At 42.5% G+C, this 65,443-nt stretch overlaps 1 protein-coding gene across 3 annotated transcripts; it reads right to left on the bottom strand.

The window, feature by feature from the left end:
• Positions 1–17,372: 17,372 nt before the first annotated feature.
• On the bottom strand, positions 17,373–57,815 carry clmna (calmin a). Of its 3 annotated transcripts, none has more exons than XM_004564185.5 (13): positions 57,431–57,815; positions 34,336–34,397; positions 30,288–30,383; positions 30,099–30,182; positions 29,928–30,020; positions 29,009–29,205; positions 28,358–28,551; positions 26,704–26,786; positions 24,453–26,600; positions 23,848–24,029; positions 23,034–23,118; positions 22,894–22,946; positions 17,373–20,585 (listed from the first exon to the last, which is right to left on the bottom strand). In XM_004564185.5, the coding sequence occupies exons 1-13, from the start codon at positions 57,513–57,515 to the stop codon at positions 20,468–20,470; spliced, it is 3,480 nt and encodes a 1,159-aa protein (XP_004564242.1). In that variant the 5' UTR covers positions 57,516–57,815; the 3' UTR covers positions 17,373–20,467. The 3 variants fall into 3 exon arrangements, with proteins under 3 accessions (XP_004564242.1, XP_004564243.1, XP_004564241.1); XM_004564186.5 differs by having other exon boundaries at positions 23,034–23,115; XM_004564184.5 differs by having other exon boundaries at positions 17,726–20,585; positions 23,034–23,121; positions 57,431–57,813.
• Between the last annotated feature and the right edge of the window lie 7,628 nt (positions 57,816–65,443).

The raw sequence follows: 65,443 nt of genomic DNA, 5'->3' as shown, positions 1-65,443 counted from the left end.
CTAGAGCCGAGGAAAAAAAAATCAAAGGAGTGAGACCCATACGAGCATACAGAGTTGAGTAAGGACGTGCTGCCCAACTTTCATCGCGCACATATTTATTATTATATGGTCCTAAGTTGTAGTGCATACACTCACAAAATGTTTAGTAACTTCAGACCCCTGCAACAAGCCCAGGTCCAGTTTACTTTGGTGATTTGGACTATTCCATTTCACAGCTGTTGTTAATTTTTTTCCCTTTGCGTTGGCCTGCGCAGGAGATAATCTATTTATCGTTTCAGGTTGTAGTATTACACAACATTTTCAGATCTAATAGAAATAAAATGAGTGTTTCGTAATTCATTCAATTTATTATCTGTATTTATAACTGGCATTATTGTTTCATTCTATTATAGAATCTTACAAGAAAGAGGCAAAATTGTATTCCATTATGCTTTATTAGCTGCTTCGGTGAAAAACAAATCAACAATGCAAAAAAAATAATAATTTCAAAACAACATACTGGAAAACCGTTATTCATCTCTTGATTGCTTCAATACAACACTTGGGCACACATATGCGGGACTTTTCGTGGCTGTTTTGATATCGCTGTCTCTGTTAACCGATCAAATCTCGCCGTGGTAGCAGCTTTACACTCGGTATGACCCAGGTTGATAGAGGGGCCCAGTCTGGATCGCATTCCAGCATTTTGTAGGCCGGTTTTCCTACAAAACACAACAAACATTAGCCCGCAAAGCCACAGTGAACAAAGCAGCATAGCGCAACGAATTCAATTCAAATTAAGACTTATTTGTAACCTACATCAACAATTATGTTATGATAAATTACGTAGTAACTACAACAGAAGACTTACCTTTGTGGAAATGCTTGGAGCAGACTAACATGTGAGCTGGAGTGTTCTGGGACGTTATGTTTGGTCTTCGAATGGCTGCAATCCAGGCCATCCGTCGGTTCTGTTACTTCGGAAACATGGCTCGAACAATTTCTCTTCCACTACGTAATCCGATAACAACGATCTCTTTACCCGTCGGCTTCCCGTGGCTGTCATGCAACCGGCTATTGCAGTTAATAATACAACATCTTCTTGCCATTTTTTGTGTTTCTTTTTATCGCTGTGTGACTGTTTTCATGTGCTAGTACTGCTTGCCACTCGTTCCCAGAATCCTTTGCGGTTTTACCCCTGAATGACGTCACATTTTCAATCTCTATAGAGATCGAAAATATGATGTCATTTCCGGGGTAAAACCGCAAAGGATTGTAGGTACGAGTGGCCAGTGCGCACGGGCCATAGACCCTGTGCACGAGATAATGCTAACCACTCACCACTGCTGTCATAAAAAAAATAAAATGATCAATTTTGACTTTTGAAGCTTGTAGATCGATTGGTTGTTTACATCAGTCAACACAAGCAGAACTTCATTACAAAATGAGAAGACACATCGGCAAATGTTCAGCATTCAAACTACAGGTGAACAATAGTCAAATGTTTCCAGTTATGTTGATATCAGCTAGCCGAGTACACACCTACACAGCATGTCAACAAACCGTGAAAAAAAAGCCACAAAAAATAAATGTATCGTGCTGGTAAGTATTTCTATACATTAGTATTTACAAAGGGTATGTTGTGACTTACCTTCAAAATTACAGTGGTCCCTCGCTATAACGCCATTCGCCTTCCGCGGCTGCGCTGTTTCGTGGATTTTTTTAGTGCAATTTTGCATGCTTTTTTTTTTTTTTACAATGCATTGTGTTCTGTGTCCTGATTGGCTGCAGACCACTGTCGATCTCCTCCGTGCCCTCTCTCCTGCACAGTACAGAATCGCTACATCAATCGCTGATTCATTGATGTTGAATTATCTCGCAGCTGCTCTATTCCCATGTTCTGGACCTGAAAACAGGGTTTGATCTTTGGTTTCTTTCTATAATACTCGACTTATTTTTCTACAAAGGTTTGAACTTTGAGAGTGTTTTAAACAACAGAGAAAAGTGTGAAAATGTTCATGCCTGTATGAGAAAAGTGTAAGTGTGTAGTGAGGGGCGTTACAGTCTTAAAACATCTATAATAATTGTAAAAAATAAAGTTGGCTACTTTGCGGATTTCACCTATCGCTGGTTATTTTTAGAACATAACATCCGCAATAAACGAGGGACCGCTGTATACAAATACTGAGAAATATAGAATTTGAATCCTTTCTCTCTTTTGTTCTGAGATGCGGGGGGAAAAAATATGCTGCCCCGACATCATGCCAGCGCATATTGGGAATGGCACAGGCACTGAGCGGTTTTCTATCGCCCATTTGCTGGGAGTAAGGGCGCCCTCCGTTTGCGAGGTGCGCCTGCTGCTTGCGGCGCAGAGAGGAGAGGGCGGGGCGGCGGGGGATTCTCGGGCTGGCTGGAGCAGCATCTAATAATCAACTCGCAAAATAAAACAAAAGGGGTAAAGGGCTCAATAACAATTTATAATTTACAGTTTGATGATTTAAAGTCTCACACACAACCCATCGAAAGGGGAGGGGGGCGGCTGCTTCCAAATAGAGCGCATTTCATTCATAATGATGTAAATCCAAGTCCATTATCTATTCATGATTTGAATCCTGGGTTGTGTGAAATCCCAGAAATAAACCCGAGACAAAGTGAATCTGTGAACTAAGGTGTAGGTCTATTAGGTTATGTTGTGGTGATCGGACAACATGACGGAGGGACTGGATTGCAGGGTAAGTCCTGAGACACACGGTAGTACAAGAAATCCCTTTCACTGGAAAGAACAGTGACTGTCGCTGCCCCCTCTGTCTTCCAGTACTCCAGAGCGAAGAGACAGGACGGCCGGGGACATCGCTGGGTTTTCTTTGCCTCGCTCCGATTTTAGTGGATTTTAATGCTGTGGCTGACGCCACTGGATTTTTTGTGTTGTTTTTATGTTTTTACTGTGTGTTCTCCCTGGCCAGGGGTGTTTAACTGTTTTAAAAAATAAATAAATTGTGAAATAAATTATATTTTCGTAATCGAGTTTTATATTGTTCTTTTGCCTTGGCTACTCCACTGCTCTGTCCGTTTTTTGAGGGGTTTCCCTTCACTTAGAATAAAACCACCTACATATCTGGCTATTCTGAACATGTCAGTGTCCTGTAACCATCCGTCGGTAAACTGGAACTGGGCTTGTTGCAGGGATCTGAAGTTACTAAACACTTCATGAGTGTATGCACTCACACTTAAGACCATATAATTATAAATATGAGCGTGATGAAAGCTGGGCAGCACGCTAACGGCCACTCTTATGCTTGTATGGGTCTAACCCTTTCACTCCTTTGATTTTTTTTCCTCGTACCTTTTTTTTTTTTTTTTTGCCTTTTCATCAAGTCTGTCTGTGTCAGACCTGCCGCTTTCTCCTTCGTTTTGTACATAACTGTTTTGGGGGCAAATAAAATGCAAGTAGGGATTAAAACTGCAGAATGAATGGTTACCGGTGCTGGAAATGCTAGCGCTTGATGCAGTGTTTTGATTTTGCTGCCACTGGTACCTACAATGCAACGCGTGCAAGTCACGTGGTCTGTCAATCTCTATACATGTGTTTGTGTGTTCATTTGGCCCCATTGTACTTCTGTATGTTCTCATCCTCCTCCTTTTTGATGTTGTTATCTGCTAGGCTTTGGTCTTCTGCTCCTTGTCTGGTTTTTAACCATCTTTGATAGTGTCTCCTATTGGAACTTGGAAACAGGACCATGTTGCAGACTGTACAATGGTGCCCCGGAGACTATTCAACACATACTAGAAGGGTGTGAAAAAAAACAAAAAGTGGTCCCATTGGTCATGAGAGCATTAGGAGACAAAGTCTCCTAAAGCATAAATGCAGGAGACATTGTCGCAGATTTCAGACACAACATCTCTAGTCTAGAAAAAAAAAGTCATTATCATATACTACACATTGAGAGGTTTTATTTGATATCACTCTTATTTATTTTTTTTAATCTTAACTCTTCATGTTCTCCCTGTGCTTCTTTGGAATACATTGTAGGAGGAGACCAGGTGTTTCCTACCACATACCAAAGACATGCTAGGTCAAATATGCTAGATTAATTGGTGATTCTAAATTGGCTGTGTGTCAGGGTCCTCTGAGCAACTATGGACTTATGTTATATTATATGTATTGTATATGTATTTTTGGTGTTGCTGCCACAACTCTGTGTGTGTGTGTATGTGTGTACACGTGTGTACAGATGCCGGTGTTTCTGTGAACACAGATTTGCGGGCGCCTTCAGGCCCGGTGGGTGTGGCCCTGTTGGTACTGGCCACACCCGAAGCCACACACCTGCTGCTGATCAGGGCTTGTCGGGGGAGCTACTTAGGAGAGTCTTGGAGCTCCCACTGACGTGGGATCATTGCATGAGACTCCACGTTAGTCACCCAGTTTAGGTTTAGTCGTTTAGTGCATGCCTGCTATTAAGCGTCCTGACAGCTGCCGCTATTGTTTCCCGCAGGAGGAGCATAGGAGGCCCCAAGGGCAGCGAGCACCGGGAGTGCAGACACGGAGCAGAGAGCACAAGGAGGACACGACACGGGAGTCTTGGGAAACACGGGGACTTATTGTTGTTTTGCACCATACACTGTAAATAAACGCACTGTTCGCACACCGAGCACTGCGCCTGGGTCCTCCTTCCCTACACCCCCACAGTCTGCCATGCCAAACCGTGACACTATGGGTGTGAGGTAGACAAAGTAATTCAGGTATATAGAATAAAGCCCTGTATGAATTTATTTTGAAATGTGACTTGTAGTTTAAAGAGCTTCATAACACCTCGGGTGAGCACAGCTGGTGCCCAACAGTTACCTGCTAGTCTAGTCACTGAGCCTGGTATAACAGATTTCTCAGTGTTTGACTTGGGACCAAGTTATGGACTTTTCGAGAATGTTTCCATGCTTTGGCTAGGTCTTGTGTGGCTGAAACTGATTATGAACTTTTAAGTAGTTTCCATGGACAGTGATGTTAAAAGTGTTTTTCGTGTGGCCGAACGGACCCCTTTCAAGACTGAAAGTCTGTCCTGTTGAGATAAAATTATTTGAAGTGCCTCAATAATGCTATGCTTTTATTAATAAGTGTTATAAAGTTATATAGTATAGTATTAAGTGGACACAGCCCTGAAAAATAAAGGCATTAGACTATGTGTCCTTGGGGAGTGGAATGCTGTAGACTCTTGCTCACGCTTGCCTGGGAAAAAGTAGATAACAGGGGACCATCTTCTAGTGGAAAGTTACTGAGACACTGTTGTTTAGACTAGAATGAGAGAGCTTCCGTAATAAAACTGTTAAGCCCGCATCACCATTTTGAGAACCACAGCAATATGTCATGCAGGACGCATCTCCCTTCTAGAAGTACTGTGAAAGCGAAATAAAGTGTTAAGTGGTCTACTGAGCTGTCACAGTCTGCGGGGCAGACCGAGTGGAGAGAGTGAGGTGGACCCAGGTGCAGACACAGATGGAGATGAAACTGAATCTCAAACGAAAAGCGAGCTTTTATTGTGGCTGAAACAATGACATGACAAAAACAGCCGGGACAGAGATTAAACTTAACTAGAACCTGAACTGGAGAACAGTATGACTAACTATGAGAACTAGGGAGACTATGGTTATGAGGACTATGAACAAGATTCGGTGCAGATGCATGAAAAAAACCATGAGAAAACCTTGACTTGACATAAACACTAAGAACGTGACCTGCAACGAATCTTGAAAAAACACTTGACATGACCTGAGGGACGAAACACAGACGACGCCACACTGACAAAGAGAAACACGGGGCTTAAATACACTGAGGGATAACGAGGGGAACTAGGCACAGGAGGAGCTGGGAGTAATCAGAAATGACAAGACCAGGAGGAAGCAAAACTCAATACATTGACAAAGGACACCGACTTTCAAAGTAAAACAGGAAACAATTCACAAAGACGCAGACTTAACACAGGACTAAAGCTATACTAAACACGAGCGTACAAGAACAAGACCCTTAACTGAAACAGACGAAGAATAATAATAATCAACAAGACACAACCAGAGATTAAGAATAGCCCATAATACAAAATCAAACCAAAAGATAAGAACTCAAAATGCTGGGTCGAAATGACCCAGAACCGTGACATGAGCAGTGTTTTGTCTTCCATCGGATGCCTCTGAGGAATCAAAAGAACTCTGTGAAGTGTTGATATTTAACAACTGGGGGCTCATCCGGGATTGCGATAGGCTAAGGAAGACAGATTGGGCAGTCTGGGGGCTCAACCAGCAAAGTGAACAGAGGCCCGGGTCATTTTCAAATAAAGGTAAGCACCACCTGTTAAATCAAAGTGTGCATATTGGAGCTTATCTAAATCGTCTGTTTCCCAAGTTGTTTGAATTCTCAGTGTCAATTTGCTGTTGTAGACAAAGAGGCGGTGTATGATCTGTCCCACTGCGTTAGAGCAACTAAATTGTGGGTGTAATAAGCCAAGTAAACCAATTGGCTGTTGTGGATAGCGACTGAAAAGAGTAAGAGTAATTATTAGGGATGCACCGATACCGGTATCTGGTATCTGCCTCGATACCACATTTTCTAAAGTACTTGTACTCCTTAAAAGTCCCCCGATACCGGGGACCGATTCCACGCTCTGAGAAATGTCTATGTTTGAGCGGCGTGTAAGGGGTTAATCACAGGCGCAGAGTCCCCGCCCCCAGGCCCCGGCTGCAGCTCACAGCAGGGAGAAGGCGAGGCGAGACATGTCAGCCGTGTGGAACTATTTCAAAGTGAGTGAAGACGACAAAACAAAGGCCGACTGCAAATTGTGCTCAGCAAAATTGTCCAGAGGAGGCTCAAAAGGTAGCGCATTTAACACAAGTGATTTAATCAAGCACCTAAAATCCCAACACGGCAATGAGTACAAAGAGTTTACCCACGCTTCTAAACCAACACAACCCATGCTGCAGCAAACTCTTGCAAGACGAGAGAAAATGTCCAGAGACAATCCACGTGCTGTGAAAATAACACAGACAATTATCGAGTACATTGCATTGAGTGACCAGCCACTCTCGGAGGTAGAAAATGTTGGATTCCTGCATCTCCTCCATGTTCTGGAGCCCAGATATGATGTCCAAGCCGCCGCTACATGACTAACACGGAGCTGCCTAAACTACACGAGTTTAGTGGCTCGTGAAAAAAACATATCCACAGCCTACTGGAAGCCTCCTCTGCGTTTAGTTTCACCACAGATATTTGGACAAGCAGTGTTAGCCCCGTGTCACTAATTAGCCTAACCTCCCAGTGGATAGACGAGAGTTTCACGCCACAACGAGCCATATTACATGCAAAACAATTCCGCGGCTCGCACACCAGCCAGGCTATAGTGCATGTGTTTGCGGAAATGCTCCAGACATGGGGTATACCTAAAACATCAGTACATGTTGTGCTTGGTGACAATGCCAAAAACATGATAAAATCCATGAATAACGCAGGGCTCCCAAGTCTGCCGTGTGTCGCTGTGATGGATGCATGCAACCACACAACTGAGATACTTAGGTAATATTCATTTGGTCTTTTGTCTTATGTTTACGTTATGCTCTAAAGTTTCTGTGATCATAAGTTAATTAATTTGATATTTTGAGTTTACCTGTAATGCATGACAGCACTAAGCTATAGCCCAAATGGTGGCATAGACTTTCCTTTGCATTGTTTGTTATTTTATACAGGTATGTTATATTGATTATATTTCTGCTCTTTCTGAGTTACCTGACCTCCGCTCCAGTCCTTCCTGGTTTGGCTGAGGGTGGAGCTGGTTTAAATGCAGAAGCCAATAAAGTGGAATGGACCATCTATTGTGATCATGCAGGGGGAATGGGGTTCTTCTTGAATGATGGTTATCTGTTATCTCTTTAGTTTTCACCTTTGGTGTATATAATGGTTTATTCATTTGCTATATAACTGGAGCTGTTTCTCATTTGGGCAGGTCAGTTTGTTGAGTTATGTTTTTGTTAAGTGATTTTTGAGTAGCGGTCTGTTAAGTTAACCTCTTTTATGGGCCCACTTGGTTCTTAAAGACTTTATTTTTTGTTATTTTGAATTTTTGTAATCATCTTGTCCTTTTTGGGGGTATAATAAAACCCATTTTTTTGAAGTTTACATTTGTGCCTGTGTGTTCCTGGCTGCTTGGTTCATGACAGTCGCGCACAAGTTCACGAGGGCTTATTAGCACAGAGGAGCATAGCTGATGCTATAGCAGTGGGGCGGAAAATAGTTGGGCATTTTAAACATTCCGCCTTAGCCTATTCCCGCCTCGAGGACATTCAGGGACAGCTCAACCAGCCAATAAAGAGACTGCAGCAGGATGTACAGACGCGCTGGAACAGCACGTATTACATGCTCCAGTCCCTCATAGAGCATGTGTCTGAACATGAACTCTTTATCTCACCGCTCACCAATGGGCTCTTATGAAAAAGACTGTTGCCATCCTCGCCCCCTTTGAGGAACTAACTAAAAAAGTGAGCAGCTACGACGCACTAGCCTCTGATGTCGTCCCAGCTGTGACTGTGCTAGTAAGACTTCTAAACAGAGAAACAGACGAGGACCACGGCGTCAAGACAATGAAAGCAACCTTACTGGCAGCTGTCAAGAAGCGCTTCAGTGACGTCGAGACCAACCCACTGTACTTCATCTCCACCATACTTGACCCAAGGTAAAGTCTGTGTGCTATAGGTATTCAATGATAAACTACAGTACTAAATGTAAGATTAATTTCCATCTGAAATATTATATTTTTGTAACTAAAATACACAAATACAAAAGTATGCAATATGTATAATATGAAATACATTTACTACCAGAAAGCCAAATGGCTGGCATTTGTGACAGTGGTTTAGGGGAAACTAAAATCAGTCCTATTTTTCCACATATTAATACATTCATTAATTTTGTTCAGGTATAAAGATTGCTTCTTCCCCAACAACACTCCTCCGGAGGCCAAGCTGCACCTGAAGCAGGAGCTGCAGAACCTCCTGCTAAAGTGTTCCTCAAGGCCCAGGCCAGCACTAGCAGCAGTCTGGACACTGTATTTGAAGAAATCACTAAGGAGCAGCCCCAGGCACCACAGCCGCTGGTAGCAGGTGCTGCCATTGAGCTCGACACATACCTCAGAGAGGCCCCAAGCCCTCGTGAAGACAGTCCCCTGAAGTACTGGGGTGTCAACAAAATCAGGTTCCCCATTTTGGCTAAAATGGCCCGTAAATACCTCTCAGCCCCATGGAGCAGTGTGGAAAGTGACAGGCTTATTAGCTCAGTGTCACACATTATAGATGAAAACAGAACCAGGCTGACTGCTGATAATGCAGAAAAGCTACTGTTACGCCCCAGTCTAGGGGTACAGGAACGCAACATAAGTTTGAAAAGATTGCCCCGCATTGGTCCCCAAAACCATACACAGAGGGAAAACCAATTTCTTAGTGAATGGTGGTTTATTTTTCTACACTGCAAAAATGAAGCTCCGGGGTGAACAAAGGCCAAAATAACAAACAAAACAAGCTAAGTCAGGAGGAGGTGCTATCTAAAACCCTATGTGAAATCAAACATCAAACAAAAGACAAGCGCTACACCTAACTCCCTAATTGAAATAAACAGGAGAAAACAGTGCAAGGAAAACAATAAGGCAGCTCACCCCTGCTATTTACAATGAAAACTAATGTACACACTATATACAGAACTCAGAAAGTCGCACAAATGTCTCAGGTTTTGGAGGCCAGGGTCAGGTCTGCTGCTGCTGTCAGTGGCTGCCCCGGGACAACTGCTGGTGATGGATTTTGAATGCGACCACATGATCAGCGGACCAATCGGCAGCCGTCAGCTCATCCAATCCGGGGCCTGCCAAGACTTAAAGACACAGACAATAACAGCCACCAAAACAGATTATGGACAGGGCCATAACAGCTACTTTTCTTTAAAAAAAAAAACCTGCCACTCACTTTTTCTAAATATGCGCCATTAAGTGAGTCGTCTTAGACTTGATGTTAATACCTACCTCAGTTGCACTGACTGTCACAGTTCTATGTTGGTGGTTGTTAGTTTATTCAAATATTGTGCACTAAATAGCAAAGATGTTTATTAATGCCCCTTGTGTTGTCCAAAGCGGCAGAGTTTATAACAAACTGAAAAAAATACTTGAGTTGCGCTGTCACTGTTTACATTTTTTTAATAATTATTTATTCTGTAATATGTTGGATACAACATGCTTTTCATTTTAAATAAATGTTCTTAATTCCAAACTAGTCCCTTGTTTTTTTGTTAAATTATATGACTAAAGCTGTTACCTGTAAATTTAAATCATGTTTTTATTAAGTACTCGGTAACGGTATCGGTGCATCCCTACAAAAAAGATGTCACCTCACCACAGGGGTGTAGTGCAGCCAGAAGGCAATGGAGTAATGCTCCGCCACTTCTTATTTCTGAGGAAATAAAATAGTCAATTAACTCAATTGGTTGCAATTTATTCATCATTTTGATACATACACCCATGCTAGTGGGATTTTTTGGGTGGTCTACTAATATTGCACTAATATATATTACAAGGATGCAGTTAGCTTATTTCAGTAATTACCTCCCAAGAGCAGTAAATATCAGCGGTGTGAAATTACTCAAAAAAGTTTTATATTTTAGATTCTTCAAAATATCCACCCTTTGCTTTGCTTTGGAGATGGAGCTGGACCAGATGGTGGCAAGGCAGCTGCAGATGGGTGCAGGATGCTGGACATGTCTGGCTGAGCCTGTAGCTCAGACATGAACAGGTGCAGACGCCTGCCAAACACTAGCCATCCCCACCCGAAAAATTGGTACAGGTGCGGAGCTCTGCTGTACCCTGGCTGGCCTCACCCTAGGAACCGGCATGGGTGCAGGAGCCTGAGGAGTAGGTAAGGGTGCAGGAGAGGCAAAGGGGGACTATAGGAGGAGGATCGAGGACCATTTGAAGAGTAATACCAGCCGGCAGGTGTGGCAAGGCATCCAGCACCTAACCAACTATAAGATCAATCTCGGAGCTGCGGACGGTGACCTGGAGCTGGCAGAGGAGCTGAATATCTTCTTTGCCCGCTTTGAGACCAGGGTACCGGAGGTATTGGAGCCACAGCAGCAACACGCCACCCATAGCAGCACCACCCTCACCCTGGAAGAGCACGAGGTGAGGCGCATGCTGCAGGCTGTTAACCCGAGGAAGGCGGCGGGTCCTGATGGTGTGCCAGGTCGAATATTGAGGGATTGTGCAGGACAGCTGGCTGGGATCTTCACCAGGATTTTCAACAAATCCCTCGCACAGGCGACTGTCCCACTCTGCCTGAAGTCCTCCACCATAGTCCCCTTGCCTAAGAAGCCCCACATCACCGGCCTGAATGACTACAGACCGGTGGCACTCACCCCAGTGGTAATGAAATGCTTTGAGAAGCTGGTCCGCAGACACATCACAGCAGCCCTGCCCCGCAGCCTGGATCCACACCAGTTTGCCTACAGAGCAAACCGATCCACGGAAGACGCTGTAGCCACAGCACTCCATGCTGCATTAACTCACCTGGAAGAGCATGGTAGCTATGTGCGGATGCTCTTCGTGGATTACTGCTCAGCTTTTAACACCATCCTTCCACACAAACTGGTGGCCAAGCTACAAGACCTGGGGCTTCCATACAGCACCTGCATGTGGATCAATAGCTTCCTCTCGGGCCGTAGACAGAGAGTCAGAGTTGGCCATCACACATCCTCAGCCCTGAGTCTCACCACTGGCTCACCCCAGGGCTGTGTGCTCAGTCCACTGCTCTACTCTCTCTACACACACGACTGCACTCCTCGCCACCACAGCAACATCTTTGTGAAATTTGCAGATGACACCACAGTGGTGGGGCTCATTTCCAAGGGAGACAAGTCTACGTACAGAGACGAGGTGGAGCAGCTGACGTCATGGTGTAAGGCCAATAACCTCCTCCTCAACACTTCAAAAACCAAAGAACTCATAATAGACTTCAGAAGGAAAAAGGCAGAGATCCAACCACTATTCATAAATGGGGACTGTGTAGAAAGGGTGGCAAGCTTCCGCTTCCTGGGAGTCAATATAGAGGAGAACCTTTCCTGGAGTGTGAACACCTCCGAGCTGCTGAAAAAGGCCCAACAGAGACTTCCTGAGAATTCTCAGGAGGAATAACATCACACAGAGACTGCTGGTGTCCTTCTACAGAGCCACCATTAAGAGTGTTCTAACTTACTGCATATGCATCTGGTACACTAGCTGCACAGGGGCTCAGAGGAAAGCACTCCAAGGGATCATTAACACCGCCCAAAAGATCACTGGCTGCCCTCTCCCCACACTGGAAGATCTACACAACGCCCACTGTTTTAAAAAGGCCCAAAACATCATAAAAGACACCTCACATCCTGGCCACTCCCTGTTCGAACTGTTGCCCTCAGGCAGACGGTACAGGGCAATCAGAGCAAGGACTAATAGACTCAAACACAGCTGTTATCCAACTGCAATAACACATCTGAATACTACAAAAAAATGTCCATCACGCCACTCTTGTGTTAATCTATGCACGGTCTGAAGCATGTGTATGGGAATGTATGTGAATGTTTTACTGTTATATCTTATTAGTATTTTAAGTATTCTATCTATTTTATTTATTGAATTTTATTGTTTTATTTATATTTTGATATTGCTAGGGATGATGCAATGATCGGGGACCATTCTTAATTTCGTTGTTCTCATGACAATGACAATAAAGTTTCTGATTCTGATTCTGAGAAGGCTGGGTCGCGGCTACCCTGACCCTGGGAGCCAGGACTGGCACAGGTACTGCCTGGACGCCCTCTGTTTCCACCCAGAAAACATACGCGGGTCTGAGGACCAGTGGCGCCTCAGCTGCCCTGGGAACAGGAGTAGCGACCGGAAACAGTTCTTTGAGGTGCTGACAGGGGAGCGACACCAGAAATCTTTAATTTTTGTCAGTTCTCTTAGTTATCATGCTTCTTTCCCTCTCTGGACCCTCTGTCCCCCTTTAACGGGTGGGCCATATATGGGATGACCGCTGTGTTTGGGCACTTGTCAAAGTATAAAAATTACAGGCTATTATTAAAGCTAATTCTCTCAGACCTCTCATTATTTTCCAGCCTCCCCCAATCCCCATTCTGGTTGTTTCCTGCTTCCACCTTTGTGCTCAGACTAGGGCTTTTTACCTTCTTTACAGTTAAACAACTAATCTTCCAGGACGGGCGATTCTCTGCGCTCCTCTCCTCTTCTTGCTTCAACCTTAGGGGTTGACTACCCTTTGGTTCGTTGCATAGATCAGAGGATTATTCTGCCCCAATGTAAAATAAATAATTTTTTAGATTTGACGATGACCACATTTGCACTCAGCTGGAATGAATGGCTGGTTTGGGGTGGCTGTAGATCAGAAGGTAGAGCAAGTCTTCTACTAATCGGAAGGTTGGTGGTGATCGATTCCTGGCTGCTCCATCTGCATGCCAAATATCCTTGGGTAAGATACTAACCTCAAGTTGATGCGAGTATGAATGTTAGATCACTTCTGCATTGAAAGAGTGCTTGTATGAATCGGTGAAGCAGGCATGTCGTATAAAGCACTTTGATGCTCCGGGAGAAGGCAAGGCAAGGCAAGGCAAGGCAAGGCAAGGCAAGGCAAGGCAAGGCAAGGCAAGGCAAATTTATTTGTATAGCACAATTCAACAACAAGGTGATTCAAAGTGCTTTACAGAGACATTAGAAACAAAAACAAATAAAAAGCATGATTTAAAATTGATTAAAACAAGCAAACAAACTAACTAAACACACACATTTCACACCTGTTCGCGCGATCTGAACCCTTATCGTAAGGGGAGCTACCAGTCCTTCTGTGGACGAGCTACTTTCTATTTTAAATTCCCTGAATTTAAAATACTCTCTAGACCCAGTCTAGACCCAGCTGGGGAGCTACCCAGAGCTCTAAACCCACTTAACAAACAAACAAACAAACAAACAAAACAGTATATAAAATCAAAACAGATAAAATCAGAACAGTAGATAAAATCAGTAGTTAATGTAAGTTTTGAAATTTAAGCTTAACAAACAAACAAAACAGTATATAAAATCAAAACAGATAAAATCAGAAATAGATAAGATCAGTAGTTAGTGTAAGTTTTGAAATTTAAGCTTAAAAGTGTGGATTTGGTGCTTTATTCAAATGCAGCTGAGAACAGGTGAGTCTTCAACCTGGATTTAAATAAACTGAGTGTTTCAGCTGATCTGAGGCTTTCTGGGAGTTTGTTCCAGATATAAGGAGCATAAAAGCTGAATGCAGCTTCTCCGTGTCTGGTTCTGACTCTGGGAACTGATAAAAGACCGGATCCAGATGACCTGAGGGATCTGGAAGGTTCATACTGGGTCAGGAGGTCACTGATGTATTTTGGTCCTAAACCATTTAGAGCTTTATAGGCCAGCATCAGGACTTTAAAGTCTATCCTCTGACGGACAGGCAGCCAGTGTCAAGACCTCAGAGCTGGACTGATGTGGTCCACTTTTTTGGTCTTAGTGAGGACTCGAGCAGCAGAGTTCTGAATGAGCTGTAGTTGTCTGACTGATTTTTTAGGTAGACCTGTAAAGATGCTGTTACAGTAATCAAGCCTACTAAAAATGAATGCATGGACTAGTTTTTCCAGGTCCTGTTGAGACATCAGATATTTTATCCTTGAAATATTCTTGAGGTGATAGTAAGCTGATTTTGTTAGTCTTAATGTGTTTTTCTAAGTTTAGGTCTGCATCCATCACTACACCCAAATTTCTCGCCTGGTTTGTGGTTTTTAGATGTATAGATTGAAGTTCTCTGGTGACCTGTAATCGTTTTTCTTTGGCGCCAAAGACTATTACTTCAGTTTTGTTTTTGTTTAGCTGGAGAAAATTGTGGCACAACCAGTCATTGATTTCCTCAATGCATTTACCAAGAGCCTGTACAGGGCCGCGGTCTCCTGGTGACATTGTGATATATATTTGTGTGACATCTGCATAGCTGTGATAGTTTATTTTGTTGTTCTTTATAATCTGTGCCAGTGGAAGCATGTAAATGTTAAACAGAGGGGGTCCCAAGATGGAACCTTGGGGAACTCCACATGTGATACTTGTCTGCTCGGATGTGAAGTTACCTATTGATACAAAGTATTTCCTGTTTTCTAAGTATGTTTTGAACCAGTTTAGTACAGTTCCTGAAAGACCTGCCCAGTTCTCCAGTCGTTTGTGTCACGGGTCTGGGTTCGTTGGACCCAGTATGTGGAGTTTCATGTTTTTGTTATTCCATGTTTGAGGTTATTATGTTTTGGTTTTAGTTTGCATCAGGGATTGTTTTCTTGTTCTCTTGTTGTGTTGATGATGATGATGATTATGATGTTTATTATTTGAGTTTCATGTTTAAGGATTTGTTCTCGGTTGTATCTCACGTTTAGTTTAGTTCAGGTTCCATGTGTCATTCTGTCTGTCTCTCAGTGTCAGGTCTGCGTCTTGGTGTGGTGTTCTCATTTCCTGTTTTATTGTGAAGGTCTGGGTCTCATGTGAGTGTGTTCAGTTTTACCTCTGTCTCGTCTTGTTGATCATTCCCAGCTGTGTCCACCACCTGTGTGTAATTCCCCTGTGTTTCTCTGGGTGTATTTAAGTCATGTCCTCCGTCATTGTAGTTGCTGGTCCGTCTGTGTATTCCACCCTGCCTCATCTGCGTGTTCTCCCTGCAGTCCGCCGTTAGTCTCTTCTGGTCGTTCTCGTTAAGGTTTGTGCTCTGTAGTTTAGTTGATCCCAGTATAGTTTAGTTCCAGCTCCATTTGCCGTTTGTGTTTACTTTCATGTTCAATAAACCACCTTTACACCTTCACGACTGCCTGCACTTGGATCCTCCTTTTTCCTTTTCTACATGGCTCTCCTCACCCGCCGTGACAGTTTGAGTAATATGTTGTGGTCAACTGTATCAAATGCTGCACTGAGATCCAGTAAAACTAGGACTGACATTTTTCCACTGTCTGTATTCAGACATATGTCATTAAACACTTTTGTCAGAGCGGTTTCAGTGCTGTGGTTCTGTCTAAAACCTGACTGGAAGGCATCGTAGCAATTATTCTGTTTTAAGAAGTAACTGAGCTGTTGAGAAACTGCTTTTTCAATGATCTTACTTAAAAACGGGAGATTTGAGATCGGCCTGTAGTTGTTCATTTGTGTCTTGTCAAGATTGTCCTTTTTCAGTATAGGTTTGATTACAGCAGTTTTTAGTGATTCTGGAAACACACCTGATAATAAAGAAAAGTTGACGATCTGTAACAGGTCTGACTCTAAAGTCTTTGAGACCTTTTTGAAAAAAACATGTTGGCAGGACATCTAAACAGCAAGAGGAGGAGTTCAGTTGACCTAAGATGTCCTCCAGGTCTTTGCTGTTAATAGGTTGAAACTGTTTCATGGTGTTTAAACAGTTTTTTTTTGGTGGACACAGTACATATCCTGGATCTGCTGTTGATGTACCAACTGCTTGTCTAATTTTTTTGGATTTTGTCTGTGAAGAATTTGGCAAAGTCATTGCAGGCCATGGTTGAATGAAGTTCAGCTGCCACTGACACGAGGGTTTGTTAGCCTGTCAACTGTAGAAAATAAGACCCGAGCATTATGGCTGTTTTTAGTGATGATGTCAGAGAAGTAGGACCTTCTTGCACTCCTCAGTTGTAAATTATAATTGTGAAGTTTCTCTTTATAGATGTCATAATGAACCGGGAGGTTTGTTTTTCTCCATCTGCGCTCAGCTTTCCTACACTCTCTTTTTTCATTTTTCACCAGTGTGGAGTTTCTCCATGGAGACTTTTTCCTTCCAGAGATAACCTTCACCTTAATGGGAGCAATAGTGTCCATGACATTTAACATGTTAGCATTGAAGCTATTGACGAGCTCATTGACTGAATTCATATTCTGCCTAATATTATACAACATGGAGATGGGGTGATGCTTTACTACACAAGAAATATGTGACTTTATGTGTGTTGAAAACAAGACTCCGTTATTGGGCCTGTGGTGAGTTGTGTCATTTCTGTTTGCACTTCCAACACTATCTTTGGCAGTTTGTGTTCCTTCTTAAAAAGTGCAAAAGACTCAAAATTCTTCCTTCATAGTGCTGGTACGGAAGCTCAGTATTCCAAAGTTTTGACATATATTGTCCTACAATTTTTCTAAGTGCCATCAAAAACATTCTGAAATCTATTTTTTTTTTTTTTTTTAAAAACAAAACAAAACAAACAACCTTTTTGGTTTAAATTGAGTTCATATATCCTTCAAGGACGCCTTCTTCTTGAACCAGATTTGAAGAACTTCTTGATAACACCCTCATTATTTCATAAAATCTTCATCAGGTTTAGATGGCTTTACATTTTGCATTCAGTTATCCATAGTATGTATTTTTGTGTACAAATCAAGTCTACTGTACAGTTATGATGAACCACAAAAATATAATAGTGCATTTGTAAGCACATGCAACAAAATATCAAGGCCACAGTTGAATAAAAATATGAATGTAATATTTTAAGAAATGTGCCATTTTCTGATTAAAGATGTTATTAATAGTCATTGTCTAACATACGATGAAGTTTGGATTTAAAGAACAAAGCTGCATCTCTACATGGGAAAATGTGAAAAGAAAAAGCCTTTTGAGAGAGAAAATATGCTTGATTTTACCAACACACTTTCATTTTTATAATTATTTATAATTTGTCAAATTACAAGTTCATTTTCATCACACAATGGCATTTCAATAGAGAAGAATTCATTAGAAAAAAAATAAATTACAACTACAAATTAAAATGAAAACTTAACTGTAAATATTAGTAACTCAAAACCTTCAATGTTTATTAAGGTCATCACATCTATGATGCAAAACAGCATGATGCTGTTATGGAGCTTGACACCTGAATAAAGGTTTCTAATAATATGTGACAAGGTCTATATAGCAGTGGTGGACAAAAGGTCACATTAACGCAGCAGGATCTGCTTCAAGTGACATTTTTCTCACACAGTGAGTGCATGGGTTCATGCGGACATCTCCATGCCTGTCAAGTTTTTCTGATTGCATGGACTCATCTGTGGAGATGTACATTACAATGCACCAACTGTGGATGTGGCAGGCAGGACAGGTTACAACAACGCAATTAATGTATGGGGACGATGTGTTTTAATGTAATAATTTAATGATTTTTAAATAGTATCTAATGTTTTGATACATTCGACATGTGAAATGCATAAAGCCTTAAAAACAAATGTCTGATAAATGTATTTAAAAATGCATTGTAGCATACACCTACATAGATGTTGTTACAGTTTTACTTGCACAACTGCAGCTTTCTTCTTCAGCCTTTATAAATAGGACTTATTTGTACAAAACAAAAAAGCCTTTATTTTTCTATTAAAACTTTTAATCTATAACCCTTTTTTGTGAAAGTTAATACATTTATTTTAATATTAAGACTAATATGAGTGCACTAAAATTTCAAGAATAAAGTTGCAGGATCTTTTGCAGTCATGTAAAACTCAAAGATACTATGTGTTTTTGAAATGTAGCTTTTTTTGGTTCCTGTGCAAAATGTGTTTAAAAACAGAAAGCAATGATTTGCAAATCTCACAAACCCATATTTTATTCACAATTTAAAAAAAACTGAAAATATACTAAAGGTTTAAACTAGGAATTATTTTAAGAAAAATATTGGCTCATCTTGAAATTGATGGCAGTTTGTATGAACACTGAGCTTCTGGGAAGCAGGCTTAGCTAAAACTGAGTTGATAATAAAGTTTCCCTCATCTCAGGGTTAACAAACTCAAAGTCAGATCTATACTCACCATCTTTCTAAGTCTTTGACCCTGGGCAATAATCCTGTCAGGCTGTCAGCAAATTTCCTGAAAACATTTACCGTGTGTTGCACACTGGAAATATTGTCAGCTGTCACACTGACGAAAAACGTGTCACATTTGGATCTTGGAGCGCATGTAATTTGTGTGAACACTAGGTGGGGCTGAGATGACTTTAAGTGTCATGGTTCCTGGAGTCAGTGTTTTCAGTTTGTTGTTCTTTTTCCTCAGTTAATTTTTTTTTAAATCTATATTTTCAGTGTTCTTGTAATTATGTTTGGATTATGTCCTGAAGTTTCTGGGTTTTTGTTTATAATTTAATAAACAAGCTTCAATTAATGTCTATCTTTTATTATCATTCTGCTTTTGGTGATTCGGTTTATACTTATTCTTCTTAGCCTTCCCCGTTCCCTCAGTGTAGGTGTTTTCATGACTTCCTGTCTTATTTTGCCATTCAGTCATCTCAGTTTTCTTCAGTTCATGTTTTGTTGTCCATGCTCCCACGCTCTGTGTTTTCTCTGCTGTCTCCTAGTTTTGCACTTCTGCCTTGAGCCCAGCTTTGTCTCCGTGACATCCAGGAGTAAACATCCTTTTGAGTTTATCCTTTTGTCTCCAGGGTCCTGCCTGCCGCACAGCATATCACGACATTGACACTCAAACTATATATTTTATATTATATATATTTTAGAGTTGTTCTTAAACATGGACTATCTGCAGGTTCTGAACATTTACATTGTGTGCACAGACTCAGATTAAGTCATTATTATTCTGAATTATGTCAAACAACATTTTGGTATCTGAATTTCAGCGTCTGAGCCTAGACACATTTTACACTGAAAAGCAGCTAAATTAGTGTCGAGTCAACCCGGAACCTTAATCGCTGAGATGATAGGCTCTGCAACAGATCAGCAAACCATGTCAGAGTCTACTTATCCAAAACAGATCATGGATTCAGATCTGACATTTTTATCTTCACTTTTTACACCTACATTTTGTTGTTCTTAGGTTAGAAGTGAATAATTAAATTTCGATATCAAATCAAATTAGGATTCCAGCCTCATCTAAAAATCAGTTGGGTGCATGATGACAGCAGGCCTCATAAAAACTATACCGCCAGTGCTACCCCAGAATCTTCTAGCAGATGTATTAATTTAAAATTAATTTCAAATTTTGGTTTGTCTGATTACAGAATTCTGTTTAGGTTTTTCTTACATTTTACACAGTGTCCCAACCTTTTCAGAATCTGGTTTGTTTATTTTAAACCAGTAAAATTTTGATCTTTAAATTTTTAACTTCATTTTCATATAAGTGTGATCTTTTTCTAAAAAGACTGCAATGTTTTTCCTCCCCAAGTGACCTTTACACTCTCACATAAACTGCTTAAGCCACACTAGAAGCTAAAAACCAAAACACAGAAAACAAGCTCTTGTAGTTTTAAATTATACAGGTTTTAAATATCTTCACTTAATGTAGATTCATAAAAAGGTGGCAGTTGGCTGTATGAGCATGTGCATGTTAAAAAACCTAAAGTTTTTTATTTTTCCTCATAGCTCAGAGAAGCTGTGCTTGTGCGCGTGTGTGTGCGTTCAGCGGTTCAGCAGCATGTCGGGCAGTGTCTTCAGGTCGATCTGAGGCAACACCCAGAAACAGTAGAGCAGTAACCATAGCAGCAGCAGCACACGTAGCTCCCAGTTCTCCCTCCACCTACACACACACAGAGACAAGTGCAACTTTACTTTCTCTTTGCACAGTGTTTGAGCTCATTTGATTTAATTGGTGGTTGAGCTGCACTCTTCGGCTAGTTCACACACTTGTGCTCTTCATAACATTTTCAGTATTGCAGCACATTCTCGCTATATTAACTCAAGCAGCTGTTTTCATTGCAGACAATTTAACATAGAAGAAACCCACATTTGAGGCAAAGCTATGATGCTGAACCAGACTGCACACTACAGCCGTGCTGGAATTAGCTCACACAGATGGAACGGAAATTTGAATGTGCCTTCCTGTCTGTTACAACAAGATGTCTGCTGTGTTACAAAAGTCATGTCCAGTAACAAATCACATTTTTCTGACAGCAACAGATTTCAGCATTTACCATGTTGTAATTTTTTGTTATATTTACTACAAAAACAAGTTGCATGGACCAGCTACGTTGTGATTTCATTCAAAGGAAGTCTGTGTAGTCTTCACAGGTACATCCAAACGTAGGTTCTCCTGCTAATCTGTAAGCTTCAGAGAAATGAAGACGTCCGTCCTTCCTGTGCCACGTATAAATCTAACTCGAGTGCTGTTTGCTCACAAAAACATAATGTGAAGTTACTTCAATTCAGCAGCTACTGTTACAAACTTGGCAACACGGTAAACCTACATCACAGTTAAAGGCTTGAGTGTTACAAACAACTCCAGTCAGGTCCATAAATATTGGGACATCGACACAATTCTAACATTTTTGGCTCTATACACCACCACGATGGATTCCAAATGAAACGAACAAGATGTGCTTTAACTGCAGATTGTCAGCTTTTATTTGAGGGTATTTACATTTGCAAATGTGCCTCCCACTTCTCAAGGGACCAAAAGTAATGGGACAATTGGCTTTTCAGCTGTTAGATGGCCAGGTGTGTGTTATTCCCTCATTACCCCAATTACAATGAGCAGATAAAAGGTCCAGAGTTCATTTCAAGTGTGCTGTTTGCATTTGGAACCTGTTGCTGTCAACTGCCAAGATGAGATCCAAAGAGGTGTCACTATCAGTGAAGCAAGCCATCATTAGGCTGAAAAAAACAAAACAAACCCATCAGAGAGATAGCAAAAACATCAGGTGTCTCAAAAAGAAGGAACGCACCGGTGAGCTCAGAAACACCAAAAGACCCGGAAGACCACGGAAAACAACTGTGGTGGATGATCAAAGAATCCTTTCCCTGGTGAAGAAAACACCCCTCACAACAGTTGGTCAGATCAAGAACACTCTCCAGGAGGTAGGTGTATGTGTGTCAGAGTCAACAATCAAGAGAAGACTCCACCAGTGTGAATACAGAGGGTTCACCACAAGATGTAAAACCTTTGGTGAGCCCCAAAAACAGGAAGGCCAGATTAGAGTTTGTCAAATGACATCTAAAAAAGCCGTCACAGTTCTGGAACAACATCCTATGGACAGATGAAACCAAGATCAACTTGTACCAGAGTGATGGGAAGAGAAGAGTATGGAGACGGAAAGGAACTGCTCATGATCCTAAGCATACCACCTCATCAGTGAAGCATGGTGGTGGAAGTGTCATGGCGTGGGCATGTATGGCTGCCAATGGAACTGGTTCTCTTGTATTTACTGATGATGTGACTGCTGACAAAAGCAGCACGATGAATTCTGAAGTGTTTCGGGCAATATTTTCTGCTCATATTCAGACAAATGCTTCAGAACTCATTGGACGGTGCTTCACATTGCAGATGGACAACGACCCAAAGCAAACTGCAAAAGCAACCAAAGAGTTTTTGAAGGGAAAGAAGTGGACTGTTTTGCAATGGCCAAGTCAATCACCTGACCTGAATCGGATTGAGCATGCATTTCATTTGCTAAAGACAAAACTGAAGGGAAAATGCCCCAAGAACAAGCAGGAACTGAAGACAGTTGCAGTAGAGGCCTGGCAGAGCATCAGCAGGGATGAAACCCAGCATCTGGTGATGTCTGTGTGTTCCAGACTTCAGGCTGTGACTGACTGCAACCAAGTATTAAAAAATTAAAGTTTGATTTATGGTTCTTATTCTATCCCATTACTTTTGGTCCCTTAACAAGTGGAAAGCACATATGCAAACTGTTGTAATTCCAACACCGTTCCCCTGATTTGGATGTAAACACCCTCAAATAAAAGCTGACAGTCTGCAGTTAAAGCACATCTTGTTCGTTTCATTTGGAATCCATTGTGGTGGTGTATGGAGCCAAAAACGTTAGAATCGTGTCGATGTCCTAATATTTATGGACCTGACTGTAAATCAGGGAAGGAAATGCTCTTACCAAAAATCAAAGTCATCACGGTCAGCTTTTGTAGTTACAGCTCTCCGACTGTCCTGTGAAAATGCCAGTCGCACTCTCAATATACAGTGGTACTCATTGTTTTAACATCTCTGTGGGAGGGAAAGGAGCATCAAACTCACCACTGACTCTGGGCAATGAGCCCCCTTTCTGTGACGGAGAACTGGTGGGATATGGCTTTCACCTTGTCTGCTGGAACCTCCACTGCTCCTGACGAAACAAAAATCTATCACTTTCATTCTCAACAGGAGACAGTAAAGCCAGGAAATAACAAAAACAGTTACTTTTTCAAGCCTCTGGAATCACAGAATAAGTACTGGCATGAAAGCAACACTAAGCTGCTCCAACATTCTGGCTCAAGAAACTTCAGGTTTACAGTGAAAACACTAAAACAAAACAAAGAACCAGACAGGACCAAGCTCTGATTCTACTAATACTTAAGGGTCAGGCAGAACTGAAGAATATAAAAAGGCTTTAAACATTAAAAAAGATCCTTTATTTTTTTCCTTTATTTTCTGCTATGTATTTTTAAAAAGTGAGATTGGTCCAGCTGTGGCTGTAGCTCAGGAGGTAGAGCAGGTCATCTGCTGATAGGTAAAGTTGGTGGTTCAATTCCTGGCACCCCCTAGTCTGCAGGCCAAATATCCTTGGGCAAGATACTAACCCCAACACATTCATACTCTGATAAATGTGTGTGAATGTTAGCTAGAAAGCACAGAAGAAAGTGTTTCACTTTAATGTCTTTAATTCTCAAGTCACAGTCTTGTCTGTCTCATACTGCCTTCCTTTAATTTCCTACAGCCTCCACTTTTCAGGACATTTATAGAAATGTCTAACTGAAAGGCTGGGTCAGAAGAATCCCATCATTTGCCACAACATTGCTTTCCCCCTGGGTAAAGTGTGCTTCTCAGTGTACACTAAGAATAGAAAGCCTACCTCACAGGCTCTGTGTTTTCCCTGGCAGAGACTGGCTTCTGTTGCTCAGCCTCACTGGGATCCCTCCTGTCTGCTAGAACATCAGCATCTCCTAAGGGCTTACATAGCTTCACTCCAGGCAACAAGCAGTGCTGCTGGGATCCAAATACATTCTTTGTCTCTTGGGTGGTCTTTGTGATCACCTAATAGGATAAAAAGAGATATTTTAACAGAATAAAAAGTACAGAAAAAAACGTCACACTTCAACATATCATTGCTTCTGTCCTGCTCATTGTGTGAAAATCATCAACCACTTAATGTATCAGTAATGTCTCTGAGAAACTTGCCAAACAAGCTGAAGGCAGGGCTAGGTGATAAAATGCTAAATACAGCGAAATAACTTTTCCACTATCGAAATATGAGACATGGTCAATATAAAGTCAGCAGAACTCATGTGTTTCACATTTTGAAGGCTAGAGACAATGACGAGTTGTATAGCGGTACATACCTTAAGAGCAATAGCAAGAGAAAAGACAAAATGACAACAGAAATGCTCCTGAAAACTCGCAACGCAACAGTGTTACTGACCTTTAAGCCCCAAGAAAGTGAAACAGGTTCACATTTACCTCATCGTGCTCCTCTATCAAGTCCACTTCCCTGAAGTCTTCACCCAGCGGATCGAATTGTTGGTCATCTGGTAAAATGTCTGAAGGTGGTGCTGGCTGCAGAGCAGAGACACTCAAAACAGAGGGCCAGGTTTGTGCTTCAGTGTCAGGTTGGTCTGTAAACATGAGCTCTTCTTTGTCAGGGTAGAACAGATCCATGGGCTCAACAGGGTCACCAACCAGATCCTCTGTTGGAGAACCTCGATCAAAGTCCGTGTAAAACAAAACGTCCATGTTTCTGGACAGGGTAGCTGGTTCAGAGCGCAACGTCCCTATCTCATCACTTGGTTCGGTGTTGAATGGATCCAGTGTACTAAGCTGTGTGTTGGCTATGTCGCTGCTACAAAAGGTGTCAGCTAGTTTGCTCTCATGTCCATCAGGTGGATCAGTGGAATTTACAGCATGCTCAATATCCACTATATGAGTTTCAGCCTCTGTAGAAAAGTTAGTTTCTCCCTGAGAATCATCAAGAGGAGGCTTGCATTTATCACCATCTTCACTTATTTCAATCTGACCTTGCACGTATTCATTTGATGATAGATTGTGTTCATTTATATCAATTAAATGCTGATTTTCTGGATCCATTAATTCTCCTGAAGATGTGGCTTTAGCATTTTCAAACAGACCCTCAGCAATAATTTCATCGTCTTTATTGGAGGTAGAGCTTTTTTCACCTGGGTTTGCAGTACTGTTGACACACATGTCGGTCACCTCGCTTACAAACACCAATGGCTGGCTGAGATTTTCATCATCAGTACCGTGTTCATCCTGTTCTTCTGGCACACTGACAATAGAGATGGAAGGAATATTCATGCCTATGCTTGGATCCTGACTTGTTGTTAATACTTCCTCTGTGTTGGTAGAAGAGGTGTTTTCTAAAGCTTTAGTAATTTGTACAGAATTATTTGTGTCCTGAGAGTCTTGGCTGTCTTTTAAAAGTCCTTCACTTGCTTCATCTTGTGTTTCTACAAGTACTTCATTCCTGCCCTTTAACATTTCTGGTTCTTTTTTGTTCTCTAAAGAACCACAGCAGTCTGTTTTATGACATTCAGTTTCCAATTCAACCTCCTCAGAGACATTTATGTCTTGCAGAAATTCACTTTGACTGTTAGTTTCTCCTTTGTGGTTCTGTGCATCCACAGATTTCTTCACACATTTCTCATCTCTGTGAGTACCGTCTTCTATAATATTCTCTTTCACAGATTCTTCACAATAGTCGCTGGATGTGTTGGAGCTCAGTATTTGAGGTTCAAGGATATCTTCAGCACCAAAGTTGCTCACTTCAGCTGAAGATTCTTGCTCCTTCTCTTTTAGGGACTCAGACTCTAGCTGTGTTATAACCTCAGTATTGATCTGCTCAGGTACCTGCTCCGTTTCCAAGTCCTTGTTGCTTCTTTCAAGTTTTGAATCTTCCACTTCAGCTACTCGCACTTCCCTTTTCTTAGCATGCCCCTGGAATCTGTCCTGCATGCTCTCCAGTGAGCTCAAAGAGTAAATCCCTTCATCAACACAACACTCACTCAGTGACTGCTCATCAGCGGCTCTTTCTTCTATGGATGGGATAAATCCTTCATCAATAGCAGTTACTTCCACAGGAGTCGCACGGTACACATCCCAAGCTGTTCCAATATCACACAAGCAACTTTGGCTCTCACCATCCTTCTCCCCTGCCACGGCAAGCTCACTCTCCACCCAAGAGTCCGGTGAGCTGATTGCAGAGTCATCCATTACTGACTCTGTGTTTACAGACTCGGGTACTGATGAGCCGGTGGGCGAGTGAGTATAAGACAGCTGTGGGTCATCATTGTTGGTTAAGATTTCTTCCACCGGTTTTATGGGGTCATCTGTGTGGGGCGAATCTGTCAAAATGTCATCGCTGGACCACGATCGAGTTGCCGTAACCCTGAAGGAAGGTGGCATCATGCTTCTGTCTTCTGATACAGAGGAAATTAAGATTTTGGGTGGGGGTTGGGCACAGTCCTTCTGAAACATATAGGACCTCTCCCTTATTCTGCTTCGGTGAGTACCTTTACTCATGTGGTCAGAGTCACTGAAGTTGAGTCGGCCCATAGAGACACTTCGTTCAATTAACTGGCAGGGCTCCTCTGGCTGAGACGGGAACAGGGAAATATCAGTTTTCAAATGACTGCTTAGTCAAAATACAATTCAATTCCAATTCACTGATTTTGTCTAGGTAAGGGATCTTTCATACCTCTTCGATACCAGGGAAGTGCTCCAGGAACTGAGACACATATGTAATGATAGACTGCTCATCTGGTGCATTGATAGACACATCTGAGCAAATAAAGCAAAATTGAGAGAGAACAAGAGTGAAAGAAAGAGTAACTAAATGTAAACATGCCTTTTTATTATTATTATTGTTATTATGGTATGATCCTATGTCCAAGATGTGCCCAAAAGACAATCCAGGAACAGGCTTATGAAAATCAAAAAGCCGTGTCCAACTTAAATTAGGTAAGGCTCCTGTTCAACATAATCTCCTTGGGCATGCCTACACAGCTTCCAGTGCAGCTGCTCTGTTTGGAGGGTCTTAGGAGACTCTGACCAGTTTCCTGTCTGTGGCAAAATCTCTACCTCGTCACTGGGGATGAAAGTTAGGTTTCCAGCAGTTTTCACTGGAAGAATGTGATCTTACTAACTCTGACAGTTGTGTGCCAGGCAAGAGACTGAGACCAGGAGCATCGAATGACTGCTTTACAGGAGCACCAAAGCATTCATTACAAGTACAAATACAATGGAACTTCCACGGACTGATCTTAAAAACAAAGCAGCCAATTGAAGACAGCCCAGAGATGCACGAGAGGATTACCTTGAAAGGTTCTATATTTCCACTCATAATAATGGGGAAATCTACAGGCTGTCTGGTTTTTACTGTCTCTTGCATACTAGACCAGGACAAATACAGCATAAGCACTGCAGCTCTGTGTAAAAAGGAACTACCATTACTTTATTAACTCAGTGAAGACTGTCTCAAAGGGCTACTGTGTAGTGTAACAGCATTTTTTATATGTGGTAAAAATAAATGACACTACGCTAAATTTAACAGCTTTGATTTTTTCAAATGATGGTCGATATTCCCCGTCAAATCCTTCAGTCTATCACGTGTACAACAAAAAGGATTTCTCATTCTTTGTTAGCAAATAATCCATCTGAATCTCAGTGTCTGCTAAATCAAGAATTACGTTATCAGCCGAGCTAATGTAAAACATATTTATAGAATACTGTGTGTAACACTGTTTGCAAACACTTCAGATAAAAGTTTCTAGTGGCAGCAGTCTGCCTATGGAGGACAGATGGGAGCATATGTGGTGGTGTAGCATGGGAAACACAAAAGACTACAGGAAGTTACAGTTAAGCAATGTGTCGTATACACAGTGCATGTATTTTTATATTTATGGTCCATTTGTTCTCTGGTGCTGAGTAAAATGTATTTTCTTCCTGTTAATGGGAGTTTACGTTATCATATAACCACTGGGTCATTTTCTTCTCACAAATATAAAAGGTCACTGCTGCATTCCTTACAAAGTAGAATGTAAAACTTCGCCCCCTTAAAAGCAGCATCTCTGAAGGCTATTCATTCTGATACACAAAAGCAGTCGGCTATCCTCAGAAAAGCTGATTCTGACTAGATTCTGACTCTTAACGAAGGTTTTCTTACTGTTGCATTTTAATCTCAAGAAATTACTCACACATTACAAAAATATGCTGATGAGATACACTCAACTACTATTGTCACTGTTCTTGAGCTCTCTTTTATCACGTCATCTGTAAAATAGATGAATTACAGTTTCAGTCACTAGAGTAGTGATTAGGCTGTTAAGTAAAAGTAGCTGTTGTCTTGTTACCTTCAGGTTCCAGAAGGCGCGGTATACCCAGGCTGTAGTGGGCGATTCTGAAGGCATCCTCTAGATTTTCTCTGGAACTTCTCAGTAGGGCTTTCCTCATGTCTACCAAGCTGGAGTCAATGGACTTAATAACAGCCAGGAAAGCCAGACCACTGATCCAGCTTTTACTAAAGTCCTGCACTGCTACACCATACCTGTAACAAAAATAAGAAATAGTCTGTGGAAAGGGCCAGTCCAGGAACACCACCAAAAAACCCCCAAACAAACAAAAACAAACACTACATTGATCATCTCATGGCACTTTCCATTGAAAGCGAAAAAACCTGCATAACCAAAGAGGGAACCCCAAACATCAGACGATGCCCGATGAGTAAGCACTTGGTGACAATGGGAGGGAAGGGCGTCCTTTTCACAGGACAACACCTTCGGCAGGACCAGGCTCTAGAGGGGTAACCATCTGCCTCAACCAGTTGGGCAGTGAGGGTAAAAAGGCAAGAGAAAAGCAGAATATAGAGGGACCACAAAGAACTAACTGGATCAAACACAAACAGATACAAAGAATTACTGCTTTTCCAAAAAGGACACAAACTATGTAATTGTATAATGCATGTAACATATTTCCATATAATGGAAACGGCAGCTCCAACTCACTTGCGTGTTCGCTTCTGTACCCACTGCAGTAACTTCTTAATGGCCCTGCTCTGTTCTCGCACGGCTGTGGATGCTGACTGCCTGTCGTCCAATGGCGTGCTGCTGTAGGATGTGTCAGAGTCAGAGCTGGTGGGAATGGATGAAAGGCTGGAAGAGGAGGGGAACTGGCTCCTGATGTTCCCAGTCAGTTCCTTAATCTGGGTGGTGGAAGAGCTGAGTTAGTTGAGCTACTTTACTACTCATTTCAACATTTAGGCATTAAACAGATAAAGTCCTCATATCTATTGACTCATTACATCATGGTTACTATAGTAACCATTGGATGAAATTGTTACCCTTAAACAGATTGTGAAAGAATAAAACTGAGAATTCGTTTAGTGGAGAATCTGTGGAGCTTTTCACCTTTAGTTCAGTTTACACTGTCAGAGTTACTCAGAATAAGAAAACAGCTGTGACTGAACATTTGACAAGATGGGTAACATTTGCCTCTTCACCCCTGATAGCAGCTGATTAGCTGAGTGATCATAGCTACCACGCTTTGAGGCCCATCTACTTAACAGTGATGAACAAAAGTTTCTTTGTCAAAGCACTGATGCCAAAGCAAAAAATAACTTCTGCTGTCAATACATTGTTGGCTTTGCTATAAAATGCCAAATTTTAAGCTACACAAATCTTATATTACAGTTTGTGTTAAACAAAGATTTGCATTGGAAGTTAACAAAAGAAAAAGGTATAGTTTAGCCAATAGCTAACCTCGCCTAGATCTGACTCTAGAATAGAGGAGAAGAGCTTTCTTTCCCTTTTAGAGAAAGGAAGTGCAAAGCTTATGAAAAATACACCGTTTTGTACTAGCATCCTCTTCTTAGAGAAGTGAGAGAGGATTTTGATGAAGAAGCTTCAAGACAAAAAATGCAATTACCTGAAAGAAGAGAATGATGTTCCAAATGAGTCCCAAGATGATGGAGGAATTTCCATCTGCAATGTCAACTGCATCGATACTGACCAGCTTTACCTGTTGACAGAGCGTGTATGTCCTCACAGTTCTGCATTTCATCCAGCAATTTAACCACTTCTTAACTGTCATACTCACATTTCTCTCCTCAAGAAAAGACAGGACCTTGGCGATGTTATTCAGTCGGAAAATACGATGGGAGGACTTCCTGAACCCATGAAGCTGGGAAAAAGTACAATTAAGTATCCTATAAAACAGCAACAACACTTGGCAAAGCAAGTAGTGCAAAACCAATCTAGCACTTAAAAGTCAGTGTTACAGGCTGACCAGTTTACAGCCAGAGAGTTCCTCCAGCAGGGCCATGAGGATGCGCCCATCCCGGATGTCCTGAAAGAGGTCATGGACCTCTATGGGTGGGTCACACTGTGGATGGACAAACAAGAATGAGGAGAAAAGAGGGCTTTCTTTAACAATAGACATGGAGAAAGGAAAAGAGTCTATTACCATTTACAGAAATGATCATGATCATGATCAATTGTTTTCCTTTTTAGGAATTACTAAAGCTGATAATTGGCAGTACAGATGCAGATTCTTGTTTCTGTTAATGTCATAGACAATCATCCAAGCAAAAAGTTGAGACACTGGGTAAAATGCAGATAAAAACAGCATCATATTTAATCAAAAAAATAGTATATATAAATAATACATTTTGAATTCCAGCCCTGACTGTGTTTATGCATTTGTATATCATGAAGTTCTGGTTTCTCCTGATAGAAACCAGAACTTCAATAACTTCATTGCCCCACCTCAACAGTTTAAGAATGAAGATCTCTCAGCTAAAGGAATAATTTAATGTCTTGGCTTTGGTTGTTAGCCACACTGACTCAGTCCTGCAAACCGTTTTGTCAATGACATAGACTATTCAATTCAAAGACTTGACAGGAACAAAAAGTCCCATTTTTGGAAAGTCAACATGTTAAAAAAATGAGAATACCAAAATTTTGAAAACATCTAGAGTCTGCTGTCTTAGCCACAGTTCTTGAGCATTACATAGAGAGTGGTGACCACAAACCCATCATCCAGCACGTATACTGCATTAACCCAGCACGGATCGGTCATCGGATGTTGGAAGATGGGTTTGTATAATACACTGCCAAATCTTTTAAGTTGAAAAAATGTCCCAGCCACTTTTCAAAGGCTGATGAACACTGTGCAGTCTGGTGTGAAAAATTATGTAGCATATCTGGATGACTCTGGTATGTTCTTCCACGTGGTCTGAGAATATGGGCATTTTTGGGGGAACGTGTGACCAAAAGTTTGAAATGAAATGTGGCATTCTTTTTTATTTACAGTTATTAAAACATCTCATTTTGTTGTAGATTGGGTTGTACAAACCTACTTTACATCATTACACCTACATCATTTAAATCTGAATGAAATCTGATATTTAATAAAGTAAACAGAAAATGTTAGCATAAAGGCTCAATTTCAAGAAGTTGAAGAGTTTAGTTTAACATGACCTGTGATGGGAATTAACAAGATCTAAACTGTAATAGATCATTACGCTTCAAGCTGAGCAGCACAGAGCAAAAACAACATTAATACTGTCTTAAATCACTGAAATCTCCGGTTGGCAACAAGCTGATGAAGGTTGGGCATTGAAAGATTGTAGAAACTGTGTAACATTTCCTGTCATCAGCTGTGCAGCAAACTATAAGAGCTTTGTGAAAAATCAAAGGTTCACTGCTGTACACTTTAATTAATGTTAATGTTTTAAACGGATGCTTTGAGTTAGGGCTGGGTGATATGGCCTAAAATCCATATCACGGTATAATATGAAGCATGTGCGGTAATGATATATATCACGATATATTCTTTTCTTCTGTATAACATATTTTACACACTATAAGTCACACTTAAAATCCTTTAATTTTCTCAAAAATCGACAGTGTGCCTTCTGTATGAATTCCGGTTGTGCTTACTGACCTCGAACCGATTTTATGTGGTACACAGCGTGCACAAATCTGTCAAGAAATGTTTTAGTACGACTTTGGTAAGCTATGAAACCGCACCGCTTGATGGATTGTCGGAGCATTATGGCTGCCGTAGTGAGGAGCCTCGCAGAGTAATCTGGGACCTGAAGCAGATGGAGTTTTGGACCCAATGTCAAACGAACACTGCGGCATCACTAAGAGTTAAAAACTGTCTAAATCCTTTCATCTGTAATAAAATGATCAGCGTTGCTGCTTTACCAGGTGTAACAATTAAGTTTAACATCCAGGCATCCATGAATTTATTAAATTCAACGGAGTTAGAAGTTAGCAGGAAGTTAGCTCGCTAGTTTCCACCTAAACATGATATAGCATGTTCTGACTGAGAGATTTCTGAAAAAATTAAAACGTACAGCTCTGCTATCACTTCCAACATAAATGAAAACAGAAAACTGAACAGCAGTGACGTTTGTAGGGTTACTGAAGTTGGGCTAGCTGGTACATAATGATGTCCTACGTGATCACTAGTAAAACAGCTACGTTAGCATAACATTAGCACAGTGAAGCTGAAGGATGAACGCTAACTTGATACTCGATAAAAGTTAACGTGAAGGTTTCTGGTGGTCAGGGACAAATGTAATTGCATGGCAGGATGCCGTAAACAGACCAAACTTCAGTCAGGAGAACAACTGAGATCATCCATCCACAATACGAGGTTAGTCATTAACATACTGCAACAACATGGGAATAGAGCAGCTGCGAGACAATTCAACATTGATTGATTGGTAATTTATTTCAACATGTGAACAATATAATAATAATATAATAACAATAAAATAAGAAAGAAAAAAAATACTATACAAATTACATACAAAAAAAACCGTTCTGATTAATTTACATGTTGAAAGGGAGTGGGAAGAAGTAAACACTTATTTAATCCCACCCCTTTGTATGGAAGCCCGTTTCCCCCACTAATAAAAAAAAAAAAAAAAAAAAAAAAAAAAAAAAGATCCATAACTCAAAATTTCGAGTTATTTTCTCGAAATTTCAAGTTATTTTCTCGAAATTTCAAGTTAATATGTCGAAATTTCGAGAAAGTAACTCGAAATTTCGAGTTAGCGCTGCCAATCAGTAATCTACGTGAATGACGTCATTTCCTTGTTACCCGGAAGCTGAAGCCCTCAGCTACAAATGCTACAGCTAAGCTACCGTTATTACATCCAGTCGTGAATGCACAGATTGCTGTGTGTTTTCAGCCTGGCTTCACAAATGATGAAATCCCTGTGTTATTAGCTGAATCACATGGTGTTACTATCAGTAAACGTACTCGCGAAAGCGCCAATTTGTTGGGATCCGTTTTTGAGTGCGCGTTCCTCTGCGCCATATGCTTCCGGGTAACAAGAAAGCGACCTCATTCACGTATATTTTTGATTGGCAGAGCTAACTCGAAATTTTGAGAAAAGTAACTCGAAATTTTGAGTTATATTTCTCGAAATTTCGAGTTATTTTCTCAAAATTTCTAATAAGCCATTCCTCTGTGGATGATCTGTTAGCTGTTTGACAACTACTCTTTTTTGAGATGAAAGGAAGGTTGGAGATTGGCCTATAATTAGCTAAGACAGCTGGGTCAAATGATGGGTTTTGAAGTCTTGGTTTAATTGTTACCTGCTTAAAGACATGGTACGTAGGCCAACGGCAGCAAGTGCAAGCACAGGCTTATCGTTAAAATCAGTCTGCATGAGCCAACACTTAGCTCTGTTGTCATAACAATTAAAAAACAACTCAGGGATTTGTGAACCAGTCTGAACATGGTTTGCATGTTGTGTGGTGGAGGGGTCAGAGGGTGGGGGAATCAACTTTCCAAGTTGACAGCAGACAAACGCATGATTGTCAATTAGTGGGTCAGAAATTTGACACATGGCCAAAGAGTGAATAAGAGAAGAGAGGCTCATTGTGTGAGGCAAAACAAAAGCCTTGATCAGACACTCCAACTCACAGCTAACTCTGACTCACCCCTGATTAGAACTGCCAACAAAAGCAAAACAGAAACTCCAGAGCAGAAAAGCACAGACTCCACAGAATCATAATCAGTCTCTAGAAACAGAGTATGTCTGGGGAATAGATTAACAGTAGATTGGATCAACAGTAGAAAACCAAATGAAAGTTTAATGTCACACACAGGCAGTTTCACACAACCACATACATAATTCAGAGTGGCTGTCCCCATTTATATCCATCTTGTGTGTCCTACCATGTGTATGAGCGGGTTCCTCTGCTTAACCGCAGTTAGATTAAAGAGTAGCAACTGCAGTAACTGAGCATGATTTATGTTTCTAGTCCTGTGAATGTTCTGCAGTGATAACATCCTGATGCTCTGCACAAACCTTTTCTAGGTGGAGGTTTATCCAACGGGTGAAGGTCCTCTTCTGAACCAGTTCCCTTTCAACTGTAACACAGAAAAACAAGAAAAAAGGATTTGAGAGTTACTTTATCAAAGAAGACAGCACACGTAGGTCTACTGCGGTTACTATTCAAAACAATGCATTGCATTGTGACATAATGTTGTTCAGTCACAATGCATGGAAAGTAGTATTTAGAGAGTATGCTCCAAATGTTATTGTCTCATAAAAAGAACAATTTAATTAGGGTTGGAGCCCATCCCAACTGTCACGATATGAGAAGCGGGGTACACCCTGGACAGGTTGCCACTTTATCGCACAACCAACACAGAGACAGGCAACCATTCACACTCACAATAAAACCTATGGCAAATTCAGAATCACCAACAAGCCTAACAAGGATGGCTTTGGAGTGTGTGAAGAAGCTGGAGGATCTGCAAAGAACCCACAACGGGAGAACATGTAAACTCCCCTGCTTGGCAGCGGATTTGGTCCTATTATCAGTCAGTGTGTCACATGTGCTCTCTGACTACTTCCAGTAGTCATGCCTGTAAACTCTGTTATCTGTCCACTAATAAACTACAAATACACCAATGATATACAGAATACAGATACACCAGTAATATTTGTTTGGTTCACCTCAGGCCAGGTGGACCGCTGAGCTAATGACCAACTAGCGGAAACTCTAGTTGGTCAGATGAATTACAATTATTATTTTTTCCTGTTAATTTCCTTTACCAATACTAGAGAGGCAGAAGTTGCAACATAGAGAGTGGATGTATGGAGGGAAACAACTAGAGAGCGGACCGGAGGGGTTGCCATGGCAGCAAAGTCAGCTGTTATTTATTTCCATGTTCAGAATGGGTCAGGTACGGAAGCAAACGCTGCAGACAAGGGTAACGAGAGCTTATACAGTTGCAGTAATGCTGAATGTTTCATCATCATCATCATCACAGTGCAGTTTGATGACAGGTCACCTTAAAGCAAAAATCAATATCAGCTGCACCTCTGTATCAGAGGAGTAACATGTAGAATGCTGATACATCTTGTCAATGTGTCCAGTAAAGTGAACCTCAGCAGTGTTTCCTCAAAGGGAATGCCTTCCAGCAGAGGATTTACCTCACTGTTCTCAGAGAGTGCCAGTTTTGGTATTTAGGGGGTGTAGCTGAGGCTTTTGTCACAGCAGACAGAAGAAGGGGGTGGCGTTAGGTGAGAAAACCGAAAAAGCATGACGGGAAAAAGCCTGAGGAAAGATGAGCCAGATGAACTGAAGAGTATGCTCTAAAACAATTATAGAGTAGCCAGTGCTACAGACTGAATCCCACCGTACTCGATGATCAAGGGTTCAAAGTACATACTTCTAGTTAGGTCCTAACTATTCCCACAATGATGAAATAGTTTCAGTACCAATTCTATTTCATCTTGTGATGCTAAGCCTTTTTATGGGTCTCTCTGCTTTCAGCAGTCATATCCTCAAACACTGATGCCATTCTTGTTGACTATTTTTAATTGAGCTTCACTAAGTTCCTATTAAAAAAGAATTACTTACTTCCCACTTCTAAAAAGGATACACTGTTAGGTATGCAAGACACTGACTTAATGTTTCATTAAAACATCAGCCACTTGCCACAGTTCAGCATTCATTTCCTAACAGGGACCAGAGCAGTGTGTCAGATATTACACCTGGGGCCCGTTCTTCGTACGTCGCTTACTACATCCAAGATCAAATGACACATCCAAGACCAAACCATCGCGCTAACCGTGAGCTCGCTAATCCGGTTCCCCGAACACACCTGCTGTTGACGATCAGTACAGCTGGATGAAGTAATGTGAGATCACTGGGTGTCGTAAAAGGGGCTACGCATCGATAGTAGAAACATTGATCGGCAACCCTCTGATTGGTCGGCGAAAATGTCGAAGGAGAGCGCTCGGTATTTTTCGGCAGCAGAGCAAGAACTCTTGAGTGAGGGATTTCGGGAGTTTCAGAGTTTAATCAGAACGCAAGGGAACACTGCAAAGGCTGCAAAAGGAAGGAGAGAGGGCTGGCAGAAAGTTGCTGACAAATTAAACTCGTAAGTAATTTAATAATAACAATAATAATGGAGTGGATTGATATAGCGCTTTCCAAGGCACCCAAAGCGCTTTACAATGCCACTATTCAGTCACTCTCACATTCACACACTGGTGGAGGCAGCTACGGTTGTAGCCACAGCTGCCCTGGGGCAGACTGACAGAAGCCAGGTTGCCATATCGCGCCATCGGCCCCTCTGGCCAACACCAGTAGGCGGTAGGGTAAATTTATTATATTACACTATATTATCCGATATTATATTACATTATATTATATTTATGGCGCCGCGTATGGATGCCCTGGTGCTTCAGTGCGTTACTTTTGTCTTGTTTTTGTGCATTTCTTCTGTGTCTGGGCACTCCTCTGGATATTCTTACACCAGAGAAGAGCTCCTTAACTGCAGGACTACAACGCCTGTGGATTTATTTCCAATATTTGTCGCATATGCGGCAGATTTACTGCTGACTCTGATCAGGAAAGTGAGACGTCGAAAGAGAGGTAAGCGAGCCGGCGTACTCGTGCGTTTGAGGAGACGCGGACTGAGAACGGCCCTTCCTGGGATCTTCCTTTCTAATGTACGCTCACTCTGGAATAAGATAGACGAACTGGCCCTGATGAGAAGCATGAACAGAGACTTTGCCTCCTCCTGTGTCTTATGTTTTACGGAGTCGTGGCTCAGTGAGGACATCCCGGACTGCGCGCTCAAGCTGGAGGGCTTTCATCTGCTGCGCGCGGACCGGCAGGCCGCTCTCTCCGGTAAAACCAAAGGTGGAGGTGTCTGCTTCTACATCAATAGTGGCTGGTGCACAGATGTAACAGTGATTGCTCAGCACTGCTCTCCCTCTCTGGAATATCTTTTTATTCACTGCAAACCGTTTTATTCTCCGCGGGAGTTTGCTTCATTCATCCTGGCCGCTGTTTACATCCCGCCAGACGCGGATGCGCAAGCAGCTCAGTGCGCACTCGCAGAGCAGATTCTCCACATGGAGCGGACATACCCGGACTCTCTCATCATTGCTCTTGGGGACTTTAACAAAGCCAATCTGAGCCATGAGCTTCCGAAATACAAGCAGTATATTAAATGCCCGACCAGAGAGGAGAGGACATTGGACCACTGCTACAGCACGATCAGCGGGGCCTATCGCGCGGTGCCGCGCGCTTCACTCGGACTTTCTGACCACGTCATGATCCACCTGATCCCCACGTACAGACAGAGGCTGAAGCTCTCCAAACCTGTCGTGAGGACCAAAAAACTGTGGAGCAACGAGGCTGTGGAGGAGCTTCGCACGTGTTTGGAGACCACAGACTGGGACACAATGAAGGCTGCTTCTAACAGCTTGGACGAGTTTACAGACACTGTCACCTCCTATATCCACTTCTGTGAGGACAGCATTGTGCCATCACGCACCAGGGTGAGTTATAACAATGACAAACCCTGGTTTACTCCTAAACTCAAAAAGCTGTGGCTGGAAAAGAGAAAGGCGTTCAGAAGCGGAGACAGGGACTGCTACAGAGAGGCCAAGTACAGGTTCACTAAAGAAGTGGACATTGCCAAACATCAGCACTCTGAGAAGATGCAGCAGCAGATCTCAGAGAATGACTCGGCCTCTGTGTGGAAAGGTTTTAGGAATATCACCAACTACAAGCCTAAAACCCCCCACTCCACTGATGACTTGCTCTTGGCCAACACCCTCAACGACTTCTACTGCCGTTTTGACGAGCCATCAGGCAGCCTTCACACCTCCAACGGCCCCAACAATAGAGGCACTTTGGACACTCATTCCCCCACCTCTCCCCCCTCCATAGAGCCATCACCACCTTCAAACTGTTCACCTGCAACACCCGCCCCCTCACCCCACACAAAAGAGGATTTCACACCACCTCCTCCCACCACAACTCTTCATATTCATGAAGCAGATGTGAGGAAGCAGTTTAAGAACCTGAATGCTCGGAAAGCTCCCGGCCCAGACGGTGTGTCTCCTGCCACCCTCAGACACTGTGCAAACGAGCTGGCCCCAGTGTTTTCTGGCATCTTCAACTCCTCACTGCAGGCATGTCATGTGCCTGCCTGCTTCAAGTCCTCTACCATAATCCCTGTCCCCAAGAAACCTAGGATCACTGGACTAAATGACTACAGACCCGTGGCTCTGACATCTGTGGTCATGAAGTCATTTGAGCGCCTAGTTCTCTCCCATCTCAAGACCCTCACGGCCCCCCTCCTGGACCCCCTGCAGTTTGCATATAGAGCCAACAGGTCTGTAGACGACGCCATCAACATGGCCCTACACTTCATCCTGCAGCATCTGGACTCCCCAGGAACCTACGCCAGGATCCTGTTTGTGGACTTCAGCTCTGCCTTCAACACCATCCTTCCAGACCATCTCCGAGGCAAGCTTTCCCAGATGAATGTGCCTGATCCCATCTGCCAGTGGATCACTGACTTCCTGACGGACAGGAAGCAGCACGTGAGGCTGGGAAAGAATGTCTCGGACTCCCGGACCATCAGCACCGGCTCCCCTCAGGGCTGTGTTCTTTCTCCTCTGCTCTTCTCCCTGTACACCAACTGCTGCACCTCCACCCACCAGTCTGTCAAGCTAATCAAGTTCGCAGATGACACCACCGTCATTGGGCTCATCTCGGACGGGGACGAGTCTGCCTACAGGAGGGAGGTTGAACGTCTGGTGTCTTGGTGCAGCCACAACAACCTGGTGCTGAATGCCCAGAAGACAGTGGAGATTATTGTGGACTTCAGGAAGCACACAGCCCCACTCCCCCCCATCATCCTGACTGACACCCCCATCACCTCTGTGGACTCATTCCGCTTCCTGGGTACCACCATCACCCAGGACCTGAAGTGGGAGCCCACCATCACCTCCGTCATCAAGAAAGCCCAGCAGAGGATGTACTTCCTGAGGCAGCTGAAGAAATTCAACCTGCCAACACAGACGATGATGCAATTCTACACTGCAATCATCGAGTCCATCCTCACCTCCTCCATCACCGTGTGGTACGCTGGAGCCACTATCAGGGACAAACAGAGACTGCAGCGTGTTGTGCGCTCTGCTGAGAAGGTGATTGGCTGCAGACTCCCATCTCTGCAGGACCTGTACACCTCCAGGTCACTGCGGCGTGCAGCCCGGATCTCAGCTGACCCTTCTCACCCTGGACACAGTCTGTTTGACCTGCTCCCCTCAGGCAGGAGGCTCCGGTCCATTCGCACCAGAACCTCTCGCCACAAGAACAGTTTCTTCCCCTCTGCTGTTGGACACATGAACAATAACCACATGATTGTCCCCGCCACTAACACATGACCCTACGCTGTGTCACTGCATCATTTCATGTTTGGCACTGATCACCACCTGCACTCATGTATATATCTTTCTACGTAGCACTCATAATTCTTATTCTCATGTATATATCTCATGTATATCTCATGCACATATCTTTCTTTCTACATAGCACTTTAATTCTTATTGTCTGCACTGAAGCACCGCAGCAATTTCCTAATGTTGTAAACCTCAACATCTGGCAATAAACCCATTCTGAATTCTGATTCTGATTATATTATGTTATATTATATCCCCTTACACATTAGAGCCACAACAGGACCCACTAGAACATGGGAACAAGTAAAAGGGAAATATAAGAATATTCTACAGAATGGTAATATTTATCACTTATATTGCTTTTAGTCTCTTGGAAAGAGACCCTGGAATACTCTGTTTGTTTGTTCATAACAGCAACCAAGAAAAGGGCAGAGCACAAAAAGACAGGTGGTGGTCCTGCACCCCCTCGTCAACAAGTTGGTTAAGTAAATAATACCCTCACGGGAATATCGATATCTCTCTATGAGCACACTGTCGCGCTGAGCTAAAGGATCCTGTCTATCCCGCAATATACGCTGGATTCTGAGGACTCTCCTTATCAATCTTGCACCTTCCGCAATGGGCTGCTCGCGTATACAGACAGGATATGACTGCGACAGACTTCCCAAATCCACCTTCGCTTTTATAGCCGTGGTCTCCCATCTTGATTACACGAAGTAATTTCCAATTACTACTCTGAAATATGAATTACATCTGTAATAATCACATACATGTAATAGAATGTTAATAGTACATTTCCCTTTTTTAGGAAATGACCTGTATGTATCTGTATGAAATCAATAAATGGATCAAGTGCTGCATTATCTTTAGTTACATTGATAATATTTATTTATGGTGAAACAGTGGTGGAATATCGCTGTTGCTTTCGTATAAATGAAGCAGACATACCTGCGTGGCCGCGATCTAATCCTGTTTACATAAAGTAAGCCTGCTCCCGAGCAGGTTTACGCTTACGGCTCTGTTGCTATGGCAGCAAGTCCCGGATGAGCTTCGGGGAACCGAACGATCCAAGATCACGCGAAATCGTCAACAATCAAATCCAGCTAACTCACTTAGCGAGGTACGAAGAACGGACCCCTGGAAAAACGATTTCAGCTGCTGACATTACTTTCATAACACATAATGAATGGGCTTCTTTCAAAAGTTATGTCAGATTTCATAACTTGGTGATTAATGGATAAGCTTTGACTGTACTACAATAGATATATGATCATCATTTTATTCAAATGTGAGGGTAGATTACCAATCATTTCAGAAGAAAGCAAACAAACTCAGTACTGGAAATTGTTGTTCTGGTTGTCGCACATCTGTCATCCTCTTTTAGAAAATGCCTACAAACTGATTTTTTTTATTTTTTGGTCATGAGTTTTTTTGAAGTTCGGAGCTCATGTTTATCTTTACGTGGTTTTCATGTGTCCTTGGTTCTGCAGGTCTGTTGTATCATGTTCTTATATTCATCAGTATTCTGTACTTTCAGTTCTTGCTTTGTTTTAGTCTTAGTATAGTTTTTGTGCCTCTTTCTTTCACCCTGTTAGATTCACTTGTGTTCACTGTCTTTTGCCTGGATCCTCTCACTCATTCATTGCAACAGATTTACTTGAACAGCACACAACAACACAAAGACGTAAGCTACAGTTAACTGGTTAGCACTGGAGCAGGTAGTATATATTCTCACCAACAAAGCTAATGGCACAAAACATTAGCTAGAAGAAAGACACCGGGGATGGGGATGTAACTGCATCACCATCAACATTCATGAAGCTGCTATTTCACATGTTGCAAGTAACTCCATGTATCTCAGATTGTTCTCTCAATGCCTCAAGCACAGACTGAGCAAAATATGACTAACTTTAAGATGACTGTTACCACCCACGGTTTTTTAAATCCTGCCTTGTATACGTAAGGCTTCAAATTTATTTGATGATTTCACTTCTGAACTCCATAGCAGCAGCATTATTTACCCTCTCACATGTCTAAAACACATTTTGTATTGTTTAAAATGTGTCGCTGACATTTGTGAGAATTTTGAGACCAAACAAATCAGAGTTATCCAAAAATTGGGATTTATGCTCAGTTACCCAACAACCACCTTTCATCTGTGCTCAAGTTACATTTATCTAAGCCAAGCCTTCTCTGGCTGGCTGCTCTCATTTGTTTGCTGTGCAAATTTTTTTGTTTTTAAATTATGGGCAGTATGAAGGATGTATTTACAGCTTTAATGATATTACTGGGTACACAGAGGTGGAGGAAGAGCACTCAGAAAGTTAGCAATTATAATTAATTAGTAAGTGGTTAGGTGTTCACTTTTGGCTCCAAATCTACTGGAAACATTTTCACTGATTCTTTTATTTACAGCATGTTTTAAGAGATTTTCTGCTGGGGATACATGTTATATGTACAGGTTGTTAAGCCATACTTAAAACTGTGTGTCGCTTTGTCACAGGAATGTCCGTGTATCAAAATTAAAATGTTAAAAAGTTCTTTTACACTTCATTCTAATCTGCTATCAAATGTATTCTTCTGCTGGGATTGCAGCTACTAGAACACAGAACACACGTCAAGAATACCCGAGCAAACAGTCGCAGTGTTATCACTGTGATCTGCGACAAACTGCAGCGATTTCCACGTCTTCTTCATCAGGCTGTGAGACAGTAAGCTTTAATGTTTAAATAGTCTTCACAGCTCTAAATGTGCAGTCGCCGCTTTGGAAATAAACAGCAGCACTGAGAACACAGTGATAAAATAATTAACTGGAATTAAAATCTTTATTTTATTGCTCTGTGCAGCACTGATCTTTTGTCCTTTTATCAACAGTGTTGCAGTTTACTGGTTTACATTTATGCTTTTTAGAGCTTATCACCATTTGATAACATCTCTGGAGGGATTATTTTCTTTGAAGGAAGAGTCATGCGATCCATGAAACACCCCTTCGTGTTTGGTCAGCTGCTGTCACCCCTTTCATATGAACATGCAGGGGAAACTCGGGGTTAACTTAAGAGTTGATAACCAGCTTCATGTTACTGCTGACGCTGATCAACAATGTTAGGGCAAGTGAATCCAGATAACAGAAAGATATCCCAGATAGGTTGAACTGGCTTTGTAGTAAAAAATGGACTGGTTCTTATACAGCATTACCTGACATGTTGTTTTTAATTAAACGTCTTTAAAAGATGGTAATTTCAAAGGGAAGGGTTAGCTCTGACTTCTGCTAGTTTGAGCCACAAAGACAACTTCTTACACTCTGATAACACTGAAAATGAATCACTGCACATATCTTGGATCCACCTACACATTCACTGGTGTCACTCTGAATGCCGACTCAAGAGATGAAATACTGCAAATTCCCAGAGAAAGTCCTTTCTTTTAGTGATTGCTTTGTGTTTGGGGACCTAATTATTATCAGTATTACACTTGCAGCGTTAATGCTGGTTTGTGACTCAAGGTAACAGAATACCAAAATAGCAGTAGAGCAATTTCACTGAAATATTTATTGAGCAGCTATGACAGGAGCATCCCTTTAGACTGCAGTGCTGCATCATCCAGAGACATTACATAACAGCAGAGTTCAAAGAAGCTGTTTCCCCACGCTTTGGTCCACTCTTTCCCCGTCGACATTTAACCCATTAAATTGTTTTAATCAAATCTCCGAAAACGTTACAGCACTCTTGTAAATATGTGATGTCTCAATAAAGCGCAAATGCAAACACTGAGCGAGAGGGGCTGCTGTTGTGTGTGTGTGTGTGTGTGTGTGTGTGTGTGTGTGTGTGTGTGTGTGTGTGTGTGTGTGTGTGTGTGTGTGTGTGTGTGTGTGTATAATAGCAAACACTGAAATACAGTTTTTGCACGCAGCATTGAATTTTGTTCACTCAAATTTAGCTTTTCTTCGCTCAAAATAAATTTCTCCTCAACATGCAACACTTGCACCTGCAAAATGTTTTTTACGTACGCTCAGAATAGTGGCACAAAAATAACGCCATAACCCAGTGGTTCTCAAACATTTTTTGCTAGGACCCCCTTTGATTTACAAGAAAAATGTTCGCTCGCACCCCCCCGCGCGCGCGCACAAACACATCCTCCAACCACACACACGCCCATATTTTGCTCCATTGTGGTTTATTTCACACCTCAAACATTTAGTAAACAATTAAGCAAATACAAGTAATCTGCAATAAATTACAGGTAGTAAGAAAATAAACTACTAACTCTTTTAGGCTACATCAGCACCTACACGGGTATTTTTGAAAGCGCAGCTGTTTCGTCCACACCGAAAACTGAGGTTTTTAAAAACTTCTTTTTTGCGTTCATGTGTGGATGAGGAATACAGAGTTGGTCACGCAACGTCAAAGGTATGTGCCTTTTTTCACGCCACGCTGTGCGCCACGTTATTGTTTATATGAGATGAATTGCAGAATGGCAGATAGTCAGATTAACAGTATTTTGTCTCTATCTGCAGGTTTTACACGCTTACATACACACACGCAGTTACTGTCCCTCCATTTACAAAGGCAGAGGCGTCACGGTGGGATTATTTTACATGTAGATGTTTTTTTTCCTGTGTAATAATATTCAACATTGCTATCAATACATTTTTCAAAAAATGCCTCTCTGTACAAAATGGGTTTAAAAACAAACAACTGTGGGATACTGTTTGTCCGTGATTTGAACCGGGGGAACAAATCATGGCAGGATCAGCCTGATATTATTTGTATCCAGTGTTGGGGAGTAACAGAATACATGTACCGCCGTTACGTATTTAAAATACAAAATATGAGTAACTGTATTCCGTTACAGTTACCGTTTAAAAAGGTGGTGTTTAGAATACAGTTACTTTGTTGAAATAAATGGATTACACTGCGGTATTTTCCTGTTTCATATTGTATGTGTACGTACACACATACACAAAGTTACGTTGAAACCAAGCACACCATTGTTTTTCTTGTGACATTACCAATAAGTCTGATGTGTCACATGGCCCTCTTCCTATTGAAAAAACAAAAGTTGTATCCAAGATGGCCGACTTCTAAATGGCCACCATGGTCACCACCCATCTTCAGGAGTTTGCCCCCTCACATATACTAATGTGCCACAAACAGGACTTTAATATCACCAACCATTCCCATGTTATTACAGTGTTTCCATATAAATGGCCCACCCTGTATATTGAACTTTAGCACATGTGCTTCTCATAATCTGCCTAAACTGGCATGGCTCTAACTCTGTTCCAACCCCATGATTTGTTCAGCGCGGTACCCTTCTTGTCTGTCCAGGAAAAGTTATTTCACAGTAATTCTTTTAATCGTTTTATCACCCAACCCTACCTGAAAGCACGCCCTTCACAGTGCAAAGGTCTCACCTTTGAATTCAGGTAACTGTGACTGTCTCACAGTAAACACACAGAAAAACAATCTGGATACTGATCTGAACAGAGTGTTTTGTTTTATCTCCCTATACAGAGGTCAACTCACAGCGGTGTGGAGAGTGCTTTCAGTCTGTTCTCGTAGTAAGGTAGCCATCTAAACAATTAGAGCACACACTCTGCTGTGCTCAAACGGATTGGTAATCCATGTCCATACTTTTATTATTGTGGGGTCTTTACATTGCCAAGTAAAGCGCCTTGAGGTGACTGTGGTTGTGATTTGGCGCTGTCTAAATAAAACTGAATTGTAAGATTTGTAACATCTGGTCCACATAACTTGGCCAACGGAACAACCCCTCCTTTTTTGTGGATGGAGGGAAAAAGGATTACAATGATGCAGACTCAACACAGCCCTGTATGCTAGCCAGCACCACTAGTGTCCATGATTGTTAATCAGTTATTAATCTCTTTGCTCGTGTCTTTCACACTCACCAGTAAGCCAATATGCTCACACCCCCCCTTTCTGACGTGGCACGCTAGTCAAACAAAGAAATAGCCCCAGACTATTTTTTATGTGGTCACTGATGTTGGTGCACGAGTTGCACCTGTTCCTCTGCAAGCATCAATAAATCCTCAAGGAAGCCATTTATTAGGTTAATGTTTAAAAATGTTTCAGAGAACAACAAACGCTGCTGACACGACTGACTAAGCTTATCTCTCGTGTCATAGGATGAGAGGATAAAACTGACAGTGAGGATTGGTTTACAAATCAACATCAAATCACACGTGTTTGCCACAAACTTTTTACTTTTTAAGCTACTCACTGATATTAAAATGTGTTACAACTATTTTGTCAGATTTTATTTTTTATTTCAACATTTCTATAAGACTTGAGAATTTTATGTTCATCAACAACATCACCACATAATACTGGAGGCCCATATCATAACTTTTTTTTCTTTTTCTTTTTTTTTTTTTTTTGGCCTGTCCCGTTTGGCTCTTTTGCATCAGAATTGTTGTCTAAAGGCAAAGAAAGATGCCCAACGGATTTACTTTACCAAACTGACCATCCCAGCCTTGCCGTAATGGTCCATTTGATTCACCTTTTATTGTTTATTTTATTTTCACTTACTGAATACGGGACAGACTTGACTGGGGGAAAGAAGGGGAGAAAGAAAGAGGGAAAGAGAAACAGCTGGGAAGAGGGACGGGGGAGAAGGGCAAAAGACAAAAACCAACAGAACGGGCAGAGAAAAAAAAATGCATATATCAATCACCTGGATCACCTGCTGAGAAAGAAAAAAGAAAGCAAGCAGAAGAGAACAAGAGTAATAGAATAAACAACATCACAATGATATATGGGAATATGACAGTAAATACTAAATGTTAAACATTATTGTGCAGCACATAAGATCAACAGAACACAGTGTGCTTTGAGGTAGGAGCCAAAAAGGGTGTAGTTTGTGGGTGTGATCACCCGTGTGTACACCTGTGAGCATGGACGCGCTTGTTTTTTGTTTTTTTAAAAGGTTCCTTCATGTAATAATCTGCTAGAGGGTGTGGGGGGGCCACAGCCCCGTCCTCCAGGGTGTGAAGCAGGTGTGGAGGAGATCAAAACTCCAGACATCCAGAGGCCCCCAGAACACAAGAGACCAAGGAAGACCAACAGAGGGGCAGCCGCGCCACTGTCCCGAAAAGAGCTGAGGAGAGTCCCAGATGAGGGCTCACTCAGCAGCCGCGGAGCAGAAGCCCATATCATAACTGACATCATCAAGGCGTAAAGTTGTCCTCCTTCATGATTCCATCCACTTTGTGCTTTGAGCCATACAGCCTAAAACACTGCACAACCATCACCGTGCTTGACTGCTGGTGCAGTGTTTTTAGGTGTTAAAGCCTCACCTTTAACCCTCTTCACATTGTGGCCAAACAGCTCAGTCTTTGTCCTGTTTATTTATTAAACTTCTGATCATGACTTTAAATTAACACTAGCCATGGGCCTAAATGCTTGGTAATCCAGATTAAGAATATCAAGAAGCCATTATATTTTGTGCTTGTGTTGTACGCCATGTTGAAGACTCATATGAAGACATTTGTCTCTATAGCTGACGTCCTGTCCATTTGCTTGGCTAAGAGAATTTGCTACATCATTTTTTGATGCTGAAACCCAGGAGAAATGAGCAAACAAGATTCACGTTGTGGCACAGCCGAAGCTGCAAGAGTGGCAGATGACGAGCATGGAAGGGAAATGGAACAAACAAAATACAAATTCAGAATGTATGCACATGTTTGGCTCCTTTGTTCCCACAAGATCAAAATGAATCACAGTAAAGGTCTTGCTACAAAATATCTGGCATCCTAGGCAGAAAATTGTAATAAAAGCTGTGGAGACCCCACAAGTGTCCTTGGCCATTCCTGGTGAACAGAAATTGTTCAGCAGATTTGGTGCAGAACTATTTAGAGCAGAACATAGCAGAAGATGCGAGACAAGATAACATCAGCACAGATACTGTAAGATACTATATGCCTCACCATGTAGTGCTCAGAAGCAACCACCAAATTAAGAGTGGTCCTCGATGTGTCGTCCCATGAAGACAGCTGTCCATTGCTGAATGGTTGCTTACTTACAGAGCCAAACTTGAATCCAGATCTGCTCATTGTTCTTATTAGATGTAGAAACATAAAGTTGCCTTTCTGGCAGGTTCTTGTGACTCTCAGGTACACCGACAGTAAAAGGAATGAACACCTGTGCATTCTGAGGATGACGAGACTGGTGTTTGGGGTTACACCAAGCCCATTTGTGCTTGTGGCTAGGATTCAAAGACACCTAAAGCAATATGAAACATACAAACCACAAGTTGTGAATACAATAAGGGAGTCACTCTGTGTGGATGAATTCATTTCAAGTACACGCACGGTTGAAGAAGCACATCATAGAACAACAACTGCCAAACAAAACTGGCTGCTGCAGGTATGAAGCTCTGCAAATGGATGAGGAGAGCTCCGCAAACTACATGTTGGCACCTGAGACAAATGGAAAACCACTTAAAGTACTTGAATCAGTGTGGAGGCCAGAGACTAACGATTTTACCTTTGACCTTAAGGCACTAGTCAGGTTTTTAACAGAGAGGAAAGGAACTAAAGGAAGTGTTCTGCATTCCTCAACATGCACTTATGACTTTACCATTAGCATCATGTGCATTTCAAGAAATGGAAGTGGGAGAGGGGGCTCTCCTGGGATGAAGAATTGCCACCAGATCTGGCCCGAGAATGGAAACAGTGGTGTTCAGAACTCACTTATTCATACATCAGCTCACCAAACCAAGGTGGTACCAAACCAGCATGCAGCAAAATAATTATGAATTGGAACTACATGTGTTCTGTGAAGGGAGTGAGAAAGCATACAGTGCTGTGGCATATCTGCAAGCTAAAAAACAAGAAGGAGAAACAACAATGAGCTTAGTCGCATCTAAATCCATCCAAAAAATAAATAAAAAAATAAATAACAATGCTGCGTCCGGAGCTCATGGGAAGCCCTGACTGGATCAAGACTGGGAAACAACTTGATCATCTCATTGAAGACTGAGGAAAGCCAGATAAAATAAGATCACTTCACAATGGATTTGCAGTTCTGCACAAAGGTGGAAATCATTTGTCACAAACAGAGTGACCGACGTCCAGATGCTTACCAATTTATCTTCATGGTCACACATCCTGGGGAAGATTAATCCAGCTGACCTTCCCACAAGAAGGCAAACAGCAAAGGCCCTGATACACAACCAGCTATGGTCGAATGGGCCAAGTGTCTTTGTATCAGAAGATCAGACACAGGAGGCTGAATGAACATTTCAGGTGAAGTGAAAGCAGAACATCATACAGTTTGCTGCCAATGACACCAACATCTGTGAACTAATACTGAAAATTAGAGCAAGCTGAAAAGCGTTCTCAGAGTGACGGCATGGATAAGAAGAAATTTCTGTCTGAGAAATCAGACAAACTCTGGGTTAGGCCCATGTGGACGATAGATGATTACAAATAAAAGTTGTTAATAATAACAACAACCAGTAATCATCCTGCTGTAACCCAGTTTCTCTAAGGCCGGGTTAATCGATTTGTTGATCAGTTACTGATTCGTGTACTAACAGGGACTTAATGTTTAATAATCCACATTTCAATGTTTTAGTCTTTTGTGAAGATATGGATACTATATTGTTCTTTCTTTGTGATTTCTTATGTTTAAGTCATTTGTTGACTTAAACATAGCTCCCAAACAGACAAAAAACTAACTTTTAGTTTGTTTTTTGTCTGTTTGGGAGCTGACACAGCCTCTAACGGGATGGGGTTTTGGGGGGATAACAGGAGGATAGAAGCTGCAGAGAAGTGTGCAACTCTGCTTCAAAACAACAGCTTGTGATTAAATAACAACAACAACAACAATAATGTACACTTTATTGATCCCTGTGGGGAAATTACTCTCTGCATTTAACCCATTCACTCTGTGAAGCAGTGGGCGGACGCAAATCAGGCCCCGGGGAGCAGTGTGTAGGGACGGTACCTTGCTCAGGGGTACCTCAGGGTAGCCGTTCAGTGGATTTGAACCCCCGACCTTCCGATCATGGGGTGACCACGCTACCGAACCCTTGGGCCATCATACGAAATCAGAGGGTGATTCTGAACTGATATAAGAGCTGAACACAGTATAAACTGGCTCATGTCACCCTGTTTTAAACATCATCTAAATTCCAGCAAATTATACAAACCAGCCACTACTTCAACAAAGCTCGAACACTAGTTTTGATCAAAAACTGAGGCAATAGCTTCGAAATGAAGGATGCTTAAAGAAACGAGTGAAGCATCAAGAGATGGACCTCAGGTTGAATATGTGGAGAATTGAAAAGCGATCCCTGCTCAGTGGTTGGGTGGATGTTTTTCTGTTGCACTTACACCTCTTCAGTGAACACCCCCGGGGGCGGCAAGTCAACCTGAGAGCATAATCTCTTAGTAACAATGAGGCACATGGCTCATCACCATTTCTTTGGAGGCAGCTCTACTTCAGTGCATGTGTCCGTACCAGGCCATTTGTCAGGCTCCAGGGAATCATGTGCATGTCATAAAACCAGCTTTTCCAGGCCAATCACAGACTGCAGATGAAAACTGAGCAAAACCAGGCTTACATTACCCAGCACTTTATTTTTAGACAAGGAAGTGGGAATAAATGTTGAAAAGGAGCTTCTTCCAGACTTTCAGTGGTCATTCATTGTGTAATTACTATGTTAAACACAGCCATTAACAGGAGTAAGTTAAAGTAAGACTGGGCAAGATGAATTTTTGTTATAATTCACAGCTGGGCAAAAGGAGATTCCACTGAAAAAGCTTGTCTGTTTGGACAAATTAAAACCTGATGCTTTCCAGTCTACAGTAAATTTAAAGGGATATCACAATTTGCTATCTTTTAGAGTGAAGAATAATTTTGTTTCTGGTTAAAGTCTGCTACAGTTACAGATCAAAACTGTTCAGTAGTATTTACTAGGGATGCAACAGATTTGGTTTGATTATTTTACTTTGAGTAGTCCAAGTCTTCTTCTGAAAGTTCCTAAAATTGTTCATCATGGTAAAAATGGTCCCCCCAAAAATAAATTATCGCATTCACAAGATTGTCAAAACACTTGACCTCTGACCTTGATCTTAAAGTCAAGGTCACTGAGACTTGAGCTCATCTGAGATCAATATTTTAAGGAGGAGAGAAATTGCTTCACTCTGCCCACCCGCCATTGCAATACTGTTAATTACGAGGTTCATAGGAAGGTTGAAATTATCACCATCATCGTGTCCTCTGGTCAGAACGCAAAATGAAACAGCCATCAATCTGTTGCAGTATATCTCGGTTTATTTCGTTATTATCAGTGATAGCTTAACTTAAGGGGACACCCACATGGACTGCTAACTCTCAGCTGCTGCCCCATGTGGGAGTGAAAAGAGTGAGCTGGTAGTGAGTGCAGTCTTTATATAATGTGTGCCAGGTGAGTTCCATTAAGGAACAAACTCCAGAGCCAATCAGTGGTGAGAAAGTAAAAGAGGAAGCAAAGTGGTCCTGGTGAGGCGAGGGAGCGTGAGGAAAGGGGCAAATGAAACAAGAATCTTTACAACAAACACACAATCAGGATTACAGTGCAGTAGCTCTGAGAAATCTGATAAAGTCACAATATTCTGATCTGTCTGTTCTTATTGCAGCCAACTGTCCAGCCACGCACAGCTCTTGGTAATGTGTAAAGATATACTGTGATACTTTGCTATCCTCTGAATTGAAGAAACCTTCTTAACATGAATGATATACAACCACCGTGGAGTTTTCATGAAAGCAGGAAAGATTTTTTCTTCAAAGTTATGCAACCTCACAGATTTGCATCCTGTTTTGCCTTTTAGAGCAAAAGATCCCTGCACCTTTCCACTTTCGCTTTACCAAGCCAGTGCTCTTTAATAATCTTTAAAAGATTCTGTTCAACACAACAGAGAGGATTACTCGAACTTGAACTCTATTGACCTGTAATAAATATCCAAAAATCCATTTATAGACTTTCTTGGGCAAAAGCACAATGATCAAATTTCATTTCCTGACTTATGTGCTAGGATTTCATTTCAGCTCAGTGTAAAGTCAATGGTAAATCGACTGGTTCTTATATAGCACTGTTCTACTTTACCTGAGCCTCCAAGCACTTTATACAGCATGACATAATTGACCCATTCATACGAGCCCTTTGTTTCTATATTGAAATACTTTAACGCTCACACTCAGATGAATGTATCGGAGAGCAACTTGCCCAAGGTTATATATTAGATTATAGACTGAAGCAGTTAGGGATTGAACCACCAACCTTTCACTCAGTAGATGCCCTGCTCAGCCTCCTGAACTACAACTAATCTTCTGTCTTTTGCTGCTCTCTGTTCTGTTTCACTGTGTGTCTTTGAGCTGAAGCTTAACTGAATTGCCCTTTGGATGTTTTCAAATGTATATTTCAGTCAGCAGGCCTATTTTTCTGGAGATTCTTATGTGTTTGTGGAATGTAGTACATAAAATAGTACATTTACAAAATGGATGCAAGGCTGTATACACGAGTGTTAGAGCAGTGTAATGAAATGATGTGCACTTTGTTAATTACAAAGATTTTCCCATTGTTGGCTCAGGGAGAAGCTTGTATGTGAATACAGCACAAGCTTTAAAGTTGACTGGTTGTTATGCTGTGTGTCCAATGTGCACACACAGAGGAGGAGTCTATTACTCTATAAGTTTCAGGCTAGAGAGTGTTTGTGCAGTGAAAGCTTTTTTACTGTATCAAGGCGAAATCTGAAGTCTATACATGCCTTGCCCGCAGGAAATGCAAACAAGAATGAACTCAAAAGACGAGACCTTTGTTCACCTCCAGGATCCTCAAGCAGTGAGTGTATGGAGACTCGAGCCGGTCTTATGGTCGAGCAGTGAGAGTGTGTCCCTGTCCGTCTGCCTGCAGTGAGCTCTGTTCTCACATAGAGGCAATGCACAAAGTATGTGCTACAACTGGTGTCTGGGCCGCTCTGCTTGTGTTGTTGTTGGTCCCTGAGCCGACCACGGAAGAGAGCAAGGTTCTAACATACAAAGAGCTGAAGTGTTAAAAACAATGAAAAGAGTCACTGCAGTTACTGACTGTGCTTTTGATGCTTTATTTTTTGATCTCTGAAGTTTTTGTTGTTGTTGTTTTTTTCCACAGTTCTCCTGTTCCCAGTGAACTCTGTTATTGCTTCCTGCTGCATTCTGACCCACTTGTCAAGCAATAAACATCAGCAGTCGCACACTTCGTCCACTTCCAGTGACGCACAGTCAGGATCTTGGAGGGCTGCGCAGCAGCACGTCTGGCGTGGGTGAACCCCACGTTTGCTTGGTTGTTGTTGTTGTTTGTTTGTTTTGTTTTTTTCAGGGTTACCAAAGCATGTGCAAACCCAGATTAGATTTTAAAAGTGTGTAACCATGTTAAATTGATTCTGAGCATGCAGACTCACTGAAGGAAAAGCTGCCGGTACTGGAAGCTCTCTGGTTGCTGTTAGTAGTCTGAGTAGTATTATGTGACTTTGAGGTAAACCAGGTTTTGGTTTCCTGCAGAGCAAAAGACAAACGTTTAAACTGTCCAAAGTCAAACACTATCAGACAAAAGAAAACATTTAAATTTATATGCAGTTCTAGTCTGACTGTAAATAGTAATGCACAGATCACAGGCCTGTACTATGAATCAACATTGGTGGTTATCATGGTAATTTCATGTTTAACTCTCAGTGTTATGAACAGGGTTGCTTTCCGACTGTGGTACATTATAATATCTTTTATTGCACACCCAATCTGCTTACGCTTGTAGGCTATGCTTGGGTATAATCATTTCGTGTATAAAAATCACAGCCTACTGACCAGTCAGTTCTCTTGAAAACAACGAGGATCAGTACAGGATCCCATGGACCTGAGTACACAGACAATATGAGGGTCTATAGGGGGGGTGGGGAACTCCAGGCCTCGAGGGCCGGTGTCCTGCAGGTTTTAGATGTGTCCTTGATCCAACACAGCTGATTCAAATGGCTAAATGACCTCCTCAACATGTCTTGAAGTTCTCCAGAGGCCTGCTAATGAACTAATCATGTGATTCAGGTGTGTGGACTCACGGTGATATCTAAAACCTGCAGGACACCGGCCCTCGAGGCCTGGAGTTCTCACCCCTGGTCTATAATGTCTTGGGACACATTAAAATGGTACGCCTCAATAAGAAATACAATGATGCATTTAGAAATCTGAGTATTGTTCAATATTCGTTTTTTCCACCATTTAATTAAAAAAAATTGAGTTCTGATGTACGTTTAATATTCATTACACATGAATAGCAATATACCAACATTTCTTATGTAATATATCTTTGTTTAACTTTTGTGATTATATCTTATATTAATAGATTATATCTATCTCTCATGAAAATCACAAAACCACTATTCTTTATTTTTCTTCATTATTTTTATTAATATTAATTATTGTTATTATTATTATTATTATTATCCACGTTTATTAAGTTCCAGTACATTTCTGTTTAAACTGTATAAATACTGTGCACCTCTCTCTACCTCAGTACAGATGATGGCAATAATGGGGAAGGCTGCAAAGTTGACAGTTGTCCAGATGATGACGACTATCGGCACCTTCCATGAACAAGGAAAGCCAAAAGAAGGTCATTGCTGTTTACAGAATGCTTTATCAAAGCATATTTAAGTAAAGTTGACTGGAAGGAAAAAAATCTATCAGGGAAAAAGTGCAGAAGCAACAGTGATGACCACAGCTCTGAGAGAAGTGTCACCAAAACTCTACTCAAGAACTTCAGAAGGAGTAACTGAGGCTAGTCTAGAGCATCAGGAGACAGCAATCAAATACATTTTCGAGAACTCATCCTTTATGCTTTCTTAGACTTGCCAACTTTCTTTGACAGAGATTGATACTTACTTTTCCCCCAAAATAATTTCCTGACATCAAGCAGACCACAGAAAAAGCCATGAGGATATAGTTCAGCATGTGTTTGAAGGAAAGGGTCAAATAGAGAACATATAGTGGGACTCGTGCTGTTATCAAAAAGGAACACCTGTGACAACTGTGCAAAGATTAGAAGTGTTCTGACCCATGATATGAGTGGAAACAACCTGAAAAATAAACTCTGGTCATCGTGGGATAAATGTAAAGGAATGTGAATACAGCTCTGTAGACAGTCCTGTACATTTAAATGAAATCACACTCATAGCAAATGAATTTTTCACAAGGATTCAGCACATCATAATCAAGTTTAGAATCATCCCGTGTTTATGGTATAAACTAGCAGAAAGTAATTCTTTAGTAATGTGTTACTTGAATGCAAACCAGCAATGTTAACTGTACTCAGAAAGAAACCTACATCCCAGTGAGGTAGGACAGAAAGCTGTGTGGGATGTGTGGGAACGTTCAATATTGTTATGCACAGAGAGCTGCTCTCTCTCGTTCTCCCTCTCATTTTGTGTTATGTAACAACCTCCAGGCCATTGTTTTAAAGTGATAGCTGCTCATCGAGCTTTCGTGCAGAGAAGAGGGACAAAAGCGTGAAACTGGCGCATTTTAAGAAGGTGGAATTGACATGTCCATGTTCATGGGAAAAGCTTTGTTTAAAACCATATAGGAATGAATGGCTGAGAATGTGCGGGCTTCTCATTAGAGCACATGCTCCCGTAGAGACAGCAGGGCTTGGGTTTATGAGCCGGACACATGACTACACTCCCTCCGTCGCTTTGAGTCTAGATTGTACCAAACCATGATGCACATGATTAAATCATTTTGAATCCTCTCACAACATTCCAGTAAGATTCATACCTGTGCCTTCATTTTCTTTTTCTTTCATGATTTCTTGGTGGATTTGCTAGTATGCTGTGCAATAATATTCTGTGTCTGTTTTCTTTCCTTACAAAAACCTGAGTATACCTGAGTAAATACCCCAGGCAGCAGAAACCAGAGAAAGAAGAGGAGGAACAGGCCCCTGAACGGTATGTACTACCGGCAGATAGAGGAAGTGGCTGATATCCAGAAATCCTACCAGTGGCTGAACAAACCTGAACTGAAAGACCTAGGCACAAATCATAGCAGCACAAGAACAAGCTCCAAGTACAAGATCAATAGAGGCTGGGGTCTACAACACCAGGTAAGGCCCAGGTGCAGGCTGTGTAAAGATGCCCCAGAGACAATCCAGCACATAACAGCAGGGTGCAAGATGCTAGCAGGCAAGGCATACATGGAACACATTAACCAAGTGGCCGGCATAGTGTACAGGAACATCCATACAGAGTATGGTCTGGAAGTCCCGAGGTCAAAATGGGAAACGCCGCAGGTGGTTGAGAATGACCGAACATAGATGTGTGTGTCAAAATAACAAAACACACTTTTCTGATCATGTTGCATAACCTGGTTTCATTTAACATGTTTGGCTCTTATTCAGGTTGATTGGCAGCTAAATAAGAGATTTTCAGTGACTGCAGTGGAATTAAACATCTAAAGATGTTTTCACTGTTCAACAGTGGTGTTAAATTATTTAAAATCCACAGCAGGCTTTGCTTTTTCACATGTGCTCTGCTTCTGGAGAAGAGGCAGAGAGAGCCATTCTTACACCCACAGGAGTGAAAAATAGAATGTAATGCACCTACACATGCAGAAGAGCTGTCTGTAAGAATCAATCCACAACATGTTAGCTCACACATTCATGCCCCCCTTCTTATAATAAAAACCACAAGATTGCTTTCTCTGAGGAGTATTTAGGGAAATTATGAAAACTGTTATGTTACTTTTTTTGCTTTATGTGTGACATGAAAAACAATCTTAAGACAACTCACATTTTAATACTGGCTTTTAAGCACACTCCAATTAAAGAAGCGTTATAACTTATTAGACAAGAACACATAGATGTTTGCTTGAAAAGCTGGCTCTAATACATACTGAGGAAGTCAGGACGCCTCAACCTGAGCTGCAGGTTCATATCCGGATGCCTCCCCACATTTCTGCAGGAGCATTATAGGCCAATACAAAAGTCATTCAGACAGCAACAGCAGTACTTTACCCAGTGATGACATACAAGTGTCCACACTAGTGCACTCTGATTTAGTGGAAGTTATTTTTTCTCTGGAAGTGAACCTGGTCTAATCAACTACTGGGATTGGATGGTTTTAGAAAATGAACACACACAGAGAGAGAGAGAGAGAGAGAGAGAGAGAGAGAGAGAGAGAGAGAGAGAGAGATTCTATGTTGGATTCAAATAATAGACAAATAATTCAAATAAGTAGACCAACAATAGAATAACTAATTACTGCAGCTCTATGATCATTCCCTTTTTAAAATAATCTTTAGTGTACTAGTCTTGAAAAGAGTATACCTATCAGGGACCGCATACGTCGAGTACACTGAAAGTGCACTTCAGTAAATAAAAGCCTCCACACAGCAGATCACCGGGTCACTGAGTCTGTGAGGCTCCTGGGCGCACAGTGTGGAACAAAGCGTTTGTGAGCTCCGTTTGGAAAGTTTGGAACCTTCGTGCTGCAAGTGAAAGCAGCCAAATACAACAAAAGAAAAGTTCCCCACATCAGAATAAAACGATCTTCTACGCAACTGAGTTCCTGGGCACTGTGCACTCTGCTGGTGCATGCGTGGCCAGGCCATCCGCACTGTTCTGTGGACTCAAACTACAGTAGCGGAGATGTTCCTACCTTGCAGGTTCTGCACTCGGATATCGCTGATTTGTCCGATAAATTCTTCCCTCTCGAACCAGTCTTCCCAGCCGTGTCCGGCCATCTGGAGCCGCGGTGAGTTCAGAATTCCCGGACAGGAATGCTGGAAAAGCTCCCCGGCTAAGAACGAGAAGCTGCTGCTGCACCGGGCTGCCTGTTGTCCGTCCGTCCGAGCGGAATCCACCACGGCGGTGTGTCAATCAGTGGAAGCACATAGCAGCTGCTCACTGCCGCAGGCTTCCGTCAAAGCAGCGTTGAAGCGACTCACGTCCACAAGCATGTGGGAGGCCAGCGGGCAGCAGAGGAGGAAGAAGCTGCAGCACCTGGTTGGTATTTTCGAGGTGGGATGGAGCTGCGCCAGAGCCCGCCCACCCGCTCTCGCTCGCTCTCCCTCTCTCGCTTTGTACACATACACAGGTTCCTCCAAGTGGTGGAAAATAACTGATGGCAGAACCTGATTTCCCTTTTTCCCTCTTTTTCCTTTTTTCCCTTTACCCCTTCTTTTCCCTTTTCGTTGGGGGGGGGGGGGGGGGGGGGGATGACTTTTACAGCTCACTGCTACACAGGAGTTTATCTTTGCATAATTTCATTTTAAATTGGGAAAAACATTAAAATGAAGTCTTTTACTCAGTAAAAAGTTATACAGTAACCCTGCTTAAATAGCTTAATAATGCATCAGCTGTACTGAGTAAGTACACATGCACATTATGCAGAATGCTACTTTTCAGCATCACAAACATTATTTGATCATCGCAGGTGCTGATGAATAAATTACTTATAAATTACTGACTAGCTTGTGTGACACTGTGAGGTCTCTCGGTGCTTCCTCATTTGGGGAGCCTGGAGAGAGTCAGACACTACATACACTACTGAATTCATCGATCTTTATGGTTATTTTAGCTTTACTATGTTTAACTTTTGAAAAAAAAAATATCATGTGTGGCCTCCTGATCTGTCCTTCCACTGACCCAGGCTGTGACACTTGATCTACAGGGTGGGCCATTTATATGGATACACCGTAATAAAATGGGAATGGTTGGTGATATTAAAGTCCTGTTTGTGGCACATTAATATATGTGAGGGGGCAAACTCCTGAAGATGGGTGGTGACCATGGTGGCCATTTAGAAGTCGGCCATCTTGGATACAACTTTTGTTTTTTCAATAGGAAGAGGGCCATGTGACACATCAAACTTATTGGTAATGTCACAAGAAAAACAATGGTGTGCTTGGTTTCAACGTAGCTTTATTCTTTCATGAGTTTTTTACAAGTTTCTCCTTGTTCACAGCCATTGACATATCAAAGAGGTTAACACGTGTCATGTTCGGAGGCAATAAGACGCAGGGTTCTCAAGCACGAACCACTTTTATTGGCTTGTAGCAGCAGTGTACGTCGCTACATCAATTTCTGGAAAACACATATACACACCGGTCTCCTAGCGACCTCTAGTGGCTGCCCTCATGGTAGCCTTACTAGGACAACATAAACAGATTTCACAACATCTCCCCCTTTAACAAAAGTACTTTAAACATAAAACAGTGTTGTCAGAACGCAGGACATCACGGGGATAGACTACCCTCAGTCCTGATAAGGGATTATTCTGCCCTTAGAACATAGAAAGGAGATAGTCCTGAGTCTCTGAATCTGAGAGGTACTTTAATTTCCCGCCCCCTGGAAGTCACTCTCACAGGTGTGGTAGGGCGGAGAGGAGACCCCGGGACAGGGATTGGCGATGTCTGCCTTACTGGTGGTTCTTGGGAAGCGGCCGCCCCTTTAGTTGGAGTAGTCGGCGTAGCTGGAACAGTGCTCTGCTGCTGCTCCTCAGGATCAGCGGTGCCTGGGACAGGCTGAAGGTGTCGTCTGTTGCGGCGAGTCACGTTCCCATTCGCCATCTCCACCAAGTAGGATCTCGGCTCCTTAGACTTACTGATGACCTTGGCTGGAGTCGTCCACCCCTTTTCCCCGTCAAGCTTCACTACAACATCCTGGCCTGGGAGAAGCTCAGGAAGTGGACGAGCTGAATGTCTGCGGTTGTAGAAGAATCTGTAAGAGTCCTTAGCTGCAGCATCTCTTTGGCACACTGTGTCCCTATTGACTGGACTGGGCAGCAATGTCTTTTCGAGTACTGGGACGGTGGTGCGGATTTGACGTCCTGTCATAAGTTGAGCTGGGCTTGCACCGGTTGCTGCAATTGGTGTAGAGCGGTAACTCATTAAGGCTAAGCAGGGGTCAGGCTATTTGAGAATGTACTTGGCCGTTTGGACAGCTCTTTCAGCAGCTCCATTTGACTGGGGGTAATGAGGGCTCGACGTAGTGTGGGTGAAGCCATAACTCAGTTTGAAGTCTTGAAACTCTGATGATGTGAACTGCGTCCCATTATCACTGACCAGTTCTAACGGGATGCCCCATCTAACGAACATGTGTTTAAGCTTGTTAATGACCTGTCTGCTGGTTGTTGTAGTGAGGGAAGCAATCTCAATGTCTCTTGAAAAATAGTCAACAACGACAAGAAAGTTCTTACCCTCAAGCTCGCAAAGATCAGCTGCAATCTTTTGCCAGGGGCCATTGGGCAGAGGAGTAGTCACGAGAGGTTCCCGTCGCTGTGTAGGCTTGTGCTCTCTGCAAAAGTTGCATGACCTCACCTTATGTGTTATTTGAAGTCCAATGTTGGGCCACCACACTGTTGATCTTGCGCGCTCTCTACATTTAGTTAGTCCTTGGTGGCCTTCATGTAATTGGTCAAGGACACTGGGTCTGAGTGCTGTGGGAATTACGATGCGATCGTGGTAGAGCACTAGACCATCTGATTCTGAAAGGTGGCTTCTAGCTGCATAAAAGCCTTGCAGTGGTGAGCTCTTTGCCATTCTCCGAGGCCACCCTTGTCTGGTGAAGATGATTGCTTTTTGAAGTTCTGGATCCCTCTGTGTTGCTCTACGAATTTCCTCCAACTTATGTGACTTGATAGGTTTGCTTGTCACTACGTTGCTCACATATGCCTTGACCTGGCTGTCTGTCTCGGACGGGTAGCATCCATGCAGTGGATGTCTGGAGAGTGCGTCCGCCACCACTAACTGTTTACCGGGAACATGCTCAGCAGTGACATTGAATCGCATCAGTCGCATCAGCAATCTCTGACATCTCAGTGGCGTTTTATCAAGGTCGTATGAGTTGATCAAAGGCACCAAGGGCTTATGGTCAGTTTGTAGATGTACATGACCCATGCCTTGGATGTAGCGGGTAAAACATTCGCAGGCCCAGACAGATGCTAAACACTCTTTTTCGATCTGCGAATATCTTTTCTCTGCGTCTGTGAGCGTGCGAGAACAAAAGGCAACAGGCCGTAACTCCCCGTCATTGTCCTGTAACAGTGCAGCACCCAGGCCATAGCTGCTGGCATCCGCACTGACAACTGTTGGTCGGCCTGCATCATAATAACAAAGTGCTGGTGCAGCCAAGAGCATTGCTTTTGCTTTGTTGAATGCTCGCTCCTGAGGCTCGCCCCACACCCATACAGTCTCTTTTTTGAGTAGATTGGAGAGGGGGTGCAGCACCGTGGACAGGCCTGGCAGGAATTTTCCAACATAGTTTATTAATCCGAGTACCTGCCTGAGTTGTTCTACATTGGTGGGGCTGGGCATCCTGGCAATAGCCTCCACCTTGCCATCATCAGGTTTCACACCATCCGCACTGATGATGTGACCGAAGAACTGTAGTTCATTCTTTCCAAAGTGGCACTTGGACCTGTTGAGCTTAAGTCCTGATGCTTTGATTGTCTGTAATACTGCACCTAAGCGTTGGTCATGTTCCTCTTTGTTAGCCCCGAAAACCAATATGTCGTCCATCACGACGACAGTCCCCTCTAGGCCCTTGAGCAAGGTGCTCATGAGCCGCTGGAAGATCTCGGGTGCTGAAGTTATGCCAAATGGCAGGCGTCTGAAGCAAAACCTGCCCATGGGATTTATGAACGTGGTTAGTTTTTGGCAGCTGGGATCCAGTGGTATTTGCCAGAACCCACTGGAGGCATCCAAAGTGGAGAAAACTTTAGCCCCTGCTAACTTAGGAGTTATGTCATCCAATGTGGGCAAGATGTACCGTTCACGCTTTACTCCCTTATTCAGACGTTTTAAGTCCACACACACCCTGACCTCATCCTTGTTGCGCTTTGGAGCAGGCACCATTGGTGCCCACCAGTCTGTTGGCTCGGTGACTTCCTCAATGATGCCAAGTTTGAGCATGCGCTTTATTTCCTTTTCCACTTTTGGGAGGAGAGGAAAAGGCACCCGGCGTGGGGTGGTTACACTGTACGGCACTGCATCTTCGGTCAGCTCGATTTTTACAGGTTCACAATTCAGCAGGCCAATTTCTCCGAACACATCCTCTGTTAAGTCACTACTGATTTTGTTAACTCTAGTGAATAATCCCATGCGCTTTGCCACTGTCTTCCCCAGTAGGTTACTTGCATATTGCCCTTTTATAACTGTAATCCAGTACTGGTACTTTTGGCCTTTGTACTCTGTAGTAGCAAGGAATTTACCCATGCACTTGACTTTTCCACCAGGGCTGTACACAGTTGGCTTACACTGGATAAGTTTGGGTCTCTGCTGTAGCTTATTAAGGGTCGTTTCTGTCATAACAGTGGTGTCTGCGCCTGTATCAATTTTGAAATCAACTGGACTGCCATTTACCAATAGCTCAATGTCCCAGTCGGCATCTGAGCCTGACTCCTCAATGACTGTTGTTTTTGGCTCAATTACTGCTCCCAGGAAAAGCTCCCCTATGAAGAATGAATCCTCATCTGAGTCCTCTACAGCCTCAGCCCTGACCTCTTTTAGCATTTTGGTTTTGCATACAACTTCAAAGTGTCCCAACTTATTGCACTTTCTGCATCTTTTATTGCGGGCTGGGCAGTTTTGTCTTTTGTCATGCACCTTGTTGCATCTTTGGCATTTTGGTTTACTCTTACCATGTTGTTGCTCATGTACCTGATGAGGTTGGCAGTAACTCCTTCTCATGCTGTTATAATGCCTCTGTTTCACCTCATTCACCGTGCTTTCCACTCGGTCTGCACTTTGCTGTCTGACTTGTTCACTCTGGCGTGCTAGTTGAATGGCTCTATCCAAAGTTAAGTCCGCCTCGAGCTGGAGTTTTTGTGAAACATCTTTGTCAATTAATCCAATGACGATACGATCCCGGATCTGCTCGTCTTTACTGCCGCCGAACTCGCAGTGCTGTGCGAGCTCGTACAGGCTCCGCACGAAAGCCTCGACAGTCTCCCCGGCCCTCTGGCTCCGTTTGTGAAAACAGGCACGGTCGTGGATAACGTTTCTCTTTGGGACAAAGTGCTCATCGAACTTTTGTATAACCAGATCATACTCAAACTGCGGACTTGGCCTGGCCTCCGTAGCAGCAGGAAACACAAATGAGCCATATATTGGTTCGGCATCTCTCCCCATGGAGTAAAGAAGCGAGTTCACCTGCACTTCGCCGCTCTCCATCCCTAGCTTGGACGCCACTCGAAAACGGGAGAATCTCTGCCGCCATATCGGCCACTCCGCCGGCTGTGTAAAGTCGAACGGCTCCGGAGGTCCAAATTTAGCCATTTCTTCGTGTAACTCGGCGTGAAGTCCTCAATTCTGACACCATGTCATGTTCGGAGGCAATAAGACGCAGGGTTCTCAAGCACGAACCACTTTTATTGGCTTGTAGCAGCAGTGTACGTCGCTACATCAATTTCTGGAAAACACATATACACACCGGTCTCCTAGCGACCTCTAGTGGCTGCCCTCATGGTAGCCTTACTAGGACAACATAAACAGATTTCACAACAACACGTGAGGAGTGGATTGAAATTGTGTTGATATTTGGTGAACGCAGTAACCAGGTCATTGTAGCAGATTTCAATGCAAGACACCCTACGAGACCACCCTCTAAAAGTTGCCCTTTTAGTAGAGTTATGGCTGAACCACATAAAAATATATCATTAATTTTAATCTCCCCAATCAATGATAATGTTATGTTGGAATGTTGTTAAAGAGGGTCAAAAAAGTTTTCAACCCGGTTTGTTTTGCAGATTCTGTACAGCAGCTTTAATATAGGGAGAACACAACTTCCAGATTGTACGAGTAAAATTAGTTGTTTGTTTGTTTTTCTTTGCCAGTTTAACAGTTTCTGTTTTGCCTGTCACTGTTCCCTGTCTGTTTCCTTACCTGTTCTTCCTGACCTTGTACTTTCTTCTCATGTTCCCCTCTTTCCTCTCTCCCTCTTTGGACTGACAATCATACACAAATAGATTGTATTCAATTAGATGAAAAAATTACATTAATATGAAAAAAGATACTATTAAGGTCACTAATAAAAAAGTCCTCTCTCAGTGTACTTTCAACCAAAAGGCAAATAACCAAATCACATGTACATCTAATAAAAGATATAAATATTGAAACACTGATCCAACATTATCCTTGATTGACGGATCATTTGATTTTACACTTTTACCTGAATGTGGCTCCTTTTTTGAAAAAACTTCCTTATATCCATTATGAACCAGGCTGTCCCTCTGTACACAAAAACAAACACACACACACACACACACACACACACACACACACACACACACACACACACACACACACACACACACACACACAACAGGAGTTATAAGCAGGGCTGCACGTAAGTGGTCTGCAGGTGCGCATTCGCTGTCAAAATAAAAGACGCGCACCAGATAAGTTGGAATGCGCGTTTGCATATATAAGATGTGGACAGGGTGGAGCAACAGTTTGACAACCCTCGGAGTATGTAGCAGGGACTAAACACGATCGCAGAATTTAGAGGGAAAACCAGCACACCGCAGACCACGGCCTCTCTGTGTGAGGATCTAAACGTATTCTACGCTAGATTCGACACAGCGAACACCATGAGACCGGACAGTGTGCGCACCGCGGATGACGTCAGTGCGCACACTGTGTCTGAGGAGGATGTGCGGAGGTGCTTCAGGAAGGTGAACGCACGCAAAGCTACTGGTCCGGACGGGATTCCCGGCCGCGTCCTCAAGTCATGCGCGGCTCAGCTGGCTGGAGTGTTCACACACATCTTCAACCTTTCCCTCTCTCTGTCTGTAGTCCCAGCCTGCTTCAAAATGGCCACCATCGTCCCTGTACCCAAATCCTCCACCATCTCCTCACTGAACAACTGGCGACCTGTAGCCCTGACCCCCATCGTAAGCAAATGCTTCGAGAAGCTGGTCAGGGACTTCATCTGCTCTGCACTACCCGACTCACTGGACCCTCTACAGTTCGCATACCGCCACAACAGGTCCACTGATGATGCCATAGCCCTGACACTACACACTGCCCTGTCACACCTGGAGAAGAGAGACACGTATGTGAGAATGCTGTTTGTAGATTACAGCTCAGCATTAAATACCATCGTTCCCTCGAAGCTGGACAGTAAACTGCAGGATCTAGGACTGAGCAGCTCCCTCTGCAGGTGGATCCTTAGCTTCCTGTCTGACAGACGCCAAGTGGTCAGACTGGGCAGCATCACCTCATCCCCCATCACACTGAACACTGGTGCTCCACAGGGGTGTGTACTGAGCCCTCTCCTATACTCACTCTACACCTACGACTGCACAGCCACTAACAGCTCCAACATCATTGTGAAGTTTGCGGACGACACTACAGTGGTGGGTCTTATCACCAACGGTGATGAGACGGCTTACAGGGAGGAGGTCAGCGCCCTGACCCACTGGTGTCAAGACAACCATCTCACCCTCAACGTCGCAAAGACAAAGGAGTTGATAGTGGACTTCCGGAGGTGCAGAGAAGTACACACCCCCATCACCATCAACGGCGCTGCTGTGGAGAGAGTGAGCAGCTTCCGCTTCCTTGGTGTACATCTGGCTGAGGATCTTACGTGGTCAGTACACACAAACAAAACAGTGAAGAAGGCGCAGCAGCGCCTCTTCTTTCTCAGGAGACTGAAAAGATTCGGCATG

The sequence above is a fragment of the Maylandia zebra genome, linkage group LG19 (assembly GCF_041146795.1).
Source record: "Maylandia zebra isolate NMK-2024a linkage group LG19, Mzebra_GT3a, whole genome shotgun sequence".
Taxonomy (NCBI): domain Eukaryota; kingdom Metazoa; phylum Chordata; class Actinopteri; order Cichliformes; family Cichlidae; genus Maylandia; species Maylandia zebra.
This window is presented reverse-complemented; position numbering and strand designations above follow the sequence as displayed.

Coding starts and splice junctions, on each gene's coding strand:
- clmna (XM_004564184.5), bottom strand. CDS start 57,515: ATGGCCGGACACGGCTGGGAAGACTGGTTCGAGAGGGAAGAATTTATC. Junction 30,021..30,098: donor CTTTTCTTGAGGAGAGAAAT/GTGAGTATGACA, acceptor CTCTGTCAACAG/GTAAAGCTGGTCAGTATCGA. Junction 20,586..22,893: donor CGTGATGACTTTGATTTTTG/GTAAGAGCATTT, acceptor GTGTGTGTGTAG/GTGGAGGGAGAACTGGGAGC.